We start from the raw sequence: 72,089 nt of genomic DNA, 5'->3' as shown, positions 1-72,089 counted from the left end.
CTCAGGGAACCCTCTCCAGGACACTGGTATTATGCATTTTGACCCTGCAGCAACAAGAATCTTGAGCCAAATAAGCATCTTTACTCCATAAAAAGCCCAGAATTTTGGTATAACAACACCAAAAGTTCTAAGTACCAATGACCAAGAGAGAGGGTCATGATCATCACGGTTGTGTACTGTCTCCTAAGCAGCTTGTTATTTAACGTTGTTGCTTCCTAGATTTAATAAAGATTTTATGTGTCAAATTTAGTTCAGTTTCACTTTATTTGCCATGTTAAATTTATCTTTCATTTTCATGAGTTTACAGGCAAAATGTGCAGAATTTGAAAAGCCCATTCAGTAATTCCAACTTGGAGGAGCACCAAGGTCCACAGAACCAGCTACAGTACTAAAGGCAGGTGAAGGGTCACCCAACCATGCTTTTCTTTCTTCTGATTTCTGAATGAAGTGGACTTCAGAAATTGAGTAACATCCATTCCTTCCTTTTAATAAAATTTCTTGCTAAGTCACAAATTGTAAACACGTTATTCAGACTGTCTGCTTATTGAACTACAATTAATTGAATTTGGTTTTCAATATAAAATGTGTGGTCACCTCCTCCAAGTGGTTTTGTTTGTTTGGTTGATTGGTTTGGTGTTTTATGCAATTGCCGTATTCTCGCCTCCTGACATCCAATTCCTCCCAACCTACAGTGAAGCAGCTGTGAGTTTAGAGGAGATTAAATGCACCAGCTCTTATACAACTCATAGTTGACCTAATTTCATAAAGAGCCCCCCAACCCTTGCTATAGTGATTAATTTTGGTAAAGAGACTTCAGCCAATCAGAGGCCATCATACTCTCCTTGATTGGTGACATTGATTTAGGAGTGGGTTTTTGTGACTGAAATAGAATCAATAAGTCATGAGAGGAGATTTTTTTAAGGGCTTTTGAGAAATAGTTTCTTGCTTTTCTGGGTAAGCTATCCAAAACCCTCCCTCTAGCACTTCCTGGGCAATGTGATGTGAGAACAGATTAATAATTTTGGCCCCAGGAGTGAAGTCAGTTTTATAATGAAGTTGACATTGACACAAAAGGAAACAGACCAGAGAGATGGAAGAAAGCTCCTTGCTTGTGGACATCTCTGAGCCACTGCATCAAATGCACCTGAGGAGCTTCCTACTTCTGGATTTCTGCTTTATAGGGTCATAAATCCCCTTTGTTGTCTGAGTCAGTTTTGAGAGGACTGTTGCTGAAAGCCAAGTTCAACAACATATCCAGCCCCAGGCCTGAGTCAATTCTGCTCTACCACAGACTCTCAGGTCTCCGCACACATCTCTGAGTCCTCTCTCAGATCACATCAGGTCCACTTTCCTTCCTTCTAGTTCTTACTTTAATGCTCGCTGCCTACAGATCTCTACCACCTCCCAGCACCTGGCTCACCTTCTTCGCAGCTCATTTTCATTTGTTTTACTGCCCTGCATAAGCTGTAGCTTATTACTCTTTTCATATTCTAATACTCAGTGGGGACATCCTTTGGAAAGGGGTAGAGGGAGTTTCATGAAGGCTGTGATTTGAGTTTCAGAGTTGCACCTGTCCACCTTGGGGTCAAACTGCCTGAACTGACAATTCATTATTTTGCTTCTCTTCTTTTGTGTTGCTTTAAATGAGTTTCAGAGAATTTTATAGCTGAATGAGACCTCGAAAGAGGTACTAGCTGACTCCCTTTTGATAATAATTAGGAAAACGGAGGTCTGGAAATGTTAAGTGACTTGCCCCATGTCACACAGCTGGGGATCTTGAGAGATGATTGTAACTCAGGTACGCTGACTTCTGACCAGTGCACTATATTTCTAAGCTCATTCCCACTTTCCTTGGCAGTAGAAATATTTCAGTGGGGGTCATGGTGGTAAATATCCTGCACAGAGCTCTGAGAATTTGCTGCTCCCAGAAAGAATATCAAGCAGAGACAAAAATGTCACTCACCCATTGGTCAGGAGCCTGGTGAAGCATCCTGACAGGTTCAAGATTCTCCCATAATTCCACAGATCAAGAGCTATGGAGGCTGTCAGGTTGCCTGTGACAGCTAGGCTGGCCAGTGTGATTCCGAGTTTCAATCCAGTCAGATCTACTTTCAAGCTGATAATGTGAAGTGAATTTTCTCAGAAACTGGTAAAGAAGCAACAAAGAAAATTCAAAATCTATCTGATCCTATTTCACCCTAAAACCAAAGCTCTCAGAGATTCCTAAAGCATATGATTTGAGGTCATGTGGGTTTCTGGGAGGCAGTGTATTTCAGTGGTGAAAGACCTTGGATTCTGGAGCCAGATTCTCTGGTTTATAACCATCTCTGACCCTGGCTGTTTCCATCACTTCCTATGCTCAGTCTCTTGAGTAAAATGGGGATGAGAGTAACAACTATGTCATGGGATTTGGGAGGAAATTACCAGAGTTAATTTGGGTTAAATTCTTAGAATAGTGTCTGGTGAGCTGAACCCCTAACAGGTGTTTACTATTAATAGCATCATCTTCCTCAAGTGTAGTACTTCTCTATTGAAGGAAAGATGAAAGGAAATATTTAACATAGTGAAAACAATGAGTGAAAAAAAAAGAGTTGATTAAAGGTGGGAATCTTGGGAACGAGGATTTAGGAAGTTCCAAAGAAAAGATGAAGGGAAAATAGAGAGGGAAGATGGGAGAGAAGTGACCACTCATGTGCTCTACTCATGCACATTCAAGACCAGTATTGGACCCAGGTATTGTGCTTATTCCAGGATGAACAATTGTCCCAATTAAACCACCACAACAAAAAGACTGAATCATTCTCTTATGTAGCTTACAGGAGAGAAAAAAATAAAATAAATGTATAATCAAATGCAAAAAAACCCCACCACCTTCTATAAATGGTACATTATGTGGGCAAGACACACCTTTTTGAGAAAGGAATATTTTAGAGGAAGAATGCCAAGAATTTTCTCTAACCTTGATCTCAGTCATATGTGCATACGGTATTTGTTCATCCAGCGTCCCAATTGTTGGTTTATCCAGTCATTTATTTTTAATACATTTTTTAGTTGTAGATGGACCCAATAACTTTATTTTATTTATTTATTTTTATGTGGTGCTGAGGATCAAACCCAGTGCCTCACATGTGCTAGGCAAGGAGTCTATCACTGAATGACAACCCCTCATCATTTATTTTTTAGCAGCTAAATCATGGGCCTTCTGTAGGATGCTCAAAGTTCACAGGATGAGGCAGGGCAGGCAGGTGTGCAAAGGAAGAGGGGTAATGAAATATGATGGTCCTAAGATGCAAAACACAAGAAGTACAGGATTGTTTGTGGGAAATCATTGGGGATAAACTTTTTGAAGAAAATTGGCATTTTTTGCATCACCATTTCTGTGATGGCCTCTCTATTTATAGATGCCATCTTACTTGTAAAGATCCTGCAGTTAAGCACAGTCAGAGCGCTGGAGGCCAAGTTCAGAGTCTTCGTGCTGTGTGCAGTACATGGCACTGGAGGTTGGACAAAAGTGGGGGGCTCAGTGGAAACTTCCAATAAAAGGATTGAGGCCAGCACACTTGGTTCTTATAGGTATAACCTGACCAGTCACTGGTCACAAAACTGTGCCATTAGCAAGAGTGGCACAGAAAGCTTTGTACCATGCTGATTGCTCTTGACTATACCACAGAGCCCTTCTACCTCATTTTTTCTTTCTTCCAGCTTCTCAGCTAAATTACACTATCTCTTCTTGAAAGACGCACAAAGTACCATCTCTTTATAAAGCTGATGTCAGACAAAAGGGCTAGGCATTTGCTAGGTGTCTGGATTACAAAGGAAGGGAGACTGAACTTCTATACCTGGGTCCACACCTGTGTCCACCTGATCATGTCTATAAAAGGCAGAAATGAAAGAAAGCTTATAATCATCAAATTTATGAATTGAATTTGCACAAAATACTGTATACATATTATTATGTTTCACTATAAAAATATATAGGAGCTCATTTACCCCAGCTTCAAAGCTTTGGAAACACCGACAGAGATTAGACAATTTGATCAAGGTCATGTGGGACAAGACCAAGTTAAAATCCAGATCTTAGCCTTTTAGCATTATATTTCTTAAGTGTTTTACATTCTTTCATCTTCAATGGAATAAATTTAGAAAAGAAAAATTAAAACATTTTCATTGAAGACCATATAAATGGAGGGATCTATGAACTCGTAACATGAATAAAGTGCTTCATTTCTCTCAAATATATCATATTCTGTGACTTACATGATGATATTCTATGTGTTGATGAAGAATTAATTTTACTATAAAACTTTGCTGTGAATATAAAGGTATTAACTTGAGCACAGCAATAAAGTATCATTTACACTGCCTAGAAAGATGGAGTGTGGCTATGCTTAGTAGGTTTGGAAATTTGATGGAGCAAATCTGGGATAGATGAGGCACTCTCTATATACCAGTCAATGTGAGGTCTGTTTTAATGACAGTGTTGTTCAATATTTTATTTGTGCTCCTTCCCTCTTATTCCTTTTATTTACTGACTTGTTGAGAATGTATGGTGGTATGGAAATAACATGGAATTCAGCAGGAATTTTGGATCCACCATTTAATCATAGCACTAAGAAGAAGAAAAATAAGAATGCTTATCATGTAGGCAGCAGTTGTTTGTGTCTGAAATTGGGTTAAAACTTAATGTTCATTATCTCATTTAATACTCCTGGTAAACAATCAAAATTGATGTTATTCTTATTTTACACATGGGGAAACGAACACTAAAAATTTACCAGACATATGCATGCATGCATATCTCTCTCTCTCTCTCTCTCTCTCTCTCTCTCTCTCTCTCTCTCTCTCTCTTCTCTCTCTCTCTCTCTTTCACACACACAACACAGACACACACACACACACACACACACACACACACACACCTTCTTCAAAGTCACACAACATTTCTGCAGCAGAGGTATGGATTCAAAATCATTTTAAACATTTTCCACATTTTAAGAATTTTTTTTCAGAGGGGAAAGGAGTACCAAGGATCTAACTCAGTGGCCCTCAATCACTGAGCCATATCCCCAGCCCTATTTTGTATTTTATTTAGAGACAAGGTCTCACTGAATTGCTTAGTGCCTCTTTTTTGCTAAGGTTGACTTTGAACTCAAGATCTTCCTGCCTCGGCCGCCTGAGCCACTGGGATTACAGGCATATGAGATTACAGGCATGCACCCCTGCACCCAGCACACTTCAAGGATTTTAACCAGTAAAAAACACAAGTTGTATTACTGTTTGTTTGAATCATTTCCTTGCTTTCTCTGACCCTCAGGTGCTTTCATTTAAGAAAAGAAATCAGAGGGAACAACAACAGTATTCTCCTGGCATTGTTTTGAGAATGAGTTGGGATAATGCATGTAAAATGCCTGGGCTGCAGAAGCAGACAGAACGTGGCTGCCTTCCTGTGTCTGAATCATTCACCTTCTCTCTCCTTGGAGTTCCCCTTCCACTGTCTCTGCTTCTCCATCCTTTCCTTGCCCTGCCCTGGGCACAGATGGCAGAGAGGCCCAATGACAGGGTTACTGCTAGCTACATGACTGGGGTCAAGCAATTTCTTCATTATCTTTTTTTATTGCAAACAGCTTTTGTAAGAGAAAGGGTCCATTAGTAAATATTGATGCTGGCAGGCAGGGCGTGCTAGCTGCCAAATGGTTGAAATGAGTGATTGTCAGTTTAGCAGCAAGAACGTGGAGAGCTAGTTTAAAACAAAAATGAATAAAATCATTTAATGTTTCTAAATGAACAAGCAAACACTCAACAATGATGAACAAAGGCAAAGAAAGTTTCAGGGGTTGTTGTGCTTGGATAGAATGCAGAGCTACATAAAAGCTTATGTTGGGGCTGGGGATGTGGCTTAAGCGGTAGCACGCTCGCCTGGCATGCGTGCGGCCAGGGTTCGATCCTCAGCACCACATACCAACAAAGATGTTGTGTCCGCCGTGAACTAAAAAATAAATATTAAAAATTCTCTCTCTTTCTCTCTCTCTCTCTCTCTCTCTCTCTCTCTCTCTCTCTCTCTCTCTCTCCTCTCTCACTCTCTCTTTAAAAAAAAAGCTTATGCTGTAGGACAATGTAATTCAAATTCAAATCATTTTGCAAAGAAATTTAAAAGACATAAAGGGAAAAAAACTGCAATTTCTACCACATGTCATGTATAGGGAATTAAATATAAGCGAAATACGGACAGATTTTTGAAAAGTTTACAAACAATAATGAAGTAGTGTAGAGTGATTATTGATAATACAAATTTTACACTTAAAATATCTGATTCAAACTCAAGTGCTATGCTTTTGTCTCCCTGTGCAAATGTTGTTCCTCCTCATAAGATGGAAATGATAATGTCAATACCATAGGATTGGCATGAGGGTTAGAAAAGCCCGTGACATTGTTTTTAGCACACTGCACATGCCCTCAAAATCACTGATTTTTAACAGTGACAAGATATTATGACATTACATTATAATACAGAACATTCTAAGAGTAAAAGAGATCAGAGTTCAAAAATAGCATCTTCTTGTTTACATCAGGAATTAGGAAATGGAGCAGAAACATTAAAATTATTTGTTGGAAAGGTTAGGATTTGGCCATGCTAATTTTGTAAAGACTGCTATAAGACAGGGAAATCAAAGGTTGAGATGTGGAGGGCTTGGAGCAAGAACAGCAAATGGGAGATTGTTTTGTTTGTCTTGAAAATAGGATATGATGATGGAACAGTTTAGTGATAAGACTTCAAGAAAAATTTGATCTGGATCTTCAAAAGCATATATTATGCCCATATATTAGGACTTCAGTCTCTAGTAATAAAGAAATTTTGAAGGTTTCCTTGAGCAGAATAAAAATATCCTAATTTCTTTTTATCAAGCCACAATTATACTTCCAAAGTCTACTTGCATATTGTTATTGCCATAAACCACACCCTCTCTCCTCCATGTGGGTATGTAATGAGAAGATGATATTCTGCAACCCAGAAGTGGCTCCTCACCAGAATCTGGTCATGCTAACACTGTGATCCCTGACTTCCAGCTTTCAGAGCTTAACCAGATTAATTTCTATTGTTTATAAGCCACCCAATCTATGGAACTGTCTTCTAGTAGCCCCATCTGAGTAGTGATGGTCAAGAGCATCAGTTTGGATGTCTAAAATAGTCTTCTTTTGAAGGTCAGATGACCCTGGGATCTCAATCACAGTAGCTTTTTTTGTACTATGACTCTTAATCATTAAGATGAAAACCTATGGCCACTGAATCCTAGTACTATATGATGATTAGATGATTTATTGCATCATTTAGAATAGGGATTGGAATAATCATCGGTTATTCAATAAAATTCAGTAAAGGATGGCTAGCTTTGAAGAACAAATAATATGGGTGTTTGGTGATGATCTTGCTGATTCATTCTGTCCTTATAGCCAGATGACAATCAACCTTTAATTTCTTCTTGGACAATGCATATTTATGCTCTGAATCTGTATCCAAACCATATTCAGCTGACTTTTTCTGGTCTTCAATGGATATATCACAGCAGGATTAATACAATACCTGGGGCATCATGAGGAAGACTATGTGGAGAAATCAGATCCAGATTGGGCAGAGGCAAGAATCAGACTCAGGAAAGCATCCGCTTCCATGAAAATCACTTGATAGTTTGCTGGAGGAAAACATTCTCGCTTGAAGTTTGGCTCAACAAGACATGGATTTTCCTGCTGGTTCATCCTAATTGCTTCTCAGGCAATGGACATTGTTGAGTAATCTTGAAATTTTTGTTCCCAAGCTACTAATGCTCTGCTGAATCTGTGTCACTTTTTGTCAAACCAACCTCCTGTCTGCATAAACCCCCAAACTAAGTAGAGACTGAACTTAATTCTTTCCAAAATTCCTGCCTGATTGGAAATTCATAACAACCGCTACAGTTTAGGTTGAACACATAATCCTTCTTTGGAAGGAAATAAACAGTGCAGGAAAATAACTTTGTCCGTGTCACACACCTAGTCAGTGGAATAAACTGTACAGAACTCCACTCCCTTCCTGGCTACATGAATTCTACTCCTGATAATCTTCTACCTCACAATCTGCCTAGAGAAATAAAAAAATGTAGAGAGTTTTGTGCAAGAAAATTATGTGGGAATATGACTCTCAAACCCAAATTCTAACAACTGTATAGTTCTCAAAAAAATTTAAATAGCTTTTCATTACATCTCATGTAACAAGGCACAATAGTGGGCTGTTAGTCTTACTTCAAAAGTTAGGTGAATCTTGGAGAAAGGAGAATTTGGGAAATAAGGTCTATAGGGTATCTTCAAAAGTTCAGAACTATTTAGCTTGGAGAAAGGAAGGTGGATGAGTAACTTAATAATAATCTTCAAGGGTTATTAAAAGACCAGCTGTTACCCATTTCCAGCAGGGGCAGTGAGGAGGAAATTGCAGTCCGGAGAATTTAGTTAGAGCATTATGAAGATCTTTTTATTTTCCTTTAGCTCTAAGGTCTATTAGACACCAAACATGTTACTAAGCAGAATTATGGACTCTTTCTCTTGGAAATATTCCAGAATATGGCATATAGCCTAGTCAGTAGTTCTGAAGCACTACTACTTGGACCATTAAGATCAATTCACTTGGGGAATCTGTTATAAATACAGATTCCTAGGACACACTTGAGAGTTATGGAGTCAGAATCCCTGGGGACAGGGACAAGATTGTATATATTTTAACAATGTTCCATGATAGGCTAGTGCCTGGATACATTTGGAAATCCCTTGTATATGAAAAAAAAACAGTCCATTTAATTCATCATGTATTGAGTGCCTTCTTGGTGATCTTACCACTGCAGTTAGCTCCAGGTAATAAAGATATAAAAGAATATAGAATATTTTTAGTTCTTGTAGAATCTTTAATAAAGTAATTAAAGACTAATGATGGATTAGAGCAACTATTTTGCTTTTAACTTTAGTATAATTTGGAGGAAAAAAATTTGGCCTGAATTTTTAAATGGTTAAGTTGAATGGCTTGAATAAAATGGCTCTATAAGTTCTTCTGAATCTTTAAAATAATATAATACAGAATGAAGCCTTAAAAATAAATAAGTGCTAAAAAAACGGTGTAAGAAAGAAAATTGGAGGGAGTCCAAGTCATGTAGAAAAGATGTTCCAGAGTCATCTTCATTGAGAAAAGATTTAAACCTGGCATTAAAGAGTGGATGAGATAGTAAGATATAAACAGATGCATATGGACTCCAGTTTTTTGAACATCAGCTCCCTATTACAGACACGTTTACATACATGTTTACACACATGGCAACATTTAATATGTACAAAACTTTTGGTTGTAAAAGTGGGGACATATTAGATGATTCTATCACAGAATATTTTTGCTATTTTACATGCATTATTTGATTGAGTGTAGTAATCATTGCATATTTTTTTTCCAAATGAAATGATAGGATCTTCCACCAACACAAGAATTCTTATATCTGTTTTTGTGTGTTTATTTTGATACTGGGGCTTGAACCCAGAAGTGCTTTATCATTGAGTTACACCCTAAGCTATTTTTATTTTTTTTATTATACATGGTCTTACCAAGTTGCTTAAGTCCTTGCTGAGTTACTGAGGTTGACCTTGAACTTAACAATTATCCTGTCTCATCTTCCTGAGTTGCTGGTACAGGAAACAGTTAAGAAAGTTGCCCCTTGCACTAGCTGTAGATCTTAATGAAGTTCTCCTTGGTCATGGAAGATGCTTAAAATTGCCCAGACCTTTGATGTGTTCTATTGACACTAACACCTTCAGCTATGAGACTCTTACCTGAAGTTTCCATGATGCATTTTTATACCAGATCACCTCTTCAGAATCAGGCTTACCATGTTTAGCTACACTGTGATTCTGGTACCTCTTGGTGCATCTCTCTTGACCACTGCAAAACAATTCCAAGTCAGTACTCCATGTTGTATGACCCATAGCTGCTGTATATAGGACATACATCCTTTGCTTTAACAAACTCAGTAAATTTGGTTACTTCCCAAACCATAACTTTCTACTTTTGAGAACATAAATCCCTTTATCCAGGCTCCTTACTTTCATGTCTAAGAATGACTAGGATATTAGATAATGAGAGAAATAGTCAATAAGTCATTCAAATGACTTTTCTTAATTCCCATACTTTACCATACATTAACAGGGAAGCTCTCTCCACTTGTCCCCTAGGAGGTGTGTAAAACTCAACACAGCTACAGGGATACAGAATATTTTCATTATTCTTTACTCAATAATTGCTTTATACTCTTAGAAATAAAGGTTCTCTAATATGCAGATACTAATTCACAATCAGATGGGGGGCACTAGGCAAGAATGGAGTTACCTTAGATTAGGTACATGGAAGTGATGGTAGGGGAAGGGAGGTGATGTGGGGATAGGAAAGATAGTAGAATGAAACAAATATTATTACTGTATGTATATACGTGACTGCATGACCAATGCGATTCTGCAACGTGTGCACTCAGAAAAATGAGAAATTATGTCCTATCTATGTATGATATATCAAACTGCATAAATGCATTCTACTGTCATGTATAACTAATTAAAACAAATAAAAAAATTAAAATGGGGGAAAAAGAGGGGAATAGGGTGCATTTTCCAAAGTGTTCTCAAGATGCTGTTTCAGAAAACAAGGCCAATAACAGGTATGATTCAGATCCACACGTTGACAATGAAAGAAGTATGATACAGAAAGAGGTGACTCTTTTGTGTTCCCCTCATAGATGGATGAACACATGATAGTCACATCTAAAGATGAGAAGAAACAGGCATGGTCTTCAAAACATGTTTGTGTCTATGTGTGTTTATGTGTATGCTTTAATCTTACATATACAATAGAATGCTCATTTGATGTCCAGAATTAAACAAGAGAGTTGTATAGTTCAGTGAGAATGTTAAGATGAAGAGAAAATGGAACACAGAAATGGCTATGGATGCACGTAGTGGTAGAAATTAGCCTGTTTGGATTTTATAGTTTATAGACCAACATTATTAGTGATGTTTTAAAAAATTACTTATTTCACTAAAAGGAGTTGGAAGTCCAGGTATCACTCATATTCTGAATAAAGCTGAAGATTAATTTTAAAAAAAGGAATAATGGTTGAGTAATTATCATATAGGTTCTCATTCACTATTTTGAAATGTATGTTTCTTGATCTCATCAAACTTTATTCTGAAATATTTCTTAATCAAAATTTTCATCCAAACCTTCTGTGTTACTTATGTATTATATTATATAATACATATTATATGTAATATATATACTCCTACATATTATATCTAACATTATGTCACATATTATATATAATACATATTATACTATATATTATATTTATATTTTATATTTATATATTGTGTATATTTTCTGTTATATATAATGTAAACACATATATGTATAACTGATGATGCATCACTCATGATTAGGAAATGAATGGTTAAGAGTAAAGTTGAAATTGATAAAATTGTATCATATATTTCACTTATAAGAAATATACATATATATATGTGTGTGCAGTTTGTGCTGGCATATTTTAGAAGTGGCATTGGAAACCCAAAAATTTTTTGGAGGATATTTTAGCATAAATAGAGATTAGCAAGACTCATGATATAAAACCAATATAATGGCAGCCAAAACAAAAATTTATACAAATGGCTACTAAAAATTCCATGTTATTCTCTGTTCTTTTTCAGGGAAGGAGGTCAATGTCTGAATTCCTGAAAGGTATGTTGGATTCTGAAGGGGTGAGAATTATGTTTGAGCTGGAGCGGCTGCTGTCAGTAAGTATGTGTGTGTGTGAATATTTTTATACATATATACTCTCTAATTTTTTATTGAGACATCCTAATAAAAGAGATAGCCCATAGCAACAAGTATATCAGAACCCAGGGACTTCATAGTGGAGCAAACTGATTGGCTCATAGTGAATCAAGTGATGAAAGTTAGCATAACCAGTTTGGAGACAACACAAATTGTGTGGCACTTGAAGGATACAATGAGAGGATGTAAGATCACTTTTTAAATATATATAAATACATTCTTGTGAATATGTATATATATTTATATATAAAAATGAGGTTTTATATACATATATGTGTGCTTATATATACATACATATATGTATACATCTCTATATGTATATTTATAACCCATAATCCAATATAAGTCTTATCATAAGGAAATATAAAACAAAACTGAAAAGTCTCACCATGGTCAAAAGTGTCAGAATCATTAAAGACAAATGTAATCCAAGGAAATGTTCCTACTTGAAGGATACTTTAAAAAAAGACATGATAACTAATAATCCAACAAATGACCTTGGATTGGACTCTCTTCATTTAAAGAATATTTGTCATTTGAAGATACATAAAAAGAGTTGCAGAATTGGGTTTAGTAACATATATATTATATATATTAATTTATATATATTATAATAATATTTATATATTATTAATATATATTAATTTTCTAATTTTTATTTATTTATTTATTTATTTATTCATTCATTTTTATTGTTGGTTGTTCAAAACATTACATAGTTCACACTTTGATTTAAGTGGTTCTACTCTATATGGGGTAAAAATGGGAATTAATTTCCTAATTTTTGAGATAATGTCATGGTTTTGTTGAAAAATGTCTGATTATAGGACTTACATGGTAATGTGGTCATAGGTAATAGGACATCATATGTACAACTTTCTCAAAATTTTTCAGAGAAAAATGAGTCCCTATACTATTATAGCAAATCTTCTGTAAGTTTGAAATTACTTCATTAAAAAGAAGAATAAGGAGAAATTAAAATTTAAATATTTATTGTCTCTTGTAATGCAATACATATTGCTCCCATGCCAATTCAATGTCATCCAGTTAGAAAATGTTGGAAGTGAGCAGAAGATTACATCTTCTGTGTTCTATATATGCATAGGCTTATTCACATGCACATGGTAGGTACTTTGGTAATTTGCTTGATTTAATAAAAAAATATTAGCTATGCTACAGGAGTACTGAGGTATGAAATGAATGAAGAGCTCACGTGATACAAACAGATAAAAACCTCAAGACATCATTAAATTTGTCTATTTTAATTTGGAAGTAAGGGAATGGCCATATTTCCAAATATTTGAAATGCTTTTTGATAGAAAAGTGATTGTATCGATTTCCAAAGGCTCAGAAGATAAATCAGCTGATTGAAGATGGAATATACCAATTTTTATTTAAACATATGCATCCTAACAATCCATGATATGAAAGATGGTGCTTCTTGGTGAGACAGTTAGTTCACCATAGCAAGATCTACTCAGGTTAAGTTGATGTGATCACTTGCTAAGGTTTTGCAGAGTAGAGAAATGAGTAAGAAGAAGAATAGTCTGATTTCAAATGTCTCCTAAAACTGAAATACTTAATATATTCAGGTTCCATAAGCACGATAAGGTAGATGTCAGAGCAGTCAGGTAGGTACAAGTGTTCTTATTCATACACATAAACTTTTAAGATACAAGTGAAATTTCACAATGTTTGTCTCTTCTTTTGTAGATTTCTCATGTTGATGGGCCTCCTTCAAGTGAAAAAATAAATCTTTCCATATGGTCAATGCAACAAAAAGAATGAGAGTTTAGAAAAACATTGACTGATCTTCACTTCATAATTGAAAGATGAGTCTATTAAGGCGACACAGCAGGCCAGAAGGAATTTGGTGATCATTTGCACAAATGCTAATTTTGATATGTGGTACTTTGTATCTGTAAATATAACATGGTTGGGGCCAGCATGATGAGCAATGTAGTCTTCCAGGAGTCCTACGCCTCTGTGAATCAATGACAGGAAGGTAATTTGCTGGTAGTGAGTAATGGGATATTACTTCTCTCTTGTTGTTGTGTTAATGGACAGGGACGGTTTGTAAACCCAGAATGTCTGCAAGGGCAACCATCTTCTTCCCCAGATGTATTTACGAAGTACAGATGTATTTATGAAGCCTGGGGTAAATCATACCCCTTCTCTGGCCTATGGGAACTTATCTAAACCTAATTACCTTCCAGAAGGTTTACTTTCAAACGTCATCACATTGGGGGCTAGGGCTTCAATATTTGAATTTTGGTTGGATAAATACTCAGTTCATTATAACTATCTCATAGTGATGGGGCTTTGTGGTCCTGAGGCAGATAATCCATGTTTATCCCAAAACCCATGGCATACCTTTATTACTCTACCATATTTTTCCATTAACTTTGGATTCATCTGTGGGGAGTAGATGTGCATAAATGTAAATACTATCTGATTATACACATTGGCATACATTCCATTTCATACATGAAGTTCAGAACACAAATATTTACAAAAGGTCTGTGTGCCTACCAGCATATCTAGCACCCTGTCAAGAATTCATTATTGTGCCCATTTTTCTTCAGTTGAGGAAAGCACTGCTCAGAGAGCTTTTGAAACTTGTCCCAGGTCTTATGAGTGGCTGAGATGGATGAAATTGGTGTTCTTGTTCTCTCTTTTTTCTGCCATGTGAAGACACAGTAAGAAGGAAGCTCTCTAGAAATCAGAAAGGTGCTTCAACAGGAGATTAGTTTGAAGCACATAGTTTTAGGACTTTTCAGACTCCAGAACTGTAAGAAATAAATGTCTGATGTTAAGCCACTCACTCTCTGGTATTTTGTTATACCAGTTTGTCATGTGAATTCATGAATAAAAACACCTCATGACAACTTCCATCCCATAAGTGAAGGTCCAAAACTTTAATGCAAATTGTGGGGAAATAAATTTCCAGTAAAAATGCTAAATTGCCATTTGCCTTAAATGCATTCTTTATTTCCTTTTCGTCCATTTCTTTCTTCTCCTACTCCTCATTTTACTCTTCTCCCTCTTATTTTTCTTCTCCTCCCTCTTCTTACCTACAAACGGTTCACTATTGTGACTTAATAGAAGAAATTTCTATCTAACCCCAAAAGGAAAGGACCCAGGTACTACAGGCAACCCTCACTGAAAGAAATTAATCAGTGACTGTCCTTGGTCACATGTTAAAAAGCTTCCATTAAATTTGATAGAATGTGTAAATGTAGTGATGAAAAACCAATATATCTATCTGTCCTTATCAATATATCTACATATGTATATAAAATACATATATATGTAACCATATTCAAATTCGGGGGAAGATAATAAACTAATATGTTGGGGAATATTACAATTTTTTCAAGCAAGAAAGAAAATTGCATATGTTGAAATGCATGGACTTTAAAAAGTGGTACAGTATTTGATGTTTAAAAAAAATCAAATAAAAGGCCACAAATTGAATGGAATAGCTTTTGTTAATGCTGAAACGTGCAGGGCCAGTTAGAGCTCATTAAAAGGTGATGGGAAATATGCAGATGAGATCAAGTTTGGTAATTAGCTAGCTCTAAATCCATTAAAAAGGTTATAGGGTTGTTTGGCTGGGTTATGTTTTATAAAGAAATTATTAGAAGTATATTAATGGGCCAATGGGTTATAAGGCTGGGATTGATTTGGTGGTATAACATTTTGGGTGTCATTTGGCTGGGGACAAGTTTATGCAGATAGGATTAGATTTAGGGAATAGGTCAGTTATGATCATATCAGATGGGTTATGGGGTTATTCAAAAACTTTTCTGCATTTGATGGCAATGAGAAAATGAGCATCTAATGAGACTTCACTTGCATCCTTAGGACTTCTATGTAGAAATCACTTTACAGAATTCACGTGGGGTCTGGACCAAGATCTGGAAGAGATCATGTATCAATCAAAGTCACTAATTCTTAGCAAGGGAAAGACCTTGAATCTACAGGCAACCCTTACTGAAACAAGTCAGTAAGTGACTCTCATTAGTCCCATATTAGAAAAGTTAAATTCTTTATTGGTGTGGTACCAAGATTATATATATATATATATATATATATATATATACATACATACATATATATATATATACATACATACATACATACATACATAGAGCGGAGGAATGGAAAGTCTGAGGTAGTTTTGTCAGAATTTCTCAAGAGTGAGTTTAATGGGAAATAACATAATAACATGGTCACAATAAGTAGTCCTATTAGTCACAGAAGTGGTTATAGAAGGTTGATGAGACAATCTCAGAAGAGGTCAGTCTGTGCAAACAAGGAATGATAAAAAGACCAGCGCACCTGAGGTACTTCAGGGACTATGGGTGTCTTTTTTAGGGGAGTGTTGGGAATAAAGAAAGATAGGAGCATAGATGTGTGCATATTTTGTACAGTAAAGGATTCCACAAGAAGAGGTGCACGGGTAGAATTTGAGGGAGTTAGTGTGATCAATTAATGTGATTGATCCTTGCTGCTTCCAGTCCCAAAATGTATTCCAAAGCAAACATATACATTGGGAAGAAAATGAGAAAAAAAAATGGAACTCAGTGGTCAAATATGTTTGCTAATGCTATGCTTTATGTTCTAAGTCTCAGGATTTTCCTATAGATGAGAAGTTCATATGAGAAGTTTAAAGGGTTGTAGGATTCCTACAGTTATAAAAAAAATGTGATTCCATATCCCACACTATTTTAATCCTTTTTGATCACAAAACCCTTTTTACCTACTCCAAACTAAAACAGAAAGGTTATTAATACCCCTTTGAGTAAATGTTCCAAGGAACATAATTATAGAAAACACTATTTAGGAAAAGGGAAGCCCTTACTATAAAGGCTAAGAAAAATGGCACAAGATGTTTCTCTTGGCCTGCATATCCGTTCCTTCCTTGAGAGTATTTCTTCCAGCTGACACTCAGACTTCCCAAATATGCCTCCCTATTTTTTCCATGAATGGAACAGAACAGATGACACAGACAAACTCACATAAACAGAATTATCTTGTACTAGACAAAGGCGCCAAAAACATACTTTAGAGAAAAGACAGCATCTTCAACAAATGGTGCTGGGAAAACTGGAAATCAATATCTAATAGAATGAAATTAAATCCCTACTTTCACCTCACACAAAAATTAACTCTAAGTGGATCAAAGACCTAGGAATTACACCAGAAAATCTGTACCTACTAGAAGTAAAGGTAGGCCCCAAATGCCAACATATTAGCACAAGAAGTGACTTTCTGAACAAGATTCCTAAAGCATAAGAAGTAAAATAAAATATCAATAAACAGGATGGCATGAAACTAAAAAGCTTTTCATAGCAAAAGAAACAATGAACAGCATGAAGAAAGAACCCATGGAATGGAAGAAAAACTTTTCTACAGGTACCTCAGATAAGGCATTAATTTCCAGAACATACAAAGAACTCAAAAAGCTTAAAATAAATAATAATAATAATATAATCAATAAATTGGCAGAGGAACTGAACAAACCTTACTCAAAAGAAGAAATATGAATTATCAACAAATATATAAAAAATGTTCAACATCTTTAGCAATTAGAGGAAATGCAAACTAAAACTACACAGAGATTCTATTTCACTCCAGTAAAAATGGAAATTATTAAGAATACTAACGACAATAAATGTTGGCAAGGGCTTGGAGAAAAGGTTTATTTATACACTGCTGGTGGCACTGCAAAGTAGTACACCCACTCTGGAAAACAATATGGAGATTCCTCAAAAAATTAAGAATGCAACCACTGTTTGACCCAGTTATCTTACTACTTGGCATATATATAACTGATTTAAAATCAGTATACTATAGTGATTCGACCACATCAATTTTCATAGCAGCACAATTCATAATAGTTAAGCTATAGAACTAATCTAGATGCCCATTAACAAATGAATAGATAAAGAAACTGTAGTACACAATGGAATATTACAAGGCCATTAAGAAGAATGACTTTATGACATTTGTCTGTAAATGGATGGATCTGGAGAATGTCATGTTAAGTGAAATAAACTGATCCCCTAAGAACCAAAGAGTTAATGTTTTTGCTGATATGTAGAAGTTAAACCACAATAAAGCGGGTGGAAGGAAAAGAAATTCAGTAGATTATACATAACGGTACAAAAGAAAGGGAAGGAGAATAGAAATAGGAAAGACAGCAGAATAAATCTAACCTAATTTTCTTATATACACATATGAAAATACCTAAGTGAACCCCACCTTCATGCCCACTCACAAGAATAGGATCCTGATTAGAGTAAGATATATCCTATGCTTGTATAATTTTATAAAATGGATCTTAATGTCATGTATAACTAAGAAGAACCAATAAAGTATAATTTTTTAAAAAAACTTTTTTTCTTTTTCTCAAAAATTATTCTTGATGTCCAATTTAAAAAAAAAAGCTGGCTATAAATTAAGTTCAAATAATCTGTAATATTTGAAGTGCTTCTCCACTTCTTTCAGGGATGGTAAAGTCATACTTAACAGGAAAAAAATAAAATAAAAATAATCTTGTATATGCTCCTTGGAGAGAATCACTCGAGTCCTGGATTTTGTTCTCAGTTCCTGCCCATTTTTCCTCCCTGGTGATTTCTTCTTAGCTATTTTTTTTAAAATTCAAACAGACTAAAAATTCAAAAGCTTCTTCAATATTATTACTTTTGATTAAATAAATATAGAAAGACAAATGGATCACTCTTAAGTCTCAAGTCTAGATTTTAATTGTTCTCACCATACATGCAAAAGGAAGAGATGGACTACTGCCACAGTCCAGCTGGGCAAAGTAACCAGGAGGTGACAAGCAACTTGAAGGTTGAAGCGGGAACTGCTTTATTACAGAACAACAGAGGTATCTATACCTAACTGATTACACACAGCTTGGTTCAATTAGCATCATCCAGATACAGCAACCAGCCAATAAGGAATCTCCACCATCTTAATGGCTTCGTGGAGTTGCCTCACAAACCACTCCTCCTGGCAAACTGCCAGGCACCATCTTGACTTGGTTGTGGCCCTCAACAGACTACTCTCATTGTCTTTCCTTCTTTATTTTCTCCCTTCTTACGTCTCTATTCTTACTTTTTCTTTTTCTTTTTTATTAATTTATTTTTCTCTTCTTTGATGGGTACCCTAGTAGTGATACTTACTTCTCTAATACTCAAAACACGTTGTGTTCATTTCTATTTTTCTTTTTTTTTGCATTTCAATTCTTATTACACTTATACAGCACAATTTTTCTTATCTCTGGTTGTATTTAAATATTTTCACACTAATTCGTGTCTTCATACATCATTTCTATTTTTTTCTTAACATAACAAATGCAGTGACTAAATCTGTTTCTTTTTAGATTTTAAGATTCTTCAGGACAAGAACTTTGCCTGTTTTCCCTATTATTGGCCACTTTCCTGGACCAGTGCTAAATAAATGATGATCAGATAAAGGTAAAAATGAATGACAGCATTTCCTAAAATGTCTATAGTGAGATCTTTTAAATATAGGGCCAAAGCACTGAATCTTTATTGTCCATTCCAGTTAAGTCACCATGTGAAAAAAAAAAAATAAATGAAAAAAAAACAAATAAATGAAAATATTCTAAATAGACGTTAGTTGAATTCCTACAATTAAATGTGAATCCGACAGATTTTTTTTAATGTTTGAAAACAAAGCTAGATTCATATGCTGAGGCTGGTGCTGGGGTGAACTGTGTTTGGAATCTGTGAAAACAAGGGGTTTGTCCTGAAGAGGAGAACTGACAGACCCTAAACTACAAAATCACAAATGGGCACCACCATAAGCATCAGGTGTATTTATATGCCAGAAACAACTTCCCCTTTAAGACTGCTTTCCCTCACCTCCCACTGCATGATTATTGCCTCCTGCCAAGGCTGTCAGCGTGTGGTCACATTGCTAATTCACTGTTCCACTCAAGCAGGGGAAAGGAAACAATCCACAAATTTTCCTGTCATCATCCTTGAACCTGGGACAGGTTCTGCTTCACTCACAGCATGCACTCCATGCTCATGCTAGGGACACAAGGAAGGGGAGGCGGGGAGGAGTGAATGAGGATACCTCTGACATTTGCAAAAGAGAAGCCTTTAGACTTAACTGAGGAGCTGGACTGAGTGCCAATGAGAAGCAGGAAAGCTGATGACCTGTGTCTCAAGCTTCCTAAGGGAGCATCACCACAACATTCCCAACCTAGCATCTTCCCTTTAAAAGATGGTATTTCCTGGGAAATTTGTGAATTCACCCAAGTATCCATCTGTACAATAAGGTAGATTTATTTCTCCAGGTTCAACAGCATTTCTCATGGTTGAGTCACCCTTGTCTCCCACCTAAAATCTTATAATATCCACCTCCCCATCACTATTGGTTGATAGAAACCCAAATAAGTTTTGAGTTTCTCTTTTTGACAACCACTGCTTAAAAAATATATTTTTCCTATCTTTGTCTGATATCTCACTTACCCTATAGCCAAACCCTAAATATCATTTTATCATCATGACATTGAGTTCCATTGACAGCCCATACCCACCAGTACAAGTCCATCTTCCCGTCTATGTTATGACATTTCAGATTTTGGTTTTCCAACATTCATCTCAATTTTCTAGCTACATACATTAAAAACTGCTTATATACGAATGCCTGTATCTTTCACCAGAGCAGTGATTATTAACCACAGGTGAATTTTCTCCTCTGGGGAGACTTGATAATATCAGAGAATATATTTTTTTTTGTCAAAATTGTGTACAAGAGAGTAAATATTACCAGAATCTAATGGTGAGAGTCCAGGATTCTTCTGAACATCTTATAATGCATACTATAGACTTCCACAACAAAACACTGTCTAGCACAAAAGGTCCAGAGTAGCCATAGGTAAGACACTCTGGCCTCAGTTGTAAGCTCCATGATACAGCAGAGCTATGCCTGTCTTAAACATTCCTGTTTCCCTGGGGCCTAGATTTTGATTAATATTTATTGGGCTTAATAGATGTTGATTGGACAAACATGTAACTGACCCATAATTGAGCAGCACTCGCACAAAGGATGTTCAAAAGAAAAGGTACCATGGATCCTCATTCCCTAAATGAATACTCATCAGGATAGGATATTGGGGCCTGTTAGAGATTAAGACATATCAGACAGATGACCAAACAGAATTTATATTCTAGAAGGAAAGATTCATATTAAAAGGAATATTGCAAATGAACAAGATCATTACTATTGAACTACATTCTATGGAAGTTATAAGTAAGAAGATAAGATATAGCAAAAGAGTTCATTTTAAGTAGAATAATGACATAAATCCTCTTGGAGGAGGTGGTACTGAGGTTTGAGTATTACAAATTGAGCAGATGAACAAAAAGTATATAAAATCGCCTTCCAAACAAATGAATCAGCATATGTGATGTCTCAAATGTAGGAAAGACCTTTTCATGAGAGAGGGAAAGAGAATAGATTTATGAGCATCAGATTCAGTGCTATTCAGGGGAAATGATGTCAAATGAGGTTAGAGATAGGACAGAAGACAATAATGAAGATTTCCTAGGCCATAGTCAAGCATATGGGCTTTTATCCTAGAAAAATTGAGAATCCAAGTGGATTTTCTAAATTGAAATTTATATAAATTATAACTATGGCTGTTTTATGATCAACAGAAATGAAAACAGATAAAAGCATAAGTGAACCATTCCGGGGGTCCATGTGAGAGGTGATGAGGGATTTCATTCGATGGCCAAAGTGGGCCATGAGAAAAGTTAATGTACTTGAGGTGATTTCTGAGTCGTGGTAAACAAGGAGATTGTGATAAATGAAATGCATGAGATAAGGGCAAATGAAAAACTAAGACAATGTGCAAGTTTTGAAAGAGCAAGTTGCTGTATGCATTATTATTTCATTGAATAGGGAAGACTGGCTGAAAAACGATGCTCTTATGCTTCATTGGTCATAGTCAAGTTCAAGGAATGTGGAAAGAATAACAGTGGTGACACTTACACAGTACTTACTACACATTGGACACTCTCCTTTGCATGTTATGGCCCTTGGTTGTAGTCCTGAGACCTGCTCATCTTCAGAACACCCTGCTCACTGACACCCATTTCTCTCTCTCCACTTGAAGAAGGAGAAAATCAAAGTAAAGAGAATTGAAGTAACCCACCTTAGGTAAAGCAGCAAGTATCATGAAGGTCTAAATGTGGATAAGGCAAGGGTCTAGAGGAATCCCTAACTCTAGCTCCATTTCCATACTGGAAATATTAGATTGTGATATTTGAGAGATCATTAAAAGATTTGATGTCAATGAAGAAAGAGAATATTAGTAGAAGAAATAAAAAGCCAATTTATTAGTTAAGCAATGTAAAGAAAGATGGAAACAAATGAGTAACTTACTCTAACTTCTATGGTCAACATAACATTCTATAGAATAATGTTAGAATAACTGAAAATCATAGGGAACTTCATATTTTCAGCGCTTTGAATGCCAGGCTAAGTAAATCTGTGTTCTGTAGATATTCAGGGATATTTGATAGTCTTTGTAGTGGCAAAAAAGTGCCATCAGAAAGTGGTGCTTAGAGATGACAGATCAGGTAGCAGTAGGTTGCACAGTTAAGAGTGGTTAATGAATATGAGTTTTTAGGTTATTTAAAAAGCAAGCACAATACCAAATTTCCTCCCAGGGACAAGAGTAAAAGTACAGAATAAACAAAACAGGATGTTAACAAAGTGAGCATCGCAAGTGGCCCATGCAATTATTTTAGTAGAATTATTTCATATCCCTCGGTTTCTGTCCATCATAATGGTATTTCTCCTTCATACCTCCCATGCATCCCTTCTCTTTCAATTTTTTTGAGGATAGGTGATTTAAAAGATGGTGATATTTTGCCAAAGGAAACATTCTCTGAGTTTCAGGTATTCAACAAGTAGGGTTTAGATGAGAAATTTAATCTAGCATAGATATTATATATTTTGTGTAGATATGTCTGCACATAGAGTTGAAGACACAGAATATGCACATCTAGCATTCTCAAACACTTTAAATCTATACATCAGCATCTAAAGAGTCACTGATCATTTATTTTTCCCCATGAATAATCTTTACATGAAGTTTTCCTTAAAAAATGTAAAAATAATGATACTTAAAATTGCTTTATACATTTTAGACTCTGTTTAGCAAGCCACACAACAACCATACTGAATAGTGACTAGGTTGTTTGTTCATCTAGCAAAATTGTTTTCTCCACACATCTGAATTTCTCTGTAGACCACAAGTTTCCCTGGGCTAGAAATCAAAAATTATACAATACTCAAATAGTTGAGAGCTAGGGACCGAAGCTATATTTTCTGGTGTTAAATTCCAGCTTCCATCCTGTAAATAGGTCCATACACTTGACAGATGACTTAACCAATCTGTGCTTACCTTCTTCAATGAATAATAGAAAACAAAATAGATAGAACAATGAGGATTAAAAATTGATAGATGAAGTTTGCTTCAAACAGTATGTCTTATTTTCTCAGTACTTGTTGTCTACCTTTGTATCCCTTGTATGCAACTAGAGATCAGTTATTATTGATAGCTTGACACAGATATGCATCTGATGTAGTTTATTTGAGGAAATCACTGCTAAGGCCATGATTCAAGATCAAGAAATTATGAGCATAGTATGGTAGAATTGATACTACTGCTTGGGTTGGGGGTGGAAGGTGAAGTTGACAGAAAGACTGGAATCCTTGTCTTAAAAAGTATAAGCAAGGAAATAATGAAATAGTGTTCTATTTATGACATCAAAGTACTTAGGGCCTAGGAATCCTAGTAAAATATCTAAACAGATACTGTCAGAATAATTAATTATAAGTAGGAAATAAATACTGTATTAGAGGAATAGGTCAATTAGTTACGAGTACCAAAAAGGGCCCCCAAAATCAATAAAATGTACAGTTGGAGACTTTGAAACACAAATAAGAGTTTTTTAGACATTAGAGATTTGGAAAGATTTGGAGTGGAAGCAAAGACACACCAAGGGATGGTAACATCGCCATGAGACCATGAGGTGTGAAAGAATAAATGGGCATCACACAAAACATGCTGTCAGGAGAAAGCTAGTTTCAGAAATACAAGGCGGGAGGGAACATTCTATGAGGAGGTTTATAATTAAAGGAGCATTTATAATGGAAGTGAATTTGTATAGTGGCACAGAAATGGGGTTGAGACATTTCAGAACCTGGGAAGCATAGATTATTATAAATGAATCAAGTGTGTGACAAGATGTGTATCTGCATGTTCGTACATATGTGTACAGGGGGCAAGGGTGCACAAAGGTGATGGCATGGAAAGCAACATCACACTGACTCAGCTTCAGATTTCAGATACATCTGTCTGAGACTCCAAGGACTGTGGGGAGCATCAAAGTTACTTCTTAAGCCTTTAAAGAAATGAGAAGTCCATGGGCCATGAATTTGATAACAAATAAAGTTAAAGAAAATTTCCAAAGTCCTCTGAATTAAAGGGTAGATGCAGGGTGGATATAAGCTATAAATGATAAGTTGACAGATATAGTCTTAAGGATTATTTAAGATCATCTTCTCCAAAGGCCTAGGATATTAGTTAAAACAATGAGGACTGCCTGGATTCAGGTCTCAAATCCATTACTTTGTAAATGTGTGGTCTTAGGTTAAGTTCACTTGACTTACAATGTTTCTTTTCCGTTATTTTTAACAAAAATGCTGACAAAACAAGAAACTTTGCACTTAGAAATTTTTAAATGAATTCTTCATAAATAGTGAATACAATTTAACATAATAGTCATAAAACACACAAATGCTACAGTTTATTTATCCATAATAAACGTCCAAAGGACACCTTGGTTATTCCCACGTTTGGGCGATTATGAATTAAACTTCTATTGAGATCCCATGTGCAAGCCTTTGTGTGAATGTATTTTCAACTCCCCTGAGTAAATACAAGGAGCATGTTTGTTGGATCATATGATGAGTATGTTTCAGCTTTACAGCAATCTGCTTGTTTTCCAAAGTGGCTGTACCATTTTGTATTACTTTCAGCCCTTAATGGCAGTTTCCACCGTTCTACATGCTCACCAGCATTTGGTTTCTTCAGTATTTCAGAGGAGGTGTATAATAATAGATGTGTACTGGTAACACATTGTATTAATTTGCATTTCTCTGATTCTATATGATGTAGACCATCTCTTTTTATGCTTACTTGCTGTCTGTACACTTTGGGTAAGGTTTCTGCTAACACCTTTGGCCCACTTGGATGGCGTTGTTTGTTTTAATATCATTGAATTTTAAGATTTCTTTATTCATTTTAGATAATAATCCTTTTCAGACTGGTCTTCTGTAAGCATTTTATCTTAGTTTGTAGCTTGTATTCTCATTATCTTAACAACATCTCTTACAAAGCTAAAATTTTTTATTATAATAAAATTCAGATTCTCAATCATTTCTTTCTTTCAGGACTAAACTGTAAATTAAAACCACGATCATTTAGGTTTTAATCTACTTTATATCTTCTGAAAGTTTTGATTTACACTTAGGTATATGTTTTATTTTGAATTGATTTTTGTAAAACATATAAAATATTTCTTTAGGCTATTCATTTAAAATTCACCTAATTATGTGTATGTATGAATATATCACAATGAATCCCAATACTATATATAATTATAATGCAACCATAAAAATTAATTAAAATAAGCCCAAGAAATGAAGTCAATAATAACAGATATATATTATTGTTAACAAGTAGGATTATAAATAAAATGAATTATATTTTAATGGAGAGAAATACATTTTACATACATAAAAACACTACTCATATGAACAGATGAACATTATAGAACCTGGTAAAAACCAGATACATTATGTATTTTGTACCTAATGCATATAATATAAAATATTTTATAACTAATATTTAAGGCATTATTGACCATAAAAATATCTTGTAATGGTTGTTTATATTTCTTACATCTTCCTAAAAAGTAAGAGTTGATCACAAATCTATTATTTTATCATTTTTTATACTGAAATACAGTTAGAATCCATCTTTCTTCCTAAAACTAGATTCTGCTCACTCTCTTTGCTATCCAGAATGTAAATTTTACTTCCCTTGGTGTGCCTTACTACATTTCAATGAAAACATTGTGAGTCTCATGCTTCATGTTCTGATAATTATCTGAGTATTTCTTCTTATATCATCTATTTATTAATCGGTGGTTATTATTTTCCTTTTACCACTTTTTCATCTATATAATATCACTTCTTCCCCTGAAGGTCTCTGTATACTTTCCAGGATATTATTTTTTGAACTCAGCTGACATTCTTAAGATTACCCCTAGTTTGTTTTTAAATGCATTTTCTTTTTTTAAAAAATAGGACATTAAAATTCAAGATGTCTTGTAGCAATTCCTCCTGCAATTAAAAGACAGACGTGTGTCTGGATGTTTTAGTAGAGAGGGGAAAAAAATCAGGAAACAGCCGTAGTTCATAAAGGAGCAAGCCTGCTCTGTCCATGGTGCTGAATGTGATTTTTCCCTAAGTATGGCAAAGCATTAATGGTTTCTTCAAGAATCCAAATATAATTTGATTTCTACAAACCACATGAGCCAGGCTGGAATGTATCACAGAAAACTGAAAGCATATAGATTAAAAGCAGAGCATGTCTCATAATATTAAAATATATGTGACCGTTTTATTCATTGTTTTTTTCTTCATAATTGGAAATGTTTTTAAGTAATACAAACAGATACACTTGACTTCCATCATTTAAGCTAAATGTTTCTTCATGAGTATTCGATGTTCAAATTTTCTTCCATGAATTAAAATTGAACCAGAGTTCCTCAGCTTGTCAGACTAACTGGTCAAAATAAGAAATTGTATTTATTTCCAAGACATTTTTTTTGAGGACACAGTATGTACAATTTCTTATACCATATGTTTTTTGCACATTTTAAAATGCTATATACATTTAATAATAATTTTTAAATCATATGCTTTTGTGGTGAAAGCATTTGGCAGCAATATTCTTAAACCTACATACAGCTACTTGGTCACTGATGAATAAAGGGATATGAAATTCTGAGTGTGGGACTAATAAGGCTCTGACTTGAGCACTGAAGCCCACTATGAAAGAAACTATTTTAAAACCTATGCTAGTACTTTCCTCAATGCTAGATAATCCTATCAGAATCTAGGGACATAGAAAGACAGAATGGAGAGGAAGATTTAAATCCAATTGAATGCATGGAATTTGTCTGCAAAAGGGCAGATAAGGCATATGGATGCTCCAGTGAGATAAAATGGCTTAAGGAATGTTTGATGACTGTTGCTGCATTACCCATGGGCTCTTTCACTTTGAATTATTCCACTATGAAATACTCATCTTCTGGCTGCAGGGAGAGAATGACAGAGAGAAAAGAAACATGTTTGTCTTGTGTAAATTTTGTGGAGAGGCTGTCACACATAGAGTAGTCTTGTCTCCTCTCATTTGTGTTAACAGGCCCTAAATAACTCTTTCAATTCAGTGTCTCCCACCATGGAGACCACAGAACTTGGTTCCTCTATGACTCCTTTGTCACCTTGGCCTCCTGTGAAATGTTTCAGTAGATGTATTGTAATGATTTGCATAAATGTTCCCTTCCAAATATCCCACTAAATGTTAACTTCTGAACACATGCACACTCACTGTCTACCAAACTAACAAGAATTAAGAAGTAGCATTGCCAGTAATGGCCTCATTATATCTGAATGTGCTAATTAACATCTAGCAGTATTAATAGGTGGGAATTGATTTCTGAGAACCTTACAATTAACACCTTCAGCCAGGCAGGGGGTTGTGAGCAAGTATATTCTTTGGACTTTACAGCCTGACCTTTTCTTGCATCTTATGGGCTCATTTTTATCAAGTGACTCTTCCCATTATTGAGGGTGAGTGCTTAAGTCACGTAACTTTATATCAGTATTCCAAATCACCTTTTTATTAAGTCGGGTTGACTTAATAAATACAAGAAGGAAAAGACAGGGCAGGATTTATCTTCCAGTGATTCTCAATGAGGGAGAGTTTTGGCAACATTGCCAGGATTATTCCAGGTTAAACTGAACCATCCATGCATTGCAGGGAATTTAGTATCACTGGTTCCCTGGTGCTAACTTCTTATGGAACACATTGGAATAAAAATGAAAAAAAAAACATGCCCACATATTTCCATTTGCTTTTAGAAATTTGCTACTTTAAGTAGAGTTATTGATAATGCCCCATTGCAGTAATTTATTTTACTTACCTAATCAAATATCTCTTATCATTAGGACTGAAGTGTCTTGGATTTAATTCTCAGGTTCTCTTGGGCACATGGGAGTCACATATAGTGGTTGGCAGTTTGGAAAGAAGGAATCAGTTAAAAACACTGCCTGGATAATTAGATAGGAGTGGTTTTAATTTTTTAATTTACTAGATGCATGTAATAGAATCTGTGCTACCTAGACTCAGGGTTATTTTTCTCTTTAGTTTATCTTATGTCTGTGAGGGAAATAACATAGAATTCCAAAAACTACTACAAATAAAGATATGTTCATGGCTTAATGAATTGTTGGAGTGCATGCTAGAAGAATACTATTTAAAGTCAGGAATAGGTGGGGCTTTTATTTGTTTGTTTTGTTTCCTTTATTGTTTCAAAGTTAAATCACACAAGTTGACGAATGCCTCCTGTATGCTGTTTGTTCAAGCCAGTTGCCATCAGAAGTCACTTTTAGAAAAAAAACACTTCATAATTAATCTGAAAGGAGCTTATGCTATCAAGTTCTTAAAAGACAGTTGTGCAGCCCTAGGCATGATTGGCAAAACTAGTGGGTGCTCTCTAGAGATCCCCCAAGGATTCAATAAATGGAATAAATGGGCAATAGAGAATGAAGTGAGTTGGAAAAGTGTCTGGTTGACTTAATAAATACTAGAAGAAAAGACAAGGCAGTATTTAACTCCCCAAAATAATCCTGAGTATACACATACATGCATGCATTGATGCATTTATACACACACACACATATGCACAATTCATTCTCTCCTTTGCTTTAAATTTATGAAGCTTTCTTGGAGTTTATTCTGACAGTGAGTTGACCTACCTTGACATCAAGTGTAGTTAAAGAAAACCCTACCTTATCCAGAGCATAATTTGTCTCTATGTCTGTTTCTGTAAGAGGCCACATCTCTAGGGTTTGACAGTCACCCAAAGAGAGAGAAGACAGCCTCAGTGTTCTCAGGCTGAAATTGCTTTCACTTAGAACTATTTATCAATTTGCTTACTCCACTTTCTCGGCTTTTTTCCTTCTGTGGCTTACTTTTTGCAATGCAAATACCTTCAAACTACCCCTGAAAAATATGAATGTCCAAATTTGATGCACTCATATGCTAACCTGAGGCCCTGTGTCATTTAATTAGTATGTAATTGGAACAACCAATATTTTTTGAACAACTATTTGGTACTAAATACTTAAGAGCCACAATCTAATTTAATTATCATAATAAACCCATGGGGTAAGTGTTAGTATAATTTTTATTTTCCAGTGGAAGGAATTAAGATACACAGAAGGCACTAATGATGATAAAAATTCAGTCATAATTAAAGGTAGAAACAGAGTTCATTGAGTTTTTCCTGGTGCCAAAAAAAAAAAATCTACCTCCCTCAGGAACTAAGCTCTGATTTGTAACTTTCTTCTCTCATTCCTATGATGCTCATGGATCTCCACATTAAATGCAGAACCATACTCAATTATCAAAGCACAGTGTCTCTTAATAAACATTTCTTGCTCATTCTTGGCCATTTTATGAAATTAAAATACGTTCTTATTTCTAATGGTTCTAAGTCACTTACATCCAATCTTTTTATTTATAAGGAATTATCAATACAGCCACCGAGCTTATCTGTAACTCATAATCTTCAGCTAAGGAATCCTGAGACCAGCAGCCTTGGCTCAGCCCTCTCACCACATGCTAGTCAATTTACCAAAGTCAGTATTTTGAAAGCTGTGGATTCCAGTTATTCTTCCTTCTTATCCTCAATATTTACAGTGTTGTAATGTTATGTACAGTTTGTCTGGCACGGATATGGAGATGGCAGGGAGCTCTCCTGGGAATGAATGACAGAATTCACAACTCTGGACTGCCCAGGGTAAGATTAATATTTAACAAAATATAAATATTAATAATGGAAATTCAAATACTATTGACTCTTTAGAAGGTACATTTTTATAGTAATTAGATATTTATAGAAAACTTTTAAATCTTATCTTTTCATTAAATATCCTATTTTTATCTAGGTGAGTCCAATATAATCACATGGGTCTTTAAAAGTAGAGAATATTTCCTGACCGGTAGGAAGATGGTGTGACTATGGAGGAGCCATCAGAGAGAAGCAGCACTGCTGGCTTTACAGAGGGAAGAAGGGAGCCAGTAATCAAGGAATAGAGGTGACTTCTAGAAGCTGGGAAAATAAGGAATCAGGTGTCCCCTAGGCCATTTGGAAAAAATACAGCCTTGTAGATACCTATATTTTAACCCAGTAAGAATTAGTTCTGCCTGAAAACCTCCCAAACTACAGAAGAGAACACTGTGTTAATTTATACTATAAAGATTGTGTGTGTGTGTGTGTGTGTTTAGTAGAAATTAGAGAAGTCTAATATGCATGATTGTTTAGACATCTAGACTAGTCACAATATATGGTAGATTACCTCATCTGCCCCTCCATGGATGTATTTATCTTTACTGTTTGACGGGTGCTACCTAAATGACTGGGTCCACCCCAGTTCCTGAGCAAAGCAAGTGAGTAATGATCTCACAGCCATGGCTTCATGGTTGTAAGGTTATGGTTATAGGCTTAAATTCAAACCCAAACCATAGACATTCCCACATTGTCCAAGAGTGCCACAGTATATAAGATTCTACTACTTGATTTATTGAATTAATTTAACAAATATTTATTTTATATCTGTGTATCATTGTCATGCTGATTCCAGAGGCGCAGTAGTGAATAGTGGGAAAAATCTACTCACGTGAGGTTTATGCTTTAGAATATGGGTTACGCTTTTGTATCATGAATCAATTCTTCTTCATCACAATTTTTATATTTTTTTAATAAAACAGACATAATCATTGATTTCTCTACTGTCAGTGTTATTTTTATGCTCCAATAGCAGAATGGAACAGTAACATCACAGATTATATAGCCCACAAAGTCTGTCGTATGTATCATCTAGCCCTATTCATAAAAAGTTTGCCAGTCCTTGGTCTAGAGAGAAGACTAAAAGAGCAAAACATACAAAGAATTTTATAAGCAAGTACAGGGTGCTTGGACACATCCTAGAATGTGGGAATAACTTCTTACTTGGTCTGACATAACCAATGCTTGAATTATAGGTCAGTTCCCTGGATTGGTATTCACTGCTTTCATTTTGCCAGATCCTCGTTCACATCCACAAAATGAAAACAGGCAAACAAGGACACAAACCAAAAAGACTTAACTAGACTTTAAGTCCTGGTTAACTTCCAAGCTATTGATGGCAATAAAGCATGATCTCAATGTTATATTTCTAAAATGGTCATAGATCAACACTTGAATGAGCCCCACCAAGTCCAGCTCAGAATAGCAAGGTTGACTAGCTAACTCTAGACCCATATACAAAAATTAATGTTTATTTTTAAACTTCTTTTTTTGTATTAAGTACTAAATAAATGGAAGCGCCTGCCTTCCCCACCACTGCCACCTGTGTAATATAAATACCAGCAGGTGTCAATTGAGAATGTTCTTATTATTACACTGGTTGGGGAGATGTTTTATCTTTCCTAGGTTTTGAGGTGAAAGCATGCTAAACACAAGCATGCATGTGCATGCACACACACACACACACACACACACACACACACACACGACTAAATGAACGTGGGTCCTTCTGTGTTCATTCTTAAAATAACACCTGTCTTTTGTAATCTAAGGGGCTCTCACCAAAGTCACTTCTCTGTCCCCTTTTCTCCTGTCCTCAGGTACCCACCATAGCTCCCTCACCCTCCTTTGCTCAGCAGAGCTGAGCTATCTACATTGTGTCAGGGTCAGTGCAGACTGGCTTCTGAAGTAGGTCTGGAGATGGTTTCCAAAGAGACGTGTTATTAAAGAAACAATGTCTTTGTGTCCGCAGCAGCAGGGCTAAGTGCTGTGTATTTCCAGATGCTCTCCTGGAACACAGGGGAGGAAGTGTAGCTGCACGTCATTCACAGAGTGACTGAAACAGGATGGGGGGGCGTGCTCAGAGGAAATGACCAAGCTCATTGAGGACTTGGGACATGATGCAATTTTCTGTCCCTAAAAGAAAAGAAATGAGTTTCCTCTTTTATGGGTCTGCACCTGCTCCAAACTTCAACACTCTTGTTTATATGAAGGACACCATTCATTTCCCCTTTACCTGATCATCTAAGCTTTAAGAATTTTATGTTTTTAACTTCATCATATACATGTCTTCCCTGCTTCATCTTCTCACCTTCATATTGACTAAACTAGTAGTGGCAAATGGCACAGAACACAGGCTCTGGAGAAAACTGCTTCAGTTAGAATTCTGTTTTGAAAACGTAGCCTCCATTTGTCCTTGGACGATTCTCTTCTTCAAGATTTCTTTCATTACAGTAGTAGATTTTTAAAAATCCTAATTCTATTATGGGTGTATTTTGTAAACTAAATAACCCAGAATTGAGTTTATCTTAGTGCAAGCACTCAGGGAATATTTATTCTTATTCTATCATCTTCCTGATATTATTACTACTATATATTCCTATTGTTATTGTTATTACTATCCTGGCTGAGTTCTGGGATTTGTTAAACTAAATACCTCGCATCTGTTGTGTTTGTCTATTCTGAGTCCACTGTCCCAGTACTCATCATGCAAATTACTTCTTTTTCCTCCCAACTGGCCTTATCAGTTTCTCTCTCTTCTATCTGATCTTTTCTTACCAGCCCATTATTTCTTCTAGAATAACTCTCACTCCTCAAAACACTGTGTACCAATAAGTTGCCACAATCAGTGGCTTAAACAACAAAATCTGATTTCTGCCAGTTCTGTAGCTCTCCAGATATGAGGAGGGTCATGCTCCCTTTGACATCTGTAGAAAATACCCCCTTGGCTCTTTCTATCTCCTGGGAGTTTGCTAGCAACCTTTGACTTGAAGCTATATCACTCAATCCTCTATCATTACATGGTGGTCTTGCAATGCCTTTCTCTCCACATGACCATCTTCTTAGAAAGACACTAAACAAAATAGAAGAGGGGTCCTCCCTAGCAGTATAAACTAATTACTTCTGCAGTAACCCTATTTCCAAATATGGTGGATTAATACACTGATTGGGATAAGGCTCTCAAAACCCAATCATTTTATCTCTAAATTTTCTTGCCTTGTCACATACATGAGCTTTTGAAGGACATCGCATATCTCAATCACAACACCATAATTACTCTATAAAATAAGGGATATTAAGAATGGTGAGAATATTTTTTTTTAATTTTAGCATGGATAGGAGTATGAGTGAGATATTTTTTCCACAAATGTTTTTGTCACTTTTTTTATAGTATAAATAGGTAAAAATATCTTTCTCTTTTCCCAATTTTCTATAATGTACTTCTGGTATTATGTGTCAGGAAATTAGAGGAGGAAGCAAAATGTATGGACCAATATCTCAGCTTCACTAATCACTGCTTATTTGAAAAGTTCTACCTTCTTTAGTCTCAGTTTCACCACCTGTAAAGTGATGATAAATACAATTGATCTAGGCCACACACAAAAGCCTGTTTTTCTTAACTTAAATAAATAGTGTATATTCTATGTTTACAGACTAAACTTCTAAGGCTATTCTTTATGTCCTCAATAAATATATCTACTTCCATTTTTATACATATGAAAAAACACCCCCTTATTGTCATAGAAACACTCTTTTTTCATTTTGAGAATGTCATTGGGATAAATACATTGAATTCTGATGGGTTAGACTGGGCTTCTGTGGTAGGGAGACAATATAGAACAATTAAGACTATGATAAATGAGATTAAGTATCTTTTACTACAAGATAAAGTGATTGCTCATCTCTAGTTCATAATTGCTAAGCCAGAATGTTGGATCAGAGGTTCTGAATCTTCCTATTCCTTAGGAGAAACTAAAAAAAATATAAACTGCAAAAAATATTTTAGCAACTCAAATCATAATACAAAGGAAACTAAGTCTTGGCAAACGCATATTTGGGATAAATCCAGTCTTTGGACCATGAATGGGCAATCTTGGACTAGACAGATAAGATATAAAGGCTTTTAGTTCTGAGACTGATTAGAATTGAATTATCCATTATGTCCTCAATATCTAGAAGGGAATGTAAATTGAACAAACTTTGTTATTGTTACCCAGCATCCATTCACTCTCTTTTTGTAAGAATCTCGGATTTTATCAGAAGGGGAAATCTTTCCTCCTCTTTCCATCTATAAGGTCTGCTGGAACTAAGTGTCTCCATCTCTTTAAGGATGGCTTAAGGAAATCAAGTGCTGTGTCCCCTGGCAAGATATTACATGACTCAACTCACACCAATCAAAGGCATAAACTCAATGCTGAGACTTTTATTTTTAAAGCTATAAGGAAAACAGGCTCAGCTTTTTTCTCTATCTTATAGGAACTAAGAAAGATGTATTGGAAGCACTATTTAAATCATAGGACTAAAAAAACTCTAAGACAATAGAATCACAACATAAGATGCAGAAACAAAAGATTAGGAGGGAAATAATGACGTCTTATCCTAATTTTGTGCCCTGATATCAAGTATAGTCTAACACTACTAACCCTGGACTATCACAAGATCCATTAAATATTTTAACCCTAATTAATTTGCATCTGGGCTTCTGTTAATGACAAACAAAAATACAAACTAACATATGGTAGGAATTGGGGTAAAGTGGGCTTACCTCCATAGTCATTCTGAATTTTCTCATTGCTTAAACACACACACATACACACACACACACACACACACACATACACGCACACACACACACCACACCACACCACAATAATATGCATGTGCACCCTCTAAGATGCTGGATGTCTTTCCTAAAGCATGGCTAGGCATAATGTCACCATGTCACCATGTCCCAACACCATTTCCAGATGTTACATTTTGAATTAATATCATCAGCATCTTCTCCTTTTACAGTGGAAAAAGCAATGTTATTTTTCTTTCATCTCTGTTGCCATATTCCCCTGTGGAACCATTTCAATTTAGTGAAGTAGAGAGGGACCCGTCGCTTTAGTCTACCGTTAAGAATGTGGTGCTTGAAATGCCAGAGTCAATGACATGAGACGCAGGGCTTCATTACTCCTGGGCTCACCCAGACTCAGGCTTCCCAGGACCCAGAGATAGCTTGCTGCCAGGAAGATATATTTGAATTTTAATGTGTCAAGTCTCTCTTCCAGTACTTTCTATGTCAGAGGCTGCAAATAGCTTTTAGAAATCTTTTGAACATCCTGGTGACTCAAAATTGAAAAATTGTGTGTGTGTGTGTGTGTGTGTGTGTGTGTGTGTATCTATCTCCAAGCTGTTAGAGTAAGTGAAGGAATGTGTTGTCTAGGGAAGAGCATGAATCTACAAACAAAACATCCAACACCTATGGACCATGCAAAGAGACGGTTCACCCTTTAGATGAAACAACAGAGAAGGGATGAGCCCAGATTTGGACTCTGAAGGCCGGATTTGAAGTTCAGCTCTACCTTTTCCTAAATCAATAGATCAGATGTTACTACAGAGCCTTTTTCTAACTTCAGTGTTCTCATGAAATGGAAATGGTTATGCTAGCTCTGTATTTTGTTCAATTGGGAGTTGGTAATAATTAACTCAGTTTGCAATGTAGAATTAGGACTAAGAGAGGGGAGAATTTACTCACTTCTTCAATAAATATTTAAAATATCCTTTAGCAGTTAAAAAAAAAAAACAAAACAAGTCAACAATATCAGCATCCGAAGTCAGGATACCTAGAATCAAATTTTTGCACTAGCCTTTAATAACTTTATGATCAAGGGTTTAATTTGTTCAGCTTCCCTCTCCTTGTCTGTATGAGGATGTACCTCATAGGGTTATAGTGAGGATTTTATGAGATTAGAACTGTAACATTTCTCAGGACAGTATCATCACCTGTAAGCACCTGGCAAGGGCTAGCTGTGCTTGCTATTAGCAACACTGCCTTCTGCAGTATCTGTGGACACAGTGCTAGACACAAGACAATAGGACACAGAAGCTTTGAGATGACATTTTGAACTTGTTTGGGACCAGCTGAGTTTCCCATCTAGCTCCAAGAATTTGGGCAGATCACATTATCTCGCTTTATCTTGGTTTTCTCACATCTAAAATTGGACTGTTAATAGCACACAACTTGTATGGAAGATACAAAGATTATAAAAGAATTGTTGCACGCATGTAAATCACCTAAGGGAATCTAACATATATAAAAAGATCACTCAGTTTTTCTATTCACCATTATCATTATTGAAAACAATGTCCTTTACAAGATAATATAAGAAATCAGAGGCATAAATGTTCATATCACTACATGAAAAGCTGTTGATCAGTTCAACCTCCAATTCGTGTCTCATTCCAAAATCCACATTCTTGCCATTACACCATATTGTCTCTCTTTTTAAGAAGATGCACATCAGAGCAAAGCCAAAGGCAATTTTAGATTTCTTTTACTCTCATTTCAAACATATCATTGCAGCGTGTCATATCACTTTTGAAATGTATATATATATATATATTTTTTTTTAAAGAAACAAAAAATAGCTATGATAACCACCAACTGCTTGCAAAGTAAATTGTGCTTACCCCTCTGCTCCCCATTTGCAAACATATTTGGATTACATCTGGAACAAAATCATTAGTGGCAGGAAGACAGATGTTCTTCAAAGTTCGGGTGTGTGTGCAGACATCGAATATTGATGTAGATCTTATTTACTCATTTGTTTCTTTACTCTTTTCCAAAAAGATGGATGTTGAGCTTTTTCAAGATTTATTTCTTCTTTCTTTGGTTCCCAAGGTGACAAATCAAAGTTCACCCCAGGAACTTGCAAAGTATATCATGGTGGGAGAAATCCATCAGATGTGGAATAATATTAATAACTGGCATTGTGCAGTTGTCAATCAGCATAGAGTCTTTTCTCAGAAATAATTTAAAAATCTTCCTCAAACCAAAGCAGTATGTATATAGCAATGGAAGAGTAATGCATGTTGCTATAGATGGACTGACAAAGCAAATTTTTCTTTAGATTTCAATTTTAAATTTAATTCATTAAAGTAAAATAAAAATGTTACCAGGCTTATTTTGAAGGCATATACTTAAGAGAGAATATATGCAATATGATCATCTTTCAATAGAGAAAGCTCATTAAGATGATACAAAGAAAGAGCAAATTTGATAAAGATAGAAGAATATGAGGCAATGACCTTGAGCTATACCTATTTAGCCTGCTATCAAATCTTCACACCTATTTAATGAGAGGTATTGGAAGTTGTTTCCCCCTGAGAGAGTGAACTATAGAAAGTCATATGTATATATAAAAGATAAATTATTATTTTTACTGTACATCAATAAAATATATTAATACATAGTATTATGTCACATTTCTAATGCACACTAATACATATTATTAATTATTAATTATATGATAGTTATTAAAACTAATAAATATATTAATACATAATTAATATACATTACTTTTAGCAGATATATTATTTTCAATAGAAACATTGTAGTTATATTGCTAGGTCAAGCCCATTTTCAGAATGCCATATGAACATCTTTGTGGACACTAATCAATCAATGTGACCTCTGTGGCTCTTTAATTTCTATAAAGAAGAACTGATTCAAGTTCAAATAATCAAACGTTTTGAAGTAAATGGAATATTTCCCTACAAAATTCACTGTTTGAAATCATGCCCCTGGATGTGATGGTATTAGAAGTTGGGATCCTTGGGATAACATTGGATCCTGAGTGTGAAGCTCTCATGAACATGGTGAGTGCCCTTGTTAAAGAGACCCTGGGGAGTTTTCTTACTGTCCTGCTATATGAGAGTGAGGGAGATGTAGAAGGGTGTAGGCAGTCAAAGCAAGACAGTAAGTAAGGTATTCTGGGTCAGGACCAGACTTAAGGAACATGGAGAGGATCTTCCCATGAGGTCAACTTTCCTGCTGAAAAAAATGCTCCTGGACAAAAACCAGGGACCCAATCACACAGACACTTCCAAACTCATACTCGTAAGTGGGAGGGATCCAATAGAAAAACTAAAATAGATCTGTGGAAACAGGGGGCACCAATTAACAATAGTGAGATGAACATGGACAGGGAAGGAGATAAAGAAAGGAGGAAATTCTAGGCTCCCTAAAAAGAACAAGCCAAAACCTTGCCACCAAACTTGTGCCTCCTGGACCCTTCTTTTTGGAGAAGCCTGTTACTGCCACTTTTGCAGTAAACCTGCTGTTTACTTGCTATCTCTGTATGCTGTTCTTCAATTCTTTGCTGAGAAGAGACAATGAACCCAACACCCCTACACAGTAACAAAAGCACAGTAAGATGGCCGTTAGGGAACCAGAAAGAGGGCCCTCACCGACACCAAATCTACCAGCAGTTCATATTGGAGTTGCCAGTCTCCAGAACTGTGAGAATTCAATATTCCTTGCGGATTAAGTCACCTGGTCTATGGTATTCTGTTATAGCAGCCCAAACTCAGACAAAAGCCAAACCATGTATTTGTATTTATTTTTCCATTATACATTACATATAACCTTTGCACAGTTTCTCATGCTGTCACTCAATTTGGGGCTTGCTTTCCACTCATATCTGCATTCCTAATGTATCCTAGTCTTAGAAATGCAGTCTAAACTTCAGCCCAGAGACAAAGCTTTCTCTACATATCTAATTTGCATTAGAACTTCCTTCATCTTTGCTCCCACAGCACTCGGTGTATTCCCATAATTTAAGATTTAGGGAATTGTATATGGATCTTTGGACACATGCTTATCTTTTATAGTCCTCTGTAACTTTCTAAAAAAAAAAAACAGGCCATGATTTATTCATCATAGCCAATGTGGCACATATCACTTAGTAGATATTAACAAAAAGCCTTATCTAGACAAAAAAAATACACGTTTTTGGCTTTTGTCCTTTTATTCATGTTGTCTCTTACATCATCTACCCCAGTGCCTAATACATAATAGGAGCTAAATAAATAATAGGGTAACATTGATATTTAAATGTTAAACAAGAGAATTTCCTTTGTTTCCCAAACCTTACTATTAAAACTCTTTTTTTTTCCAGTTCACCATCACCAATTCATAAAATGAGCCTTTTGAGATTTTGTTTATTTGTCTTTGACCTTCTCACATCTAGGTCCATGGTTCTTTTGTTCCCCAGAAAGATTTATTGTAGTGGGGACAAAATAATGTCCTGAGGTGGCTAATTGTGTAATAAATGGAAGAACCTGGTTATTTTCAACCCCACCCTAGTGACAAATGTTTTCTTTTGTAGCACATTGCATTCAAAACACAAAACAATTGTATTAACAGAGGACTTTGTGGGGGACAGGATGATTTTGTATTTAAAGAAATGTTAATTTGCTATTAAATCTCTTATTGAAAGACTATAATAGCTTAATGAATGCATTAAACATGTGCAAATTAGTTTTTTTTAAAACACATTACTTAGTTTCAGATCAAAAGGGGGTGATATATCATAGTCATCTCCGTGGGAATTAATGAGGCATTAGGCCATCTCCTGTCATGGAGGCCAGACTTATGAATGATTTGCTGAATTGCACATTTGAACCTTGTCCTGTTCCCTCTTTCTACCCACCACATACATCTTCTCTGGGCCTCTTGCTTCTGCAGCCTGAGCTTTGATACTTGAAATACAAATGTCAGCTCACCATCAGTTTGGAAGTGAAAAGTAGTCTATTGCAAGTGACAAATGTTGTTTACCATTACTAGAAAAGAGGGTGGAACAATGAGTGCATATATTAACATCACAGGGTATGAGTTTGGTAGTCATTCAATTGCCATCCTGCCCTGTGAAGACACATAACCTCTCTCCTTTTTCCTCAATAACCCACTCACTTTCAGACATCTACATTAAAATAAAGAGCCAAGGCAAGGCAAGCTATCTTAACTATAATAAGTGGCAAGGTGTTCTCAACTCAACAGCTTTTGTTACCAGCTCTCAATCTCTCCTCATCACAAGCACAGCTTTCTCTGCCTGCATCTTTTGATATATTCAGCTTATTCTGCAGCTCCCAAATCAGCAGTTCCAAACCTCCACGAAGAAGCAGCAGCATTTAAAATCCATCCATTTAAATCTATGACATAAACTATCTCTTACCCGCATTTATTTTTATAATTAGCAGGTATGACATTTAATTCTGTTTCAAGAATCTTTGATAAATTTTCACTGTGTCTTGAGATAATTGAAGGTGTCATGGCTTATTCAAAAATAAGGGATGGAAATCACCAGTATAGATATTAGATTAAGAATAGAAATAACATCTGTGTAGGACATGGAAGCATTATAACAATGTTAACAAGTACTTCTGTTACAGTAAAGTGATGTTTTACACTGGTTGGCTTCTTAAAGGGAATTTGTGTGTGTGTGTGTGTGTGTGTGTGTGTGTGCGTGCGCGCGCGAGCATGGGTGCGGGTGTGTGCCTGTATTGCCCATCCCACAGAACATCTTTTTTTCCTACCAATTTGACTACAATAAAAAGACTTCAGGCACAAATCCATGCCTTTCACTAACCATGAAATTTGCTGATTCTCTTCCATGCCTATTTTCAACTCATGATTCAGACTTAATGCTAGTTGGGTCCTCTTTCATGACATAACTTCCATTCCAGTGAAGTTTGGATGATTCACCTTCGGATTTGGAGTACATTCATTCTCTGTGGTTATCCTCATTCTTAAAGGAAGATGTGGGATAAGTATATCCATGATCATTATCAATCACATAATTAACATTAAGCTGAATAATCTCACACTCTTCATCCAAATGATGGGTTTCTTTGTTTCTCCTTGGATAGACATATACTGTATTAGTTAACATCTGTCTGTGTTAAGCAGAAGGAGCTGATTACCTACATTATTAGATTAAAAAAATAAATAAATTTAGAATAAAAATGAGGTAGTTTACAGCATAGAAAACAGATATGTCAACCTTATACCTTAAGAATTTGGAGCAGGGAAGACTCAAAGACCTCAGTGACTGTAGCTCTTGGATTTTCTTTTAGGGCAATGGCTACATTTCTGAGATGCATAGAAATTGGATCTTGACAATGTGACTTGCGAATCCCAGGACTTGCATTTATACCTCCATCAAGAAACTTTGGCTAGGGAAAGAAGGTCTCTCAGTAGAAATGAAGAGTCTAGGACCTATGGATTTTTACTGATGGTCTTGCAAGATACAAGAGAAGTTTAGACCTGCACCCCATTTGGAAACATTTTGAGAATGAATTTTTTCCACCAACAGCTTACAGCTTACCTCACCTCCTTCTCTGGCATCATGGGTGTACTTTCTTCACCACTACATTTAATGTACCAGAATAGTAGTGCCCAGTGGAAGAAATGTATTCCTGAAATCAGGAAACAAGTATTCATTGACCTTGGAAAATTCTATTTCTACTGTATTTTAATCCTCCATTCCCAATTAACACAAAAAAGAAGAAGAAGAAGAAGTACTAACATGTATTAGATAGGTATCAAGGCACTAAGGGACGTCTTACATCTATGAGACTTTGAAAATCAACTGATGTTCTTTTATTTTATTTCTTTATTTTTATGTGGTGCCAGGGATCAAACCCAGTATGTCAGGCATGCTAGTCAAGCGCTCTACCACTGAGCCACAACCCCAGTCCCTGATGTTCCTTTTAGAGTGGCCTTTTACAAAAGATGTTGGAGGTAATTTGTAAACACCTTTAACAGATCTTTAACTGAATAATAAATATTTCTGATTGGATGATAATAAAGCTAATGTCTAAATATTGTTTCCTTATATTTTATTGATATATTTTTGTTTGCTCTTTTTATAAAAAAAATTGACATGTACTCAATATAAAACTTTATAAAACCAAAATGCACAAAATTAAAAAAAATTTACTCCTGACTTACTTTGTTAACACTGCCCTTATATTATTTCTACTTTCTGCATTGTCTTATAAATTTTATTTTTTTAAAATTCCACTGTATTTTGAAGAACCCATAAATGAAAAAAAGCTTTTCTAAAAATGTTTATTACTGCTATTTCTATTATACAATAATACTCTCATTTTATATATTCATCATAAATTCATTTGAATATGCAAAGCAGTTAAAAGAAAATCATCAATAATCCACTCAGTGATAACAATATGGGATTTATTGCTTCAGGTTTATGTTTAAATAATTTTAATGTTGGCAGATCATTCTACTATTTGTATATATTTTAGTCTAGTTAATAATTCCCTTTAGTTATACATTAGGCTTAATTTTGGTTTTCTTTTCAATAGCACCACAACAGTGCAATTAAGTGCTTTTAGTATTTTCTCTTCCAATAAATTTTCCAGTTAAAAAAATAAAATTCTGGGGCTAGGGTCATAACTCAGTGGTAGAACACTTGCCTCACATATGTGAGGCACTGTGTTTGATCCTCAGCACCACATAAATATAAATTAAATAAATAAAGATATTGTGTCCATCTTTAAAAAAATTAAAAACGAAATTCTTTGTTAAGCATGGGTGTATTTCTAAGCTGCCTTTCGTTATTTATTCCCATATTTTTTCCAAACTTCCCATGTGTATTATCACATGGAATCCTTTCCAATGTACTGTAAGGGAGGCAAGCAAGATAAGTGGGAAAGCTGAGACTCAGAGATTTCTGCTCAGAACACACAATGCAGGAGCCCCACAGCCTAGCATCCATTCTTTTCAATCATGTTTAAACACAGATGTACTGCCAACAGAGCAAGTGCATAGTTCATCGTCTTTCTATTCTGTAGCCAGTGTTCGGTTAAATATTTTAGAAATGTGGTCATATAATCCTCAAGTAAAATTGTGTCATTGGCTTTATTGTCTCCTTTACAGATTATAGAGTAGAGGATTAGAGAGGTCAAGTAACTCCTTCAAAGACACAGAGCTAAGAAATGGAGGTAGGTTTCCGACTCTAATTGTGAAATTTATGCTTTTTCCCCATGCTCAGGTCACTAATAACAAAACTTGATTCCCTTTGGTTATAGGCAATATGTGAATGAGCCTTGCTACGGCTAAGGGAGGAAGGGAGAGAGGGAGAGAGGGAGGGAGGGGGAGGGGGAAAAAGAGAGAGAATAAAAGCAAAGTCAGGGGACAAGTTTTAAGGACAGGTGCAGAATCTACAAAACTTAAATAGGAAAATTTTAAGCCCAGAAATTCTTCCCACTGCTGCACAGGAGACCAAAAGAAAAGGAGTGAGATAGAGCAGAGGAGCAAAAAAATAGGAGACCTAGGAAGTGCTGTGCCAAGAATTGTTTAAAAACTTGTGAAGGGAGAAATGGTGATTATAATACTTACCAATCTCCTTGGTGTAAATATTCCCAAAAGGCAGCTTTCAATCTACCATCGATCCCAACACCAGGAGGGGTGATTGTGTACACACTTACATGATTAGATTTTCATGGATGCTATTCTATTAGGTCTTAGAGGTGCAATTCTTAGAATATAATATTTGTTCCAATGAAATAGTAAATGTCTTGAACCTTTATATTATGCTTTATATCAGGAGGTGTGCTAAGCATTAGGGGAAATAAGTAAAAACCAGACAAGGCTTAGACTTCACCTGAGGAGGGGGGAAAAATAAAATAAAAAAAAACTCTCAGGCTACTAGTGAAAAAGACATGTAAACAACTTAACATGATGTATGAGTAATAATAGAAGCATATCCTAGGAACTGTGGTGATATATTAGCATATTAAAGTGATCAGCTCCACTCCAGAAGGCCATTTGACTCTTGTGCATTTTGGTCTATAAATTTTGTCCCATGTTGACATTATACAATCTACAGCAATCAAGAAAAATACTGTAAATAACCTGCACTGAGTAAATGAACTGTACAAAGATGTCTTGTATTTCAAGTCAGGGCTTTCTTCTGTCTCTTCACTTTTGCTGACAAACTTGTAACATAATGACATTCCCAGTTGCTCTTCTAACTGCATTAAGTTTGTAGATAAAGATAGAAACTATTTTTAGAAACTTTAAAAAAAATATCAAGGAAGGCTCTTTCAACATTTATTCATATGCAGGCTTTTTATTTTTTATTTATTAATGAAGTTTAGAAAAGGGTTCTTGTAAAGCATAAAGAGGCTTTCTTATAAAAATAAAATATGACTAATCCAGGCTCCAATGGTTCAGTCCCGACCTAGTGTTCACCTTTGAAATATACAGCCCTTCTCTGAGAAGCACAAAATAAAATTATCATTTGGATGTTACTGGATACTAATGGATCACCAAGGCAATGGATATAAATTCACAAGATGAAGATAATTAGGAAGAGTCTTACATATTTCACTTATTTGAAAAAATTAGGAATATTTTTCCTTCATCAGATATTTCTCGTTTGAGAAAGGACTCATAGAAATGTTTTAGAAAGACCTCAAGCAATGGAGCCTAAGGGTTAAATTAAACTAAATTACATTTCCCAAACTGTGTGCTGGAAATTTAAAAAAAATAATTTAGATAATTAATATGTGGCAGAGAAAAAAGAATACAAATAACTTTAGGAAAAAAAGTGCACTTTGGAACTCCTTTTTAGAGATTCACAACATGTTTAAGAGTAATAAAAGATCTGAAAAGTTTTGCAATTAGGAAACTAAAGTTGGTTAACACTATTTTCCAAATTGTTTAGTTTCAGGGATTTTTAAATGTAAGACATTATTAATTTATGACACTTCCCTGCATCCCATAAAACACCCAATTTGGATAAACATGAGGAAGAATATTGTTGAGGTTTGTCTAACGTGAATGCTTTATCTTCCACATCCTATTAAGATAATGGCTCAACCAATACAAAATCACCTAGAGTCAAAGCAAAATTAATTGAGAGGCTACCAGGCTTTCTTACCCCCTGTTTCCAGCTAAGTCCAGCTCATTGTTCAGAGCTTTGCACAATCAACCCTTCAGAGAAAAGTTTTTACCCAGCATAGCTCTTTTAGGTTACTTATCATTAACTTGCATTCTTATCTGGTTAGTACATTAATCCTTTTTTTGAGTTGAAATGCATAAGAAAATAGTATATTCTTGCTAAAAGTTGCATTTACCATGGCTTTCCTGTGATGCTTCTTGCATTTCAGATGTTTAATAATTATTTCCTGAATGCTTAACAATTGAAGAAACTCCTAGAAATTTAAAGTTACAACCCATCTAAGTGCCTAAGTTCTAAACTGCACAAAATATTTTGTTAATGAATTAGAAGAAAGCAAGAAGTGCATACCTTTTTTTTTTTTGGTTTGTTTGTAATTGGCAACGTTTGCAAAGTGTGTAGGGATTGATCAATCAAGGAAGAAAATAAGTTTAATCAGGATGAGTCAATGGACTGAATTCTTAAATCTGGTCTTTAATAAGGATAAATGGTTGGCTAACAGAAAATCCCACTGAGTAGTTACAGATGGGGAGCACAGAACTTGATGGGATGAGACACACCAAAATGCAAGTTCAATAGGCATCAAGAATGAGATGTTTTGGACACAAATATATGTTCACTTAGATTAAATTTAAAGGTATAAGATTAAGATTTGGAAATAAATTTTATATCATGATTTCAGAGTATAGCTCTGAGTTGATCTTCTAGGATTTTAACTGTACAACTGCAACGTGCTAGGGGTATAACTTCAGAATAGTTACACAATCGTCTTGTGCCTAGTTTTTTCTCTGTAATGTGAGAACCCACCTTAAAGTTGTAATAAATATAAAGAGTTAAAGGAGTCAATAACTAGACCAGTTATTCTCAATAAACTTAAGCCATCTTCATTATTCTAATTGTAAGATCAGCATTATTAATGTTCTATTATTATTATTATTATTATTATTATTATTATTATTATTATTATTAGTTTGCACAGTAAGAATCCACAAAAGGGGCCTCAGAAGGCAGTAGAGCGTATTTGTCATCAGGAAATACTCTGGTGACAGGTAAAACTGGTTGGAAAGCCTTTGTATACTGTGTATTATTTGAGTGAGCTCAGACAAGTTGCATAGTCTGTCTCTGACTTGACTTCTGAAAGAAGTGAATGGGTAGCCCCTGATGACCACTCTGGGTCTGCTATATGTGCCCAAACACAACAACAGCAAGTAAACATTTCAGAGGAGAATTACAAGATTGTAGAAAAGGAGAATCCAAGTAAGAAACCTAAGACAAGACAGACTTAGTATAGAGTACTCAATGTTTTAGAATATTGAGGGGCTAAAAATATCCCACAACTTTGGGTCCCACCAAATAGGCATAGCCTACAGAGAAACATATTTTAAATTCTGTATATTAAGAATTCTATACGCATAAGTGTTTTTATATTAAGAAATGAAAATTTAAAGACTAATGATTTTAAGCATTTCATGTACACTTTCAAAAGTTACAGGGGGCCTTTTAATAAAATGACTTTTTTTTTTACTTCCAAGGTTGTTTAAGATTAAACTGCAAAACAATGTGTTAAAGTTCCCTCCAAACCTCTGTATCTACAGCCCTTAAAATAACTTGAGTAGCTCCATGTTAATTTCCATTAGCTTCTAAGTGCTCCAATTCAATTGTCTTAATGTGAGAAAACACAGGGCTAAGGGCTGAAAGAAGAATACTGATTTTGTTACCTTAAAGCAAATCTTCATATCACTATATATTTTGCTCATAAATAGCTACATATTCAAATATCTGCTATTGACACTGATTCATTGCCATGTTATCCCTGTATATTGTGCAAACTTTATAGAGCATATTCCACTCTGGAAGTCTATGCAAATTGCATCAAAATGCCACTTTTCTAAGGCAAGAGGGGCAGCTACACTTAAGAACATTAAATCTCCCTTTAATTTGAAAGGTAGGTTTTGTTGATATAGAGGCAAAAACAGAGAAAACCAAGGAAGCAAAATGCAAATGTCGGAGCAGGATTTGCCCTTCACAAAGGGAGAAAGACAGCTTTTAAATGAAGACAGAAACCAGTGGGTGGAAACTCGTAATGTTTTGCATATGATTTGCCTGAATCAGTATAATAAGCAAAGTATAAGAGCAATATTGGTTATTTTCTTAAGGTATACCAGACACCATGCTGCATTATCTTAATTCCATCTGCATTATCTTAATTTTTAATCATGGACCTGTCATGAAATAACTTAGAGTTTTGTTATTATTTCTAGGATGAGGCAACTGTGGTTCAGAGGGAGAAGTTGCCAAATATCACAAAGCTCAAACATGACACGGCCTGGATGCAATATCAGCCAGCTTTCAAAGTTTATCTTTTCAACTTAATGTCAGGCCACATCTCAAAGTTTCTTCCTGCTCACTCTGCTCCTTCTAAAAATTTTCTCTGCCCCCTCAAAACAAAACAACAACAAAAAAGAAAAAAAAAAAGAACAAACAAGAAAAAAAATTTCCATAGCATCCTTATTTTAGATTATCATCTCTTTTCTTTCTATACTACCATGCATATGTGCCCACCAAAGTTTTAATTCTGCTATAAATTACAGCAGTATACAAGTTCTTTAAGTAATTTCTGCCCATACAAATGGTAGACATTTAAATATTCTCTGTAGCTCCTGCAGGCCTAGTCTATAGAAGTAATACTAGAAAATAGAATAGTATAGAGAAATAACAATGTTATTCTTTGTAATATATAGATAATAGTTGATGCTTATTGAGAGATTACCAAGTGTCTGATCCTATTCTAAGCACTTTTCATTCACTAATTCATTTAACATTCCAAGAAACCAGAGTAGTAGGTATAATTACCATATCCATTATGCAGAACTTTAAGTACCTTGCATACTTAATTACATGAACAAGCCTTTTCTTATCTTTGTGCACTGCTATGATTTTAGTCAGTTTTGTTCACCTTTTTTCTTGCCTTTACCCTCTTCCAAGCCACCATTCACAAGGGTCATCAATGATAAAAGCCAAGGTTATATTAGGCCATTCCTTGACCGCCTGATGGTTTGTGGGAAAGAGGTCAAATTTCTTAGTTTGTAGTTCAACCCTTTCTAATGTGGCTTTTCAGTCTCCCTTTGTGTTCATTTCTCTCTCTCATTTACTCTGTGCTCTAAATCATCTGGAAAGTCCACATCTCTGAATCATTTCCTTCATTCCAAAATATCCTATCTTGTGCTTTCTCACTGAAAATTAAGGGAATATTCTTCTGAAGCCCTGATCACCCCCGGGTCAAACCACCCTCATCTCCTATCTGGATAACTGAAATTGCATTCTAAGTGATTTTTCATTTTATCTTCCTAGAAGATAAAAGAATAGCTTTTAAAAGGAACTTCTTTCAACTCAAATTTGTGACTAGAAAAACACTAGACTCAGAATCCTATCCAAATCCATGAATTTGCCCTCCGAAATCCCACAAGGCTTGGCTAATGCCCTTCATTTGACCTAGTCTTCAGTGTTCCTCTTGCTCCTTCATTTTTGCCTTTCTCACCAATTGCTCTTGCAAAGCCATGGACTCACTCACTTCCCTCACACTGTTGTCTCAGCAGTCTTCTACCTCCTTCCAGCCTGGATCTTTGGATAGTTCTCTTTGTCTCTCCCCATCTTTATTTATATCTCTGATGAAATGTTTGCAAACTGGACTTATATGACCTCCTTCTTCTGAGGGTCCCTTCTCTTGCAGGCATTCAATAATTTCTGACTGATTTATCTTTATTCATAGCATCCCTGTCATATGAAATTGCTGTATGTATTAATTTTTGTACTTCTTTATAGGCTTCCTCCTCACTAATAAAAATCTAAGTTTCATTAGGTTCAGGGATTTGGACTGTTTTGTTCTTTGTTTTTCCTTAGCAAACAGAGCCAGGCACATTATAAGCACAAAATAAATATTTGTTAAATTTAATGAATGAATGCTCTTCTATGGCATTTTTCTCCTTAACCCTAAGAAAAAAATGTGTTTTTTAGAAGTCACTTTCTTCCTGCTCAGTGAATAGTGTTGACTAACTCAGACACATTTTTAGGATTTGTCCTTACCAAACCTGATCATGTTTCATTTACTCAACCCCGTGTATCCCCACTTCCATCCTCACATCATAGTCAATCAGTCTAATGTTTTTAGTAATACTCTTTTGTTTACATATCAATGTATTTATGCTGTTATTTTGCAGTTAATATTTATATCTATGAAAATTTGTGGGTTTTTTTTTTCCTTTTGTTTCTTCTACTTTCTAAATATCCTAACTTGATTTGTGTACATCCAGCCTGTGGGGTCTCAGGACTTTCTGGGTATCCATGATGGGCAGCTGACACATTTTCCCTCATGCTACTTCCAACCAAACATGCAGTGTACACACTCTCAATATGTGCTCAGAGAAGATATGCAGAAATGTACTATGCTTCATTGGGCTGGATATAGCTAGAATATTCTCCAGAATGTAATACCCTCTATTCTACAACCAGTGATGCAAAGTGGTTTCATGTTTTCATACCTCTGACAACATTTGCCATTACTGAGCTAATTTTTTTCAAAGTTCTTTTTCATATTTTGACAGACACACTATGGCAAAAAATACTTTATGTTATTAGGTCATAATTAGGTCTTCATTTTAGCCTATAGTCCCCAAGAGTAGAGTTACATTTATTTTTGTATCCCAGTCTAGTCAAGAGTCTAATATAAAATATAAACTTGATGAAAATGTGTTTTATGAAAAGTAGGCTGTGTCCTATCAATTCACCACAGTTCTGTTTATAACATGCATTTACTCTAAACATTCTATGTGAAAATGCTATTTCATGTGATAAACATAGCATTTCTCTAACTCTATGAGTCAAAGTGTTTGCATTCCCATGGATACATGTGGAACCAGAGGCTGAGGCAAGTTGAAACAATATAGTGGAGGTTTTTCACAAGACAGGCAACATTGGACACTGGGTTTGATCCTGGGCCTTAGTGATTCCCAAATAAAACCCTGCCCACTCATATATTGATTCTCATGATAATGAGATAAATGAGTCAACAGAAATTTGTTTTGATGCTGTTATATGAGTACCTTTTTCCTCCCTAGACATGACATATTTTAACTGTGCCATAAACCACAACTCATTAACTGTATGAGAGAATGATATCCCATGTCCAGGACATGTTTAATGCCCTGTGTTTGCAATGATCTCTGGCATTTAGGGACACAAATTGTTTGTTTGTTTGTTCCCTGAGGAGTTCTTTTCTTAAAGGATATAAATTCAATTAGCAGTTAATCTGGACACAAAATCCTTGCCTATCAACAGGACATTAAATTGGAGGGCTTTTTAATGCCTGGTTGAAATTTGCAGCAAGTCCATGTGTATGTGTTAATTTCTGATTTTACCCTTGATGCTGCACTAAATTCTGACAAATGATGATGAATAGGGAAAACAGAGTCTATCACCCTGGAACTCACTGAAGGACATGAGAGAGATGAAAAACTAGCAGAGATGATGTGACAGGTGGAAAGTGAAAACTACAGAGACACTTAACCCAGCCCTGGGACAAGGGAGACTTGGGAAAAAATGATGGCGATCAAGAGAAACAAGACGAGAGTGGATAGAGAAGGTGGGATATGCTCTAAGAGAAGAAAAAGAACAGGCACACACCCAGAAAGGAAACACTCCCCTGTACATTCAGGGAAGTGAGAGAAATAAAACAAGGCTGGATAAGAGACTGGAAGAAGAAGGGTAAACTATTATAGTTAGGACCAGGCCACTGAGAGGGGCCAAGTTATGCAGACTCATCATAAAGCACTTGACGTCTATAGATGAGGGCAATGCAGACGTAGAGGATACAGTTAGTCAAGCAAGGATATGGCTTGCTCATATTCCTGCTCCTGAAGCTCTTTTGGCAACACAGGAATCAGAAACTAGAAGTGAGATTGGGGATGAGACTTGATATTAATGGTAAAAATATCATTTAGAGGCAATTGTCATGATCCAAGGGAATGATGATGATGTTATGGGCAAGAACACAGGCATTAGGGATGGAGACAGGATAGATTATAAAAATCTGAAATATATTATGAATATAATTATAATTATATACAGGACAATATATAATATACATATTCTCTCTCTCTCTCTCTCTCTCTCTCTCTCTCTCTCTATATATATATATATATATATATATATATATATATATGTAAAATATTAGTGATATGGGGGCAGCCTAGGAACAGGACCAGCTCTCAGGATCAATCCCTTCATATGCTACTTGAGAAGGTGGGTTTCCTGCTGCTCTCTCTGTGATGAGCATTGTGCAATGGCCTTTCAGCTGACCAGCTTCTAGAAGAACAAAGCACAACATGTACTTAGGACCAAAGAAAGGGGAGACAATTAAATTAAATTTCCTTGTGTCTCAGCTTTCATTTAACTTCTTACTGAGCCTGAGTCCATGATTCCTGAGCTTCTGAAAGTTTGATCCTGGCTTGTCATCCTTCCTAGCTCAAAGCAACAAAGCAAATGGCCAGTAAAAGTGAGCAGTCCTTAGTTGGAAAGGATTAGCAAGACAGTTATTGCAGAGTCTCCACTTTCTTGGTCCTGGATCTGTCTGTGGAGTGACTGGCACTAACACAACATCAGGGCCTCTCCCTCTGATTCACTCTCCTCACAGTAGGGAGAATAAGAGGGTTTGATACAGGAAATACAACACATAGGTCTGAGCTAGGCCTCTCAACTCCTCTGCCTCTGTGTTATTTTTTATCATCTGCAAAATGCCACGTGTAACTTTTCCAGGTGAGAAACTAAGATTAGCTCACAGCTCCCTATAACCCAGCTCTTTCCCAAGGCTGATTTCTAGATGTGTCCTTCCTCCTGGCCCCAGTTTACCCTTCCTTACATTCTTCCTTTTGTATTCTATTTATAATTTCTTTTTAACTTCTCCTTACTCTTCTCAAACTCCTCCTTTCACTAGGTTCTTTTTTTTCCTGTTTCAACATAAAATATCAATTATTTGTGATCATTTGAAAACAACTTTACTTTTTATCATTAAAGTTATCATTAAAAGTTATCATTAAAATTTCCTCCATCTCCCCACCCCTTCTCTCAGAACAGACCAGAACAATTTCTTATTTATTAGCTATTTAAGTTTCACTTTATCATGATAAATTACTTGTGGATCAGTCTTAATTTCTGAAAAATAAACATCTAATTTTATACATATGACTAATTGGAAAATGTCCAAACATTTGAAGTTTTCCTTCATCTGCCAATTACATATCTTTTGGAGGTCATTCTTATGGCCTTCATATTTAAACCTGCTAACACTCTCCCTAAGACAAATCAGCCAGTAGGGAATCCAAGATTTTTTGGAATGTTTCCTGGAATATTCTCCTACCTTTGGGTCATTGCACATTTTCTACAACTCACAAGAAGGAGCTCAAAACCCATATTTCCCCCCTAAGAAAGTGCCCTTGATGTTCTTTTATATTTATATATGATATGGCTCTACACCTACACCTTCTATACAAACACCTCACCAGGCATTTTCTACTTTTTGAAATCTCTCCATTTTTTTTCTGATTTGTAAAATGAAAATGTAACTTTTCCTGCTGGAAACTTGCATCAAGAATCATTACATTTAATCATTACATTATATTTAAAGCTTGAAACTATCTCCCATTGTCAAGATGAAATTTTTGAACACTGAATTCCTTCTTAAAAAATATTTTCCATGGAAATGGATATTGTAGTAAATAACAAGGGCACACCAATCCTTCTTTAGGCACATCAATCCTTCTTGTGGGAGAATTCTAAATGTGATCCTGCTGAAAATTCTAAAAATATGATTTCATTTGGGAAAGCAAAACTTACATTTCCTAATACCTAGCATTATAAAATCACTATGTATATTTTCTGATGTCATTATGAAAACCAAACACTGATAACATACTGAAATACAAGCAGAGTTTAGAAATGACTCGACTGAATATTAGCCAGATACTCACACAGATGAATCAAGGGCTCAAAGTCCTGTATGTGTATTTCATTTACTTCAGTGCAGTACATAACATTATGGCTTTAAGATAAAATCTGTGCCAAAAGAGTACTGATTTTTGTAGTTTTAAATACTAAATATTGTATACAGGCATTTCATTATTTAGTAACTTTTGCTCATGTAAACTGGGATTAATTTTTATCAAATATCTCTTTCTTTTTGACAGAAGGGTCAGATATCTATTATCCTCCTCGAGAAGAGGAAACCAATGAAATTGAGCGACAGCAGGCACAAGTTCATGATACCCATGTCCAGACAAGATCGGATGACAGCAACAGAAATGAGGTCATTAGCATACAGCAAATGTGTAAGACCTCTGCATCACTATAAGAATTTAAAATTTGTCCTAGATGGCCAGGCCATGTAGATTTTGTTAATTTGGTTCATTTGAGAATGAACCCAAACTTGTCATTGTATTATACAAAACAAATGTAGCAGCTTTTACATTATCTAGATGATTTTGGTGTTTTCTTTTATTTTCCTTTTTAGCCCAGATTGTTTCTTGTGAAGTAAGATTACGAGACCAGTGCAAAGGGACAACCTGTAATAGGTAATACTTACTATCATTCTCAAAATCAACTGACAATATATAAGAAATCTTTTTATTTCAAACTGGTGTACAGAGAAGCTAAATTTTGTTTCCATTACTTTAATTTAGGTATGAATGTCCTGCTGGCTGTTTGGATAGTAAAGCTAAAGTCATTGGCAGTGTACATTATGAAATGGTAGGTATCAAAAATGTTAATTTTACAGAAATAGAATCCTTCCCTATAATTTTTAAGATTTGCATGTGGGATATAGCAACTTATATTAAGTATATTTTTATTAGACATATTTATTTAATTTAAAGTCATATCAGTAGCAAGTAGTTTTGTCTCAGGCAGAGATTAAATATTTTAACATCATGGTGTTTCCTCTTTCTTCCTTCAAGCAATCCAGCATCTGTAGAGCTTCAATTCATTATGGTATCATAGACAATGAGGGTGGTTGGGTTGATATCACCAGACAAGGAAGAAAACATTATTTCATCAAATCCAATAGAAACGGTGTTCAAACAATAGGGTAAGTACCCAGATGATTTTAAATTGTAAAAATGAACTAAAACATTTTTTTAGGGCAAAGTGTAGAAGCATTTAATTAATGAAGAGAGAAGTTGGTAATTTTCAAGATGTGTTTTAGCTACTTAATGTCCATAGATTAGAAGAAGAAAAAGGATCTAAATTCAAAGTTGAAACCTTTTTGCTTATAAAGGGTATGATCTGAATTTTCAAGAGTTTCATTAAGAATGTGTAAATTTACAGTTTAATATAAAGCAATGAATTTTTTAGCTATGGCAAGTGATACCCCAGAGAAGACTAATTAATTTGCATATTCTTTCTGCTCTGTTTAAGGAAAATGGTTTATTTTATGCAACAGCAATTTTTAATGAATTAAATCAGATTACTTGGTAAAGAGCATTTAGCTAAGTCTATAATATACTATATTGTCTTCCATTGTCAGTCTAAATACAATTCAATACGATAAGAAGCACTGATTACTGTTTTCAATGTTTCTCATGTTATACACACTAAGTACTTTATTCTAAAACACTACAGTTTTGTTCATTTTTCTATAGGAAATAGAAATAATCTTTTGACATATTTTTGTGTAGTGTCTTTTGAACCTCAGAAGAATTGTTGAGCCTCAGAAGGATGTTTTTCTTAGCAAATGTAATTTCCTTTCTTTGTAACTATACAATTTAATCTAATCAAGCTCCATAGTAGGGTTAAGCTGGAATTCATAGTTATAGAAAATAAATTATTAAAATTTGCAAAATGAACTTTAATGTATACAGTTTTTTTCAGAGGCTTAATATGTAGGTTTTAGCTACTTGCAAAACTCTCTTTAGTAAAATATATTTGTAGAAATATTTATTAGCTAATTCATTCAGCAAAATTTTATAAATTACATCAATAAATAATTACTAGTTATTATCTTTATTAAGCCAAGCTCTGCATATTGTATTAAAGAACATTTATATTTTCTCTTAAGTTTAAGTTTTGCTTGTCTATTGTAGAAATTCTCTTGAAATATTAAGTGTACTACATTTGATAGGTTATATATACTTTGTGACTCAAATAATGTTATTGGGAGGGATGTCACATTGCAGATGATAAATATTAAATATTAAATTTGAAACTGAAATAAAAGATTGTTAAGATTTGCACCTTCAATACTGAGCTAACACGTTCAGAGGGTGAACACATCATATCCATGCTAAAAATACCATCACATGGCTGGGTGTGGTGGTGCACCTGTAATCCCAGCAACTTGGGAGGCTGAGGCAGGAAGATCTTGAGTTCAAAGCCAGCCTCAGCAAAAGTGAGGAGCTAAGCAACTCAGTGAGACCCTGTTTCTAAATAAAATACAAAATAGGGCTGGGGATGTGACTCAGTGGCCGAGTGGCCTTGAGTTCAATCCTCAGTACCAAATATATATATAATTTCACACACACCCACAGACATACACACACCTACCATCACAAAAATCTTTACCTTCTGCAACAGGTATTTATCTCAAAATCTGGACATGCATAAGCAATTAAAATTTTGACATACAATGGTGTACCTAACTTTATGTTCCTATTTTTAATAATTCATATAATGAGGCGAGATTCATTCATGTTCTATAGACACTTCACTAGACATGAGAATAAATAAAAATTGATTAATGCATACTCCTTTAAGGGACATATTATTTGTAGGCTTTATAAAACATTGTCTTGTGTTTATCTCTGTGGATTCCATAGAAACTGGGAATTAGTATTTGAGAATTTTAATTTTGATATGAAACCGATGTGTAGATAGTATGTACATTGTTTGTGTTATTATCTATTTTTGAGATTAATAATGAAAAGAAACCACCCTCTAATGTTAAGAAGTGAAGGTAGTATGGATTTAGCCTAGGTGATGTATTCTTATATCTCTACTTACATGGGTATACTTATATCTCTACTTACATTTTAATGAAAAAGATTTTAAAAATACAGTGTGCATGGATCTGAAAGGCCCTAGCAGTTACACTTATGATGATGCCTAAAAACAAATGATTGATATTACTGTCTTTTTATCTTTAGCAAATATCAGTCTGCTAATTCCTTCACAGTCTCTAAAGTAACAGGTGAGACTTTTTTTTAAATCTCATTTCCTTATTACTGTGTGTTGGGTTTTCATTTCTAACAGAGTCACTTATTGTTTTGTGCTTTTATTCTTCAGTTCAGGCTGTGACTTGTGAAACTACTGTGGAACAGCTCTGTCCATTTCATAAGCCTGCTTCACATTGCCCAAGGTAATGTTTTCTAAATTTTCTTATGAGTGTATGTATATGTGCATATGTATGTTTGTGTTTTTGTGTGTGTGTGTGTGTGTGTGTGTGTGTGTATGGCTTTAGTCTGTTTTTACATGAAATTCTATGTCTCCAGGATTCAAATTATAGTGGAATTTATTGACTATAAAAAAGATCATATACATATGATCTTGAACTGCTAAGCAGTAAAAAGTGATAGGACTTCACAAACTTCACACACTCCTGGCCCTCCTAGTATGTCTTCTCCAAATTCCAGAGTACTTACTGCTATTCTTTAGCAACAAGGATGGTGCATGTGATTTGTATGTTCATATTTGCTACAAAAGAGTTCTTTATCAGTCTGCTTGGGCTACTATAATAAAATGCCATAGACCAGATGGTATAAACAACAAAAATGTTTTCCTCACAGTTCTAGAGGTTTGGGATGTCCAAAATCAAGTTGCCGTATGATTTGGTTACTTATTGGGACACTTCCTAGCTGACAGGCAGCAACATGTATTTTGTGTCCTCACATGGTGGCTGGAGAAAGGGCTTACTCCCTTGTATCTCTTCTTAGAAGGTCACTAATTCTTATATTTGGTAAGGGGCCCTCCCTTATGTCATGTTGTAACCTTAATTCCCTTCATAAAAGTCCTATCACAAAGTCACAATGGGGTTTGGACTTCAGCATATTAATTTTGAGATACAAAAACATTCTTTCTATAAAATGTTCCCCCATAGACACTGAAATGATGTAGTTTTAGCATTACTATTCAGTTTCTAAATTAGATTAATCTAATTGCAACTCATAAGTCAAAAGGCCTATGTCTGCTTTTCTTTTAGTTTTTAATATGTTCTTAAAAATTATAATGAAATTTATCTACTATAAAATAATGAAGAAAAAGTCTTCACTTTTCTGAACCAAGCTAAGATGAACACTATTAGAGGAACAGTACATCCACAAGCCATCATCAACACCGAAGAAAAGTAAACTATGTGCCTACACATACTGTCTTAATCATAGACATGCTACTTCCCCAACTCATAATGAGATTTAGAGAAATAATGGTAGTTTGATGACAGAGGTTGAGGTAGGACGATCATGAGTTCAAATCTAGCCTCAGCAAAAGTGAGGCATTAAGCAACTCAGTGAGACTCTATCTCTAAATAAAATACAAAATAAGGCTGGGGAATGTGGCTCAGTGGTCAAGCATTCCTGAGTTCAATTCCTGCTAACCCCCCCCCGCCAAAAAAAAATTAAGGAATCTAATTATATGGTAAAATTTATTTACTTAGGAAAACCCTTTTAAAACTGAAGTAATATCTCAGTTAAAGAATGAGCTTGTTGTTGACAAAGTAACAGAAGTCTATGTTGTTGATACAGGAAAGCAAATACTTCATCTGTCAGAAGGAAGATTCTCAATTATTGATGTGATTTAAGGTATCAATTCTTTCGCACAGGAATATCTAACCTGTTTCCTTTTGAACACAAAATCCTTTTATTTCTACTCTAATGCAAGAATACTGTTGTAATGTTTTTGGTCAGCTAACTTGGTGCATACTGATTTGAGACTTCTGGATTCTTCAGCGTATGTGTTTTATTAAAGTCAGCAGATTACAAAATGGATGAAATACTTTGAGGATCCCTTACTGTATGAAATTCTTTGTATACTTTTTCACCATCTGACCACAAATGAACTATATGCTAAACATTTTTTATATTTTTATTTTTTGGGGTACTGGAGGTTGAACTCAGGGGCACTTGACCACTGAGCCACATCCCCAGCCTTATTTTATATTTTATTTAGAGACAGGGTCCTACTGAGTTGCTGAGCACCTCAATTTTGCTGAGGATGGCTTTGAACTCATGATCCTCCGGTGTTAACCTCCCAATCCAGTGAGATTATAGGCATGTGCTACTTGTTGCCTGGCTATGTTAAAAATTTGTTATAATAATATAATCTTCTGTTTCTAGAGCTTCACCAGTTATGCTATTACAAAGCCTACAGATTTGATTAAGTCATTATGTAATTTTAGAAAATTTTGCAGGATTTTTTTCAGACTAGTCCTGTATTTACAGATTATATGTTTATAGGGAGAAGTAGAGATATATTGATAGGTGAAGTTGATGAATTTTAGAATCAAAATTCCACATTTATAAATATTTATTATTCAATATATGCCAGTACTATGCTAGGGCCCATGCAGCTAAATGAGTAGGAATAAATAATAAGCATAATCTCCATGAAGCATAGACTATAAAGTCTTTCTTAAGTAAATACTCAACAAATGGTAATTCTGTCTCTCTCACAGTATGTATAAAAATATTTTTCCCATAGAGAAAAATCATTCAAATAAAATATTAATTAATGAGTTTCCTACTTCTTGTCTTATTCCAGGAAGGGAAGCATCCAAAAAAGGAAAATGATATAAATTTTTAAATTTTAATTTTATTATGTTTTCACCAAATAATAAAACCATAGAGTTAATAATTTATACATGATTTTTACCTTATGTAGTTTGGAAAGTACCTCCTTATACACTTTTTAACTTTTTGTTTTATTGAATAGTGAAACTAAGATTATCTTTTCTCATGTAAAATTTTTAATAGCTCATAAATTAGGTCATAATTGTATCACTGATATAATAGTTTATAACTTTTAGGGAACTATATGATTGATATATCTACCTTAGAGTTTTATTTCACTTAAGGGTATATCCTGGAGAACAATGGCAAGGATAATATAAATAAAGTAGCTAATGAAGGATATGAAGGACTGCTTGCGTAGTCATGTCCTTGGGAGGTTTCATAGCTACAGAATACCCTAAAATAAACTGTAGAATTTATGTGTGTGTGTGTGTGTGTATGCACGCGTGTGCGCACGCACATTTGTATTACTAGAAATCTTATCCTGCTTTACATTTATCTATAAATAATTAGGTCTTTAAAGTTATTGAATACTTAAGATGTAAAAGTGTCATTAAAATGTGTTAGCATTTTAATTCAAGGCTTACAGGCAAAATATAGATAATGGAATGTTTACTAGATCACTACCTACCTTCTCTGTAGAACGTAACGAGATGTTAAAAATAGATATAGGATATAAGCAAAAAAGTTGCCCTGTCTTTTCTGCTTTTACCTGAACTTAACTAAGTAGATATTAACTCACCTCAAAGCTATTGACCTTGGCCTTCTGTAAACCAAGTGTTAAATATAAGTAAGGTAGAGTTCACACAGCATGACTTTAAGGGCATAGCAGGTAGTTTTACAACCAGTGGGAGGGCAGTGAATGTCCAACAGTTCCCAAATATAGTCAGCTCATTTTCCAGTCTATGGGACACCCTTCGTTCTTTAAAACCCCAGACAATGTATTTTCTGGGGGGGAGATGGGGCTACCAGTTTTGAGCTCAGGGACACTCCACCACTGAGCCATATCCCCAGCTCTATTTTATATTTTACTTAGAGACAGGGTCTCACTGAGTTGCTTAGGGCCTCTATAAGTTACTGAGTCTGGCTCAGCCCTACAGCTACTGGGATTGCAGGCATGTGCCATTGTGCCCCGCAACACTCTCTTTTATAATTGTCAATTTTTAAATTCAAAGTTATAAAAAACTCAGATTTATTTATTTATTATTGTTTAAATAGTTCTGGTTTAGATATTGAAATATGAAATATGTACAGTCTGAAGTATACAGTGTTATGCATATTTTAGAAATAAGAACTAGAGCTATTTTTAAAAGCTATCCTGAGGAAGAGCTGCTTAATTGGTTAAGGTAGTTTCAATGAAAATTTTGAAAATCATTGATACCACCATCCACAGTGATTTTCATGTAGTTGTTATATTGAGAATCTCATTTAATATGTAAAACTTAATTTTAGTTTTTCCAATGTTGGTTTATATTTCCTTTTAGTGCATGAATATGTGTTGGCATGCATGCTTGCATGCATGTGCATGTGTGTACACTATATAGGGGGAGAGAATAAACTAAGAAGAACAATTGATCTTTAAAAATGTGCTATATGACAGTTTCTTGAACTCTAGGAGTAGATTTGAAAATATTTTTGATTAAACACTGATAATTGAACTTTATATTTAAATAAAGTTTTGGGAAATTTGTTTTACATGAACTAATCCAGTCAGATAACAGGCAATAGGATATCTGGAGAAAGAACTTTTTATGCAAAGAAGAATATGATTATGTCCCAATGTCCCAAGGCAGAATCACATTGTGTTTAAGAAATATCATGTGAAACCATCATGACTGGGGCAGAGTGAGGAAGGAAAAGAGGAGTGTTTAGCTCAGAAAGTTAATGGTGTACTGAATATGCAGGGCTTATTGGACATTCTAAGCATCTTGTCATTTCTTTGAATGAAATGGAAAGCCCCTGGAGTATTTGAAGCAGAGAAATGATGTGTTTGGACTTATACATATGGATATAGATTGGAGAGAACCAGTAATGAACAAGATCATCCCTGGAGAGCCTGTTGTGGTCAATTTGACAGTAGATAATAGAATCCAGAGTCACTGAGCTTGAGATGCTTAGGGATTCTCTGATCTTAGATATATCCTAAGGTGTAGCCAATAGAAATGGCTGGGTTGAATGTAAGGTGTGAGATAAAGAAAGGGACCATGGGAAGAATAAAGATTTTGGCTGAGACTCCTATAATAATGAAAATGCCATGTATTGTGATGGTAATCCTACAAAGAAATAGATTTGAGGAGTAGAGATTAGGAATTTTTATTCATACAAAATAAATTTGAGATATTTATTAGACCTCAAACTAACAGGAGGGTTGAATAAATGGCAGGAGATATATATAGAGAGAGTGAGCTTTGCTTTTGCTGAGGCTGGCATTGAACTTGACTCAGCCTCCTGAGCCTCTGGGATTATAGGCATGTGCCACCTCACCCAGCTATAATTTTTGAATAAAAGAAGTCCCAACTGCAGATACAAATTTGGAAATCAGGTGTTTGTAAATGATAATTAAAGCCATGAATTGAATATAAGACAAAATATGTAAACAGAAAAGGAACTATGAGATGTTATGACAGTGACTCAGATTTTCCTAGTTGTCTGTTGACTACATTTTTCTACAGACACAATGAGTAGCAGATTCCCCACTGCATAGAGGTGCTTTTGATGTTTTCTTCTGCTTTGAATCCCCAAGTTAAATGTCTTCCTGACTAAATTTAAGATCTCACATTTGTGCTGAAACTTAGATGTGGATAAAATAAACAGAAGCAATTGTGCCGATTGCCTGCTTGTACTATTGACCTACTTCAGGAGAGAAAAAAATAATAGGGTTTACAATGTTGAGTTTGGTTCTGTGTATGAATGCGTATGTCCTTATAAATAAGAATGACTGATGTAAACCACTTACATTACATGGGTTTTTTTTTTTCAGAGTATATTGTCCTCGTAACTGTATGCAGGCAAATCCACATTATGCTCATGTAATTGGATCTCGAATTTACTCTGATGTAAGTATCCTAATTAATACAGATCTCAATATTCATGCTTATATAAAAATATATACATGTATTTAAATGTATATATGTGCCTTTATGTAGAGAATAAGAAAAGTTTCTTTACCCAGAGATTTACTCTTGGAACAGTTACTCAATAATATCACTGAATAATGAATATATTCATGTGCAAATATGAGTGTAAAATAGTTTATTTTGCATAAGTTGTTATTTATATCTTTCCAGTATGTCTTTTCACCACAGTTTTTGTTATTGCATTATAGTTATACATAATGATTGGATTTGTTGTTACATATTCCTACATACACACAATATGACAATATGATTTGGCCAATATCACTCCCTAGCATATATCTTTTTCATGTATTTTATATCAGGCACTTAAAGGAATAACCTTGGAGGCATTATTGGGAAGGAAAATGCATTTTTATTTTTTCTTCCTTTTAATTCATCCACATCTGAAGTATAAATTGGATGATTACGAATTTGCTAAACATATAGAATTTGCTAAATGCATAGAAAGTATTCTAGTGGTTACATGACTATATGTTTGACAGTCACTGAACTGTATGCCTTTTTAAAAAAGGTTGAATTGGTAAATTTTATTCTATGTAAATTATTCCTTAATAAACTTAGTTGAAAAATTTAAAAAGATCTACTTGAGAAGTAGCTTAGAATACAAATCAGATCATTCCCTAAAGTACAAAAGGAAACTAATTGCATGTATGCTGTAAGTAGATGACTTAAGATGGTTGAACAATGAATATTAACCATGATGGTTTCCTTATGGATAAATGTACTTTGAGCAAGGTTTAAAGTGTTGGTTGGTAGAGGAGATTATGGAACATTCTGGGTGGTTTGCATGATATCTACAAATACATGGATTAAATGTGTTGCTCATAGCCATACCTTGAAAATTGGAGCTAAGAAAGGCCACAGCCAAATTAGTCTGAAAGAGAGAGAAGAATCTGCTCTGGGAATGTATAGGTGAAGACGCTGAAAGTCATGCTGATGAGTTTAGATTTCATGCTGTAGACATGTAGAAACCATCACAGATTTCTAAGCCAAAGAGTTACAAAAACAAATTTAAGAATCTTCTTGTTTTGATTTTTTAGTTTGCTCTAATTAGTTATACATGATAGTAGAATGCATTTTGATACATTGTACACAAATGGAGCACAACTTTTCATTCTTCTGGCTGTACAGAGTATAGGGTCACACCAATAGTGTAGTTATGCATGTATATAGGGTAATAGTATCCATCTCATTCTACTGTCTTTTGCATTGCCAACCCCCCCACCCCTCCTCTCACTCCCCTCTACACAATCCAAAGAAAGAGCGTACTTATTCAATAGAATACCACAAGAATCTGATTGTGTAAAGAAGCCTGAAATATGCATATTACCACCTTGTCTCTTTTGAAACATTCATTTGAGTCCAAGGTTTTCCCAAATTCAGCTTTGAAATTATTCTCCCATTCTAAGCGTTACAAGCTTTAGATTTGCAATTTGCATTATTACTGTCAGCAGCTTAAATGTCCTACAGATACCTGGAATTTGCTAGCCCTCACATTTGTGTTTATATTCTTATCTCTTTGAAATACACCCTTTTTGAAATTTTTCTGTCAAAATCATGGCTGTTTCTTATATTCCAAATTATTGCTACTTTCTCTGTGAGGTACTTTGCTGGCCCTTTTAATTCAAGCATGAATTCATCCTGCTTTCATCTCCTATTGTGTTGCCTTTACCACTTTACCTATTTTGTTAGGTATCCTGTTGGTTACCCTGTCTGTCTTATTAGTTTGTGAGTTCCTCAAGGGCAGCAGCTGTGCTGTCCATCATTTCTTCATCACTTCTTTGATATCTGCCAAGTTATGCTTGTTCCTGCTCTGACAGAACCTAGAGCACACAGTGGCATCAGACACTAAGCAAATATCTTACACATAAATATTTGCTGAAAACAACTAATGAATGTGTAGGAATGTGTCTATCTGGACTCTTCAGAGACTTCCAGAAGCATTGTTTCTTCTGATTTTCCCATTAAGCATCAGAACTTTTAATTTTAGTCATGCCTGTAAAAAAGTCTTTCAGAATAGTCCATTCAATTCTATACCTTGAAGCCACCATTTTCTAGAATTAGTTTGTTAGATCTTGTATCCTGAGATCATTTTATCTTCCTATCTCAGTGAAGTGGGTAGATAATATGTATCATTATTTGGTTCTTTAGGGAGTAAGTTGGCAATATAAAAATTACAGTCACATGGGGAGTGCAGAGTCAGATTAAACCAATAATTTCCAGGGTTCCCAGCTCCTACAATATATATAATCCCTTTAATTAAGGTTGATATGGAAAGATGAGCATGAGTCAACCAAATTGCCTCCCTCTGGCTTTCTCTTTCTCTCCTCCCTCTCCTACTTTACACTGTAGAGTTAGAACGTGCACATTTTACTGCCTTGAATTTTTATTTGTAGTTTATTACAGATTGTTAATTTCACATTCATTACAAAATTCCACTATATGTATGGAGAAATTCTTATTTCTTTCAAATAATATATTCTTACAAAGTATGGATATGAAAAAAAAAACTTCTGACTTTTGAACTCAGCTGGAATGCCTGCTGACTGCAGAGCTGTAAGCTAAACAATAGTCAAACATAGTAAAAGTGTTTGGATTTAGTGAATGTTATCATCTAAGCACTTTTGTTGCCTTGGGGGAAAAAATGCTGATATTACCCTTTTAACAGAAGAGCAAAAATATATGTACAGAACTGTTTCTATTTCCATATGTTATGAACTGTATTTGGATACGATTATGAATTCAGTGTGGGCCTTTCATATGGTCAATAAAATGCCTCCTTAGAGTCTGGACACAAGGTTTTAGATGTGTGGTATTTTTGTGAGATAGGAAAAGCCTGAGAAAGATTAAACAGCCTGGCTGCAGGCTCTTTGAGCTAATAAATACTGAATGATGGCACAGAGTTCAGAGCACAGCGAGAAAGCAAGGTCACGTAAGATATACATGCTTATGTGAACTTTAAAAAAGCATATTCAATCACCCACATGTGCAGAGAGATAAGAACAGAACATGCCAATGAGACTGGGAAAGACCCATGGGGATTTGAGGTGGGTGGCTCTATACTGAAACAGTTCAGGCATTTCCTGTTATGGGATTTCCTTAGGCTGCACTCAGCTATCGACAAATTTTGGTAGAATATTTGGCTTAAAGCCAATAGTAAAATCTAGGAAAGACTGTGATAGGCCAAAAGAAATTATTTGACTTTTAGGATTCATTTAAAAATTTTGAAAGTATTAGACTTGAAACAGTAATTTTCTCCTTCATAGAAATTGTATTAAATTCAGATTATGTAACTGGTACATTGTAAACAAAGCCATTTTTCTAATACTCATGTCAGGTCCTTCAAACCAGAGTAATAATAACCGTTGCAAATCTAAGTAGAAGCTATAATTTTTTCTTTTTTGTCATAAATATTTTTATTAGTGCATTATAATTACACATAATAGTGGAATTCTTTGCTACATATTTGTAAATGCACACAATATAACAGTGTAATCTGTAATCTCGTCACTTTGTGTTATTCTGTAGGGCAAAACATTTCTGCATAGAATTTTATTATGTAATAGGAAAAAAATCCCCATTTAATATATGCCCATATTTTGGCAAATGGACCATAGAGATATATAGAACTAAGGTTATATGGAAGTCAAAAGGGAACATGAATGAGGCACAGATAATCCAGCCTATGAACATTTCAGCAGACTGATTTCAGTATGCATCAGCAAAGGGTAAAATTTAATAATGACACATAGGACCCTGAGGAGATAAAAGGACCTAATTTGCTTTTTTATTGCTTTGACTATAAAAGCCTGTTTTTTGTACAGCACTAGTGTTTGTAAATTAGATGGTGGAAGGGTGTTACCATGGCAGCCACCCTCAACATCTTCCTTCAGACTTTCTCAGGATTGGCTTTGACTTTGTGCCTTTTGAAACATTCCTTTATATGCCAAACATTGTCCAGGAACTCCTAAATGGCTGCATAGACAGATGTCAGAAGTAGAAGAATAGGCTGTGCAAGTTCCGCAGTACTTTCCTAATAGTGGCACGTTTTTCTCCTTGCCTCCTCAGCTGTCCAGTATCTGCGGAGCAGCAGTACATGCTGGAGTGGTTCAAAATCATGGTGGTTATGTTGATGTTATGCCTGTGGACAAAAGGAAGACTTACACGGCTTCTTTTCAGAATGGAATCTTCTCAGAAAGGTAAAAACAAGCATGTGTGTATGTGTATGTGTAGTGTGTGCAATTGTTTTCATGTACCCACCTTGTGATGTATGGTTGCTTCACAGCAGACCCACTTGCACATGATTTCATTAGGCGACCCAGCTTGGGTGTTTCCTTTACATACTTGTGTAACGACTGGTTTTCCAGGGGTGGGAGAATCTGCAGTACCAGAGGTGCCTGTCTCCTGCAGGCTTATAAAAATCAACATGAAAATCAGATTACAAGTCAGAACCACTCTTTTGTTAATTGCTCTTATAATTAGGAAATTTCTTTCATCCTCTTTTGGATTTTCTAGATTAGGTTTTATACTTAATTCTTTCTCGGTGAATAAGGCACTGAATATTTCTCTAATCCAGTTATCTGACAAAGTATTTGACAAAAACAATGAGTCTGATTTTCCCTAGAACCAAATTCTCTTTTGCACTGGAACTTGGATGCCTTGTATGTTGTAAATGAACTCTTTCAGGTCCTCTCATGGTATTTAGCTCATTAGTGTTATATATACTTGGGGATTTGAGAAAAATTCATGTGGCTCACCTTATCAAGTGTTAATAAATAATAAGATAAATGAACCCTCAATGATTTTTTGAAATTATCGGTACTTTGGAAGTAATGTTATGTCCCACTTACTTGTATAGACACAGAATAAAATCCCTAACATTTAGATGTTTCTTGGGATTTTCAAAATTACCAATGGAGGATTCGTATATCAACTAATTACTCTAAAGAACACCACAGGATATGCCATGCAGGATATCTAGATTGTCTTTCACATAACCTTCTGGGTATCAGCCTCATAAAAAGACAAATCTGTATTTAGTATCTATATTCAGATGAGATCATATCAAGAGGCCATTATTGAGAGGGGGATTTCTCAATAACTTGCCTCCTGGCCTTGAGAATCAGATATGATATGCAAAGTGAATTCTTGAGTCTATAGAAACTGATATTTCTATTATAAGCTAACCTGAGTGATATGATTCCATTCACTGCTTATATTTCTTAAATTCATCTTGAAGCTATAAAATGGCATTCTAACAAAATTGAGAATAATAATTTTGGAGTATCTGATATGAATATTCCAGACACTAGGCACTACCATACTCTAAGTATTTTCTCTCAACTTCACCAAAAGCCCCATAATGTCTATTCAGTTCTGTCAACTCTGATGTATATACATGTTAACTGATGTTCCAAGTTGGTTAAATAATTGACGTGCCCAAGGTCACATAACTTAATAATCCCTGAACTCAAACTCCACACTAAGGCTATGGGCTCAGAGATAAACCTTGAACTTGACCATTTGCTTGTGTGAAAAACTTGGTGCATGTGTGTCCATCCATATATTTTTTGTGTGTATGCACATTTGTGGTTTCTGCATCATTTTTCTCACTTTAAAATTCTCTTCCAGGGCTGGGGATGTGGCTCAAGCAGTAGCGCGCTCGCCTGGCATGCAGGCGGCCTGGGTTCGATCCTCAGCACCACGTACAAACAAAGATGTTGTGCCTGCCAAAAACTAAAAAATAAATATTAAAAAAATTTTTTTAAAAACTCCTAAAATTCTTCCTTTTATTACATATATATAAAGAAATACATGAAAGAACTTACACTTTATCTCTTTCTTAGCATTCATTGTATTGATCGTTTATTGCCTTTAAAATCTTTTAAAATTATTAAGCCAATAGAATTATGTAAAAAAGCAAAAACTTCAAAAGCTTCTAGTTGAAAGATGAAATAATGATTAATGGTCTTATCAATATGTTTTAATTTCTAGAAATTTAAGCAAAATGTAGTTTAATCATTGATGCCAAATAAAAAATAAACAATTTAATAAAGAGTAGAATTTATGGTTCTCATTACTTTTAACTCTGTTTTAAAAGTACCTCCAAATAACACTGCATGCTTTGTGGTGTGTGTGTGTGTGTGTGTGTGTGTGTGTGTGTGTGTGTGTTCTCCAATTTTGGTGAAGAAATTTTTGAATCTTTTCAGACTTCACCATTAAATTTTCCTGCTAATATTTCCTTGAGAATGTGGATGTTATGAAGAATTAATCTATGCAATAGCAATATAATTTAAATTCTGTCAGAAATGATACTGACCTAGTACTCCACAATATTGCTTAAGTATCAGACATCTTTTTGACTTGGAGTTAACTTTTGTCTATAAAAATCAATTGTAAACTGAGTCTCCGCATTACCTCAAAAAAGTGGAGTGATGAGTGCCTAGCTCTGTTTTATTATAATCAAAGGAAATAAAATATGAAAACTTGATACAGACTTTGTGACATTTTCTAGAGACTACTATTACTCCTATTGCACATCTTCAATTTCTTTAATGAACTTTCAGTCTAGCGTACAACCAAAATTTAAAGAATTATGTCATCCTCACTCACACATTCCAATAGCTACAAATTATAGTGGCCTTAGAAAGTTAATCGTCTGGATTCATATAACTGTCATAAGACAGCATGATTTATTAGAAGGATTATGTTTAGAGGTGACATCAATATTTTTTTTTCATTTCCGCAGTTTACAGAATCCTCCAGGAGGAAAGGCATTCAGAGTATTTGCTGTTGTGTGAAATGGAACACTTGGAAGGGGATCATAAAGACTATTCCAAATGTCATATTTCTGAAGTTTGTATAAAACTGTAACATTACTGTACAGAAGATAGCAGCTATTTTCAGCCCCCCAAAAGTGCCAACTGCATAAAAATTGATAGACAAAATCTATAAAATAAAACATGGGACATTAACTTTGAAAAAAGTAATGAATATGTAATGGTTTTAGAAATCCTGTGTTAAATATTGCTATATTTTCTTAGCAGTTATTTCTACAGTTAATTACATAGTCATGATTGTTCTACATTATATATGTTATATTATGTGGTGCTTTGTATATGCCACTAATAAAACAAATCTCAACAGTGAATGTGAATGGTCCTCAGAAAATTATCTGGTGCATTTAAAAATAATCAATTCTAAAATGAAAAGAAATCTTTTTATCACATTTTCCTCAGCTATTGTTACCTGCACTAAATCTCAAGTTTGTTTTCCATTGAATACCTGAACAGTTTTTTTCTTTTGTTAAGTTTAGGAATATAGAATAGTAAATCATGTTATAATACTCGCCATTTTGTATAAAATAATTCTTTAATATTCAGATGAATCTATTAAAATGTTTGGTTTCTTGGGAATGGCTTTAATAGTAAATGGAATAAGGCAAATAACAAATGTTCAAGATTCATTGATAATAACTAGGATCTACCAGAAAACTGAAATTGCCAGAGCATTTACATTCTTAAATTAGAAGACCAAAGTCATCTTCTTCAACTACTAAAAAATTTCTCTTTTGGGGAAGAAAAATGTCCTCGCTGCAAAGCCAGGCTCATTAAGTAAACTCCAAGCTAAACCTTTATGAGAAGAATTCACAATGCTAGAAGAGATGTTCGTTTTGTGTAAAGAGGCTGACCACAGTGGGAGGGTCAAGGGAGGGTTCAGAACTCCCTCCTAGAGCTCTGGGAGGGAAAGGCATGTTTCCTTTCTAGCAGTCAGAGCAGAAGCCACCATGAAGATCACCAAGAAGAGAGGACAGAGGCTTGCTAGAATGTGAGGTGGTCCTAGGTTGTTCAGGTCTCGCCTGCCTGAGTTAATGTCTAAGGTAGCAATGGAATGTGCCCCCGGAACACCTGCCTGGAGAGCTCTGGCTAGCTCAAGCTACCAAGGTGTTAAACTCTAAATAACCCCGTGACCCTAGGACCTCTGTGAGCCCAGGCAGTTATGGAGATGCGCACCACCCTCTGTGGCTCCCCAAAAGAACCAAAGGGGAGGAAGGAAAAGAAAACACTTGTGGTGAGACTTACTGAATTGGCTTCTTTTTCCAAAGGGCACGAATCGTTGCTTGCTGGATTCTTTGGTATAGCAAGTTCAGACTTCTTAGCTTTTGGCTCAGCTTTGCTTTCTTTGGCAACTGGTTTTGTCACAGGTTTGGGGGGACTCCACTTGTTAGGTGATGGATTGTGCACCAGTGCTGAGGAAGACGGTGCGCTTCATCATCATCCTCCATGTGTTCTGGAAGGTGCTGGGGGCGTTCAGTTTCACATAGTAGCCGTGATACTGAGAATGCAGCTCCCCATTACTGGGGTTGGGGATGTGGTGGCAGCCAGAGTACTTGGACTGGGACACGATGGCTCCGACCTCCTTTGAGGGAGCCTTTGACATCAAGGGCTTATTAATGACAGTTGTCGCCTGCTCGTCAGCCATACTTCTTTTATCTTGATTGAGTCTGGCCCCGGAGCTGGGGTTTCGCTTCTTCATGGACTTTGGGGAGGGAGGTTGGGGAGAGTGGCTCTGTTTGGGACTTGCCTCAGGAGACCTCGGGGGTGTCGTGCCTTTCCAATAAAAATGAGGAGATTCCTTTGGGGTAGGTGACTTTTCTGGTACCTTTTCTTCTGCGTTTTCTTTAGCATCTACACCTTCCTGCAATCTCTGTTTGATGTAATTGGGGCCTGGGAAAAAAGAAAAAAAGAAAAATAAGATGTAAAGTCTTGTATATCAGGTTTCTCTATAGTTTTTTTTTTTTTTTTGCTAAATGAGATTAACTTTTTCCCCTTTAAATCTGTTTACAATGCTTTGACTAAGCATGAACACATTTCATTTTCCAGGAAAAGATACTGTTTATTACTGAAAGGGTACTTTTATGACAATACATTCTGTTAATTGTCCTATTTTGATAGCCATAACAATCAATCAACTCTGACTTCCCTAATTGTATTATTCTTTTGTACCTGTAGAACATAGAGGTGAAATTCATGTTGGTAGAGGAACACCATAATTAACCTATTTATCCAAATTAGCACTGTACACTTAAAACACAGAAAGCACATTCTTATATAAAGAAGTTACTCTTGTATTTGAAAATGTAATAATGTATCAATATAGTAAGGCAAACTCTGCAGATAACATATTGGTAATGATCTGTCATCAAAGAATCATTAAAACTTTCTAGTTGGGTGCTGAGGTTGTGGCTCAAGGGGACATCGCTCACCTAGCATGCATGAAGCACCCTCAGCACCATATAAAAATAAAATAAAGATATTGTGTCCACCTAAAACTACAAAATAAATATTTAAAAATCCCCCAAACCAAAAACTTTCTAGTTGGGACAACTCCTGTAGTTTAGGATGTGCTGTACAAATCCTTTCCAGGTTGTCCACTCACAGCTGTGACAAACAGATGTTCTGCAGGTGTCCAAGTCAAGACAAGGCAGTTGTCTTTGAGGCTACAGCCTCAGGATTTTTAGCCTCAGGATTTTGATTTACTTTATATACTTCATGATGTTTGTAACAATCATGTTATTTTCTAGGAATAGAAAAATGTTCAGTTTCTAAAAAGTGCATTTTTACCAGGAATAAGTTATAAAGAAGCAGAGTGCATCAAAAGATGGCACAGGCTGACAGCACTTAAGGATGCCTGTGGTCCTGACAGGGGCAACATGGGGGACCTGGGACAGTTCTCCAAGGCAGCACCCTTCTCTTAGGCACTTTAGGTCTCTGCCTCACCCCAGGACCTAGTCCTGTGCACACTTTGGCCACCACTCCTCCCAGCTGCTTTCCATTACCATGATATGAAGTCAAGGTCACACACAATGTGGTTGGCCACCTTTGTAAATGAGCAGGAGCTGACAAACCATCTCTCAAGTCTACGGTGAGGAAGCCATCCTCTCTTACTTGCTGCAAGATCACTGACCAGAACCAAAACAGACTGGTAGACCAATGGTA

At 35.3% G+C, this 72,089-nt stretch overlaps 1 protein-coding gene across 1 annotated transcript; it reads left to right on the top strand.

Moving 5' to 3' along the window:
- Positions 1-37,938: 37,938 nt before the first annotated feature.
- LOC144372865 (cysteine-rich secretory protein LCCL domain-containing 1-like) lies at positions 37,939-69,055 on the top strand. The gene is made up of 10 exons (XM_078036112.1): positions 37,939-38,119; positions 53,369-53,509; positions 53,692-53,752; positions 53,861-53,927; positions 54,134-54,264; positions 56,318-56,361; positions 56,457-56,529; positions 61,935-62,010; positions 66,160-66,290; positions 68,840-69,055. Exons 1-10 carry the CDS (start codon positions 37,939-37,941, stop codon positions 68,889-68,891), a joined length of 957 nt encoding a protein of 318 aa, XP_077892238.1. The 3' UTR covers positions 68,892-69,055.
- The last annotated feature ends 3,034 nt before the right edge of the window (positions 69,056-72,089 follow it).

The sequence above is a fragment of the Ictidomys tridecemlineatus genome, unplaced genomic scaffold, assembly GCF_052094955.1.
Source record: "Ictidomys tridecemlineatus isolate mIctTri1 unplaced genomic scaffold, mIctTri1.hap1 Scaffold_178, whole genome shotgun sequence".
In the NCBI taxonomy this organism is placed as follows: Eukaryota; Metazoa; Chordata; class Mammalia; order Rodentia; family Sciuridae; genus Ictidomys; species Ictidomys tridecemlineatus.
Note: the sequence above shows the minus strand (reverse complement) of the source record. Positions and strands in the feature narration are given on the sequence as shown.

Excerpts from the sequence above, each read along its gene's own strand:
- LOC144372865 (XM_078036112.1), top strand. The coding sequence starts at position 37,939 with ATGCCCCTGGATGTGATGGTATTAGAAGTTGGGATCCTTGGGATAACA. Across the intron at positions 38,120-53,368 it reads TAGGCAGTCAAAGCAAGACA|AAGGGTCAGATATCTATTAT; the intron begins GTAAGTAAGGTA and ends TCTTTTTGACAG. Across the intron at positions 66,291-68,839 it reads AATGGAATCTTCTCAGAAAG|TTTACAGAATCCTCCAGGAG; the intron begins GTAAAAACAAGC and ends TCATTTCCGCAG.